The sequence below is a fragment of the Humulus lupulus genome, chromosome 2 (genome assembly GCF_963169125.1).
Source record: "Humulus lupulus chromosome 2, drHumLupu1.1, whole genome shotgun sequence".
NCBI classification, from domain to species: Eukaryota; Viridiplantae; Streptophyta; class Magnoliopsida; order Rosales; family Cannabaceae; genus Humulus; species Humulus lupulus.
The window spans coordinates 116,334,494-116,406,582 of record NC_084794.1 but is presented as its reverse complement, the minus strand read 5'-3'; the positions used below and the strand labels follow the sequence as shown (position 1 = coordinate 116,406,582).

At 34.9% G+C, this 72,089-nt stretch overlaps 2 protein-coding genes and 3 long non-coding RNA genes across 6 annotated transcripts; all 5 read left to right on the top strand.

The window, feature by feature from the left end:
* The first annotated feature begins 22,122 nt into the window (after window positions 1–22,122).
* LOC133816260 (uncharacterized) lies at window positions 22,123–22,555 on the top strand. Its single transcript, XR_009885118.1, has 3 exons — window positions 22,123–22,168; window positions 22,254–22,396; window positions 22,472–22,555. It is a non-coding gene; the product is annotated as an uncharacterized LOC133816260 (long non-coding RNA).
* Window positions 22,556–29,360: 6,805 nt separating this feature from the next.
* LOC133814648 (uncharacterized) lies at window positions 29,361–32,056 on the top strand. The gene is made up of 4 exons (XM_062247583.1): window positions 29,361–30,006; window positions 30,103–30,708; window positions 30,796–31,215; window positions 31,398–32,056. The coding sequence occupies exons 1-4, from the start codon at window positions 29,361–29,363 to the stop codon at window positions 32,054–32,056; spliced, it is 2,331 nt and encodes a 776-aa protein (XP_062103567.1).
* Window positions 32,057–32,813: 757 nt separating this feature from the next.
* On the top strand, window positions 32,814–40,492 carry LOC133818401 (uncharacterized). 2 transcript variants are annotated; one of them, XR_009885893.1, is made up of 7 exons: window positions 32,814–32,955; window positions 33,073–33,173; window positions 34,144–34,369; window positions 34,450–34,841; window positions 34,964–35,014; window positions 38,746–38,818; window positions 40,379–40,492. It is a non-coding gene; the product is annotated as an uncharacterized LOC133818401 (long non-coding RNA). The 2 variants fall into 2 exon arrangements; XR_009885892.1 differs by lacking the exons at window positions 38,746–38,818; window positions 40,379–40,492 and adding an exon at window positions 40,128–40,368.
* A 27,700-nt stretch (window positions 40,493–68,192) lies between these two features.
* LOC133818400 (uncharacterized) lies at window positions 68,193–69,488 on the top strand. The gene is made up of 3 exons (XR_009885891.1): window positions 68,193–68,479; window positions 68,589–69,324; window positions 69,442–69,488. It is a non-coding gene; the product is annotated as an uncharacterized LOC133818400 (long non-coding RNA).
* A 60-nt stretch (window positions 69,489–69,548) lies between these two features.
* On the top strand, window positions 69,549–70,181 carry LOC133818399 (uncharacterized). Its single transcript, XM_062251260.1, has 2 exons — window positions 69,549–69,679; window positions 69,752–70,181. The coding sequence occupies exons 1-2, from the start codon at window positions 69,620–69,622 to the stop codon at window positions 70,094–70,096; spliced, it is 405 nt and encodes a 134-aa protein (XP_062107244.1). The 5' UTR covers window positions 69,549–69,619; the 3' UTR covers window positions 70,097–70,181.
* The last annotated feature ends 1,908 nt before the right edge of the window (window positions 70,182–72,089 follow it).

The following is a 72,089-nucleotide window of genomic DNA, read 5'->3' as shown; positions in this document are numbered from 1 at the left end:
ACGCCCAAAGAAAAGATTCATTAGTCAAATTTCATAAGTACATAGTAATTGACTTATGTAGAGTCCAAGAACTTTACTTAGCTAGTTAGATAGTAGTATTATAGTAATTATAGTATTATCTTTATGACTGTGGATTTTTGGTTCAGACCGAGATTTATTTGGACACTCATAGTAGTACTTGTAGATTTTCTAAGTTTAACCTATAGGGCAGGAATATTAATTTTAACCTAAGGTTTGATTAATATGACTGATATTAAGGATAATATTTATTATACAATAAGGTTTAGATAAGAACCAATAGGATTTTAGCACATGTTATGTATGGGTTATTAATGATTAAGTATTTTGAGGATTAAATTTATTAAGGGTAAAGTTTGAATGCTCTAAGGTCAGTCAGCAGCTTTGAAAACGTTTGAGGGCTTAGTCAAGGCTGTTTACTCAATTCAAATTAAGCTAAAAATGTGTAATTTCGTGTTTAAATAATCAGTGTATGCCGATATATCGCAGCAATAGGGGGCGATATATCGCAGCACGAAGATACGAAAAACCCGAAACGTTGCACGATTGCCTTGGGCATACTGGCCCAGGCGATATATCACCTACAGAAGGCGATATATCGCCCCTCTCAGCATAATTTGAATTTTTTTGAAATCGTTTTCCATTCAACCCTTCAACCTCTTGATAAGTCCAGCATCTTTTTGAACGATTCTTCAAACTATGCTGAACGATAATTCAAATTATTTTCACTTAAAAAGCCATTATTTTTATTCAAGTTAAATTAAGATCCTTTCATTCCTAAACTCTATAAATAGGACCTAGTACCCAGCCATTATTCATCTTTTACTCTAAGTTCAGAGGCTGCAAGTTGCTAGGTGAGTGTGAGAGTGTAAACACTTGGGTTGGGAATCATATGCATGATCAACATAAGCTTATCAAACACTTGGGAAGTAAGATTTTATAGCATTTCGGTTCAAGGTTTAGATCGGTCTTATAAGTCTTCAAGGTATCCCAAACTCTAGTTCGTTTCTGTACTTTTTCTTTAAAAGTTCTCATAGTCTTCTACTCATTCTAACCTTATTCTTATTTTGGTTAGGAAATCTAAGTTCTTGAGCAAAAGGTTTTGGTAAGTATATTTTTAAAAGTATAGTTCCTTCATCTCTTTCATCTCTTTTTCTTCAATAGACTCACCCTTTCATAAATGGTTTTTAGGAGTGTTCTAAAGTCCCAACTCTGTCCTCATATTCCGGTAATTTTGGTAAGGAAAACAGGATAGAATTTATATGTTATATGCTTTTTATATGTTATCTTATGTTTTTATGTTATGAAATATGTTATGTTATGTTATGTATGTTTGTAGGCTTGGGCATATGACCCATATGACTAACAAGCCACAAGTGGATTATGGGCATATGACCTGCTTAGCTAGTAGGACCCCACTAATCTAATGGGCATACGACTTGTTTAGTCTATTGGACCCCAAGTAATAATGGCCATTATAGTATGTGTATGATATAAGTGTTATGTTATGTTTTTATGTTTCTTATGAAATTTATGTATATGAACTGTGTTAGATTTTCCTTGCTGGGCATTAGGCTCATTCCTTTTTGTTTATATGTGCAGGAAAATAGTCTTAGTGGCGGGAAAGGTTCTTGGAAGCTTGGAGAATGTGTATTGAGGTCGAATGGATTCAAGAGCCGAGCGTTATGATTCGAGGATGTAGTTTTGTTTTTATGGTTTTTACATGTATTTTTCCGCACTTGTTATGTAATCCCTTTTTATTTTAAATTATGTTTTGTTTTGTTTTTAAAACAATGGGATCCCATATCCTAACCTAAATTTTATGTAAGTTTAACTCTTATTTTTACAAGTTTCTTAATGAAGTTATGGTATTTTCACTTTTAAGTTTTATTAAGGATTAGTATGTATAGTTTTCGTTAATGGTCCAAAAGTCTAGAGTAGTTGGGTCATTACAGTTGGTATCAGAGAAAACGGTTCCTTCGCATGAAGTTCTCCTCAATACACACACTCAAAAGCTCTGAATCTGACCGCCAAGTAAGTATTTAAGTTATAAGTTATTTTGCTTATGTGTATAGCTAACAACTTTAGTGTTTATGTTTTCAGTTAAGTATGAACGAAGCTATAACCTATCAGGATATTCGAGGCATTAAGGCTTTAAAAAGAATAAGGGAGCCAAGAAACACCGTAGGAGCATTAGAAAGAATCACACGAAGACTGCTTTTGTTCCACAAAGAGATAGGTCACCTTCAAGAGTCTAAGCAAATAATGATGAGATCGACGGAACAATATGTATTAATAATTAGGCTATTTAAAGATTTCCATCCTATAATAGCAGCCTTAGAAGAAATATGGGAAACCATGAATGATGAGGACGAACTGCCATTAGCGATGCGATATTACTTCCTCTTAATTAGGTTCACTGCAAAATCAGAATTTCAATTTTCAAATGAGCAAAAACATAGGATTTTCACAAACCTTCCTAGAGGACATTTTGATGCACATGACAATGATGATTATGAGGAGATAGATGACGATATGCTAGATGAAGGATCGGATGTAGAAGATCCCGATTTTTAGAATAGTAGTTTTCATTGTTTGTTTTTTTTTCTTTCTTTATTCTATGATTGTAATAAGTGAAAACTATTTTTCCAAATGAATAACATGTTATTTTATTATCATGTATGAGTTTGATTTTTTTTTGCAATCATAATAAATAATAAATGAAATGAATAATGACTAATTTCGGTGAGGGTGGATACAAATCAATGAACCAAGTTTCCTTATTGAGAGTTAGGGGGCCATAGTAGTGGGAACGATTTTACTGATCCCAGCCCTCCCTCAATATGGTTAACTTTGGAACAAAGATAAGTTTCGAGCCTGAGAATTAAGTCATATAGAATGATTAGAAACACACTTAGAAAATGAAGATGACTTGTTTTTCTAAGTATAGAAACCCACTCTAAATAATAAATAAAGACTTATATAATTTTTCATAAGAAGTCATAATAAATAGGTCCAAGATATGTTTGTTTTAGAATAAGTTTTTGCCTGAGAGCCTATTAGGTAAAGTTCTAACATGTTTCTTTCAACTGTTAGAACTCTGCTACGATGTCGCTCCGAAGATCTGCATGCACCAACGGAAACGCCTCCAACGCCGTCCCAGCAACCAATGAAGCCCCTCCAGTTCGCAGAAGGGGAGTGCGTGCTACTGCCCGCCGCAACGCGCCGGCACCACCAGCTGACAACATTGCGGAGATCACTAGACTGCGACAACAAGTTGAGGAACTTTTGCAGCAACAACGCCAACAGGCTCAAACTCAGCCTCAGCCTCCACCGCAGCCGCAGCCACAGCAAATGGCCCCAGCACCCCAACAAGTTGGTCCATATGGGGGATGGCCAGTGATGAACTACGTGCCATATCCAGTACCGAACATGGAGCCAGTGTATGAGAGGTTCTGCAAGCAGCACGCTCCAAACTTCGAAGGGACTACAGACCCCTTTGAGGCAGAAGAGTGGCTAAGGAATGTGGAGCCAATTCTGACGCATATGAATCTCTGTAATGCGAACCTCATATCCTGCGTCTTGTCTTTGCTCAAGAAGGATGCCAGGATATGGTGGGACTTGGTCCAGCAATCGCATGATGTTGCCACCATGACATGGACTCGATTTGTGGAGCTCTTCCACAAGAAGTACTACAATTCAGCTGTACTTTCTACGAGAGTTGAGGAGTTCGCTAACTTGAAGTAGGGTACTTTATCAGTGGCGGAGTATGCTCGTCAGTTCGACCGCTTAGCAAAGTTCGCATCGGAGATGGTTCCAACTGATTTTCTGAGGGTGAACAAATTTGTTAGAGGACTTCGACCGAAGATTGAGATGGGGGTTAAGTTAGCAAACCCGGGAAACACTACATATGTCGATGTTCTTGAGATGGCAATAGAAGTAGAGAGGTTGCAGGCTAATGTAAGTAAAGAGGAAGCCGGGAAGCCTGAACCTAGACAACAGAATCAACCTCAGACCAGTCGGAGCAATAACCATAATGGCAACAATCAGTCCAGCAACAACGGTAACAGCCAGAAAAGACGACATCCGGATAACAAGAAATTCGACAGCGATAAGAGGGTACATACGAATAATGGGGGAAATAGGGCAGGCTACGTGGAATACCCGCCATGTGCTAAGTTTCAGAAGAAGCATCCTGGAGAATGCCGCGCAAACACCAAGGAATGCTTTAACTGTGGTCAAGAAGGGCATCGTAAAAGAGATTGTCCTCAGCAAAAGCCAGAAGGGAAGAAGGACGAAAAGATGGTTCCTGCTAGGGTTTTTACTTTAACCCAAGGAGAGGCTGATGCTAGCAACAAGGTGGTCACAGGTCAGGTTTCTATCGTCAATAACTAATGTTATGTATTATTTGATTCGGGAGCCACTCATTCGTATATCTCGTTAGGAATGATAGAAAAACTAGACAAACCTTGTGAAATATTTAGAACTAGGTTTGTAACCGAGTTGCCTTCGGGCAAAGTAGTTCTATCATCACGGATAGTACGAGGCGTACCGATGAAGATTGAGGACATAGAACTAGATGGAGACCTGATAGAACTGATGATCAAGGACTTCGACGTAATATTAGGCATGGATTGGCTAGCACGGCATGGCGCAACCATTGACTGCAAACGCAAGAAGGTGATGTTCGAGACTCCTGACGGCCAAAGACTATGCTTCATGGGACAAGCTTCAGGATTGCGCACCCTGTTAGTATCATCTCTCAAAGCTCAAAGAATGATGGAGAAAGGATGTCAAGCATTCTTAGCCAGCATCACGAATGTGGAAAGGGAGACACCACTTAAGGTTGGAGATGTCCGTGTTATACAAGAATTTCCAGAGGTATTTCCCGATGACTTGCCAGGATTGCTGCCAACTCGGGAAATAGACTTCACAATAGAACTAGTACCAGGCACCAAGCCTATCTCTAAGGCACCATACCGGATGGCACCTACGGAACTCAAGGAGTTAAAGACGCAACTATAAGAACTCCTAGAATTGGGTTTTATTAGGCCAAGCCATTCACCATGGGGAGCTTTGGTACTATTTATGAAGAAGAAGGATGGAAGTATGCGGATGTGTATAGACTATCGTGAGCTGAACAAAGTAACGATTAAGAACAAGTACCCGCTACCTCGGATCAATGATTTGTTTGATCAACTCTGAGGCGCGACTGTATTTTCAAAGATCGATTTACGGTCCGGGTATCATTAGCTCAGGGTAAAGGGAGAAGATATTCCTAAGACAGCCTTTAGGACTCGTTATGGACATTACGAGTTCTTGGTTATGTCCTTTGGTCTTACTAACACACCAGTCGCGTTTATGGACATAATGAATAGGGTCTTCAAGGAGTACTTAGATAAATTCGTCGTTGTGTTCATCGACGACATTTTGATATACTCCAAGGATGAACTAGAGCACGAGGAGCATTTGAGGATGATTTTGACGCGATTGAAGGAGCATCAACTCTACGCAAAATTCAAGAAATGCGAATTTTGGCTTTCGTAAGTGGCGTTCCTCAGGCACATTATATCGAAAGACGGAGTTGCAGTAGACCCATCAAAGGTAGAGGCCGTGAAGGATTGGCCCAGACCAAAGAACGCATCTGAAGTAAGGAGCTTCCTAGGGTTAGCAGGTTATTATAGAAAGTTTGTAGAGGGCTTTTCAAAGATAGCCACTCCGCTCATCAACTTGACCCGGAAACAAAAAAATTTAACTGGAATGATAAGTGTGAAGAAAGCTTCCAGTTGCTTAAGGATAAGCTTTGCTCAGCACTAGTACTCAGTGTACTCACACCCAACGATAAGTTCGTAGTCTACTGCAATGCATCAAAGCTAGGATTGGGATGCGTGCTGATGCAAAATGACAAGGTGATAGCCTACGCCTTACGACAATTGAAGGAGTATGAGCAGCGCTATCAAACTCATGATATGGAGTTGGCAGCGGTGGTCTTTGCGTTAAAAATCTGGCGCCATTATCTTTACGGAGAACGGTGCGAGATTTATACGGACCACAAGAATTTAAAGTACTTCTTTACTCAGAAGGAGCTCAACATGAGGCAGCGCAGGTGGTTGGAGTTAGTAAAGGATTACGACTGCGAAATCCTATACCACCCAGGAAAGGCGAACGTAGTTGCCAATGCGCTTAGTAGGAAAAGTTATGGAAATTTAGCAGCTTTATCCGGAATAGAAAAGCCGCTACAGCAGGAGCTTATCAGTGCCGGAATAGAAGTAGTTGTAGGCAAGCTGGCTAACTTGTCTATCCAATCGAATCTGCTAGAGGACATACGGATTGGACAGAGACATGATGACACACTAACAACACATATGGATGTAGTCAGAGAAAGCAAGGCTACAGATTTCTCAATATCTAGCCAAGGTTTATTGAGATATAAGGATCGGGTATGCGTGCCCAATGATAAAAGTATTAAGAAGACGATCTTAGAAGAAGCGCACAACACCCCGTACTCAGTTCACCCAGGGTCTACCAAGATGACTCATGACATCAAGGCAATCTATTGGTGGCCAGGGATGAAGAAGGACATAGCGGAGTATGTATCGAAGTGTCTTATATGCCAGCAAGTGAAAGCAGAGCATCAGCGGCCTACAGGTTTATTGCAACTGCTTAGCGTACCAGAATGGAAGTGGGACGATATAGCTATGGACTTCGTGACGGGTTTGCCAAGGATGAATAAGCAGCATGATTTCGCTTGGATAGTAATAGATAGACTAACCAAGTTGGCTCATTTCCTGCCTGTTAAGACTTCATACACGGCAGACCAATATGCAGACATATACATCCAAGCGATAGTACGGTTGCATGGAATCCCCAAGACAATAGTTTCAGATAGAGGATCGGTGTTTACATCGAGATTTTGGGGAAGTTTACAACAATCTATGGGTACTAAGTTAAGTCTTAGTACAACTTTTCATCCTCAGACAGATGGGCAGTCCGAGCGTACGATTCAGATTTTAGAAGATATGCTACGCGCGTGTATACTTGATTTCCTAGGATCATGGAACAAGTACATGCCGTTGATAGAGTTTTCCTACAACAACAGCTACCAGTCAACAATCGGGATGGCACCTTATGAGTTGCTTTATGGAAGAAGGTGCCGATCACCGTTGCACTGGGACGAGGTAGGAGAAAGGCAGCTTCTAGGCCCCGAAGCTGTTAGAAAAGCTCAAGAAGCAGTAGCGCTTATTAGACAGCCTATGCTTGCTGCTCAAAGCCGTCAGAAAAGCTATGCGGATGCCAAGCGACGCGATGTGGAATTCCAAGTGGGAGATCAAGTCTTCCTGAAGATATCTCCTATGAAAGGTGTCAAGCGGTTTGGTAAGAAAGGCAAGCTTAGTCCCCGATTCATAGGTCCTTTTGAGATATTGGACAAAGTGGGACCAGTTGCGTATAGACTAGCCCTACCGCTAGCACTAGCTGATAGTCACAACGTGTTCCACATCTCGATGTTACGCAAATATGTGTCAGACCCATCTCACGTCCTCAAGTACGATACATTAGCACTCCAGAAAGACTTAAGTTACGAGGAACGACCATTTAGCATCCAAGATAGGGGTGAAGCAATTACGGTCCAAGAGCTTTCCTATACTCAAAGTCCTATGGAGTAATAGTTCTGAACCATAGGCAACGTGGGAGTTGGAGGAGGACATGCAAGGCCAGTATCCAGAATTATTTGGTAAGTAAATTTCGAGGACGAAATTCTTTTTAGTAGGGGAGAATTGTAGAGTCCAAGAACTTTACTTAGCTAGTTAGATAGTATTATTATAGTAATTATAGTATTATCTTTATGACTGTGGATTTTTGGTTCAGACCGGGATTTATTTGGACACTCATAGTAGTACTTGTAGATTTTCTAAGTTTAACCTATAGTGTAGGAATATTAATTTTAACCTAAGGTTTGATTAATATGACTGATATTGAGGATAATATTTATTATACTATAAGGTTTAGATAAGAACCAATAGGATTTTAGCACATGTTATGTATGGGTTATTAATGATTAAGTATTTTGAGGATTAAATTTATTAAGGGTAAAGTTTGAATGCTCTAAGGTCAGTCAACAGCTTTGAAAACGTTTGAGGGCTTAGTCAAGGCTGTTTACTCAAATCAAATTAAGCTAAAAATGTGTAATTTCATGTTTAAATAATCAGCGTATGCCGATATATCGCAGCTATAGGGGGAAATATATCGCAGCACGAAGATACGAAAAACCCGAAACGTTGCACGATTGCCTCGGGCATACTGGCCCAGGCGATATATCGCCCCTCTCAGCATAATTTGAATGTTTTTAAAATCGTTTTCCATTCAACCCTTCAACCTCTTGATAAGTCCAGCATCTTTTTGAACGAGTCTTCAACCTATGCTGAACGATAATTCAAATTATTTTCACTTAAAAAGCCATTATTTTTATTCAAGTTAAATTAAGATCCTTTCATTCCTAAACTCTATAAATAGGACCTAGTACCCAGCCATTATTCATCTTTTACTCTAAGTTCAGAGGCTGCAAGTTGCTAGGTGAGTGTGAGAGTGTAAACACTTGGGTTGGGAATCATAAGCTTGATCATCATAAGCTTATCAAACACTTGGGAAGTAAGATTTTATAGCATTTCGGTTCAAGGTTTAGATCGGTCTTATAAGTCTTCAAGGTACCCCAAACTCTAGTTCGTTTTTGTACTTTTTCTTTAAAAGTTCTCATAGTCTTCTACTTATTCTAACCTTATTCTTATTTTGGTTAGGAAATCTAAGTTCTTGAGCAAAATTTTTTGGTAAGTTTATTTTTAAAAGTATAGTTCCTTCATCTCTTTCATCTCCTTTTCTTCAATAAACTCACCCTTTCATAAATGGTTGTTAGGAGTGTTCCAAAGTCCCAACTCTGTCCTCATATTCCAGTAATTTTGGTAAGGAAAATAGGATAGAATTTATATGTTATATGCTTTTTATATGTTATCTTATGTTTTTATGTTATGAAATATGTTATGTTATGTTATGTTATGTATGTTTGTAGGCTTGGGCATATGACCTGCTTAGCTAGTAGGACCCCACTAATCTAATGGGAATACGACTTGTTTAGTCTATTGGACCCCAAGTAATAATGGCCATTATAGTATGTGTATGATATAAGTGTTATGTTATGTTTTTACGTTTCTTATGAAATTTATGTATATGAACTATGTGTTAGATTTTCCTTGCTGGGCATTAGGCTCATTCCTTTTTGTTTATATGTGCAGGAAAATAGTCTTAGTGGCGGGAAAGGTTCTTGGAAGCTTGGAGAATGTGTATTGAGGTCGAATGGATTCAAGAGCCGAGCGTTATGATTCGAGGATGGAGTTTTGTTTTTATGGTTTTTACATGTATTTTTCCGCACTTGTTATGTAATCCCTTTTTATTTTAAATTATGTTTTGTTTTGTTTTTAAAACAATGTGATCCCATATCCTAACCTAAATTTTATGTAAGTTTAACTCTTATTTTTACAAGTTTCTTAATGAAGTTATGGTATTTTCACTTGTAAGTTTTATTAAGGATTAGTATGTATAGTTTTCGTTAATGGTCCAAAAGTCTAGAGTAGTTGGGTCATTATAACTTAAACAAAACTTAGACTCCCTCTAATGGTTTTGTCACGAGCTTGATGTACTCTTTCTTTGTTGAATGAATCTCCTTAAGACACCAAGGTTTCAAATCCCTTCAAATTGCTTGATGAATGCTTGCTTCCCCCTGATGCAAGACTTGACGAACCTTCTCCTAAAGGTTGTTCTTTATGTTCTTCTCTTTGATATTTTGGTTAACACATAAGTAATTACAAAGACACAAGATAACAAAGGAATAGCAAAAAAACTATCCCTTACAAAAGAAAAGCACTCTTCTAAAATTATACGAAATTAAGGAGAGGAAGAGGTGCTTAGCTGATACTTTGGTTCTTATTTATACACAAAATACTTACCCAAAGTTAGCTTTACACAATTCTAGACGCACAACACACACTAGGAAAGTTTCAAAAATAAACTTTCAATAACAGTCAATGCAGCCGAAATCGTAGTAACAGACAGAGATTATGTAGTTGCAAAACTGTACGAATCTGGACTTGTTCGTGGTCAAGTTCATCATTTGACTAACTTTGAGTAGTTACCCATTCTTGGCTGATTGAGAGTTGTCTAGAGATATGTTTAGATAGCTATAAAACAGAGAATCAATTAGTTAAATTTGTAAAGAAAATAAAGTTTAAAAAGTTGAGAATATGAAGACTTTATTCTTACCAAAAATATAAAAACCTAATAAATAAAAAATATCATAAATTAATAGCAATATAATCAATGATATTTTTCTTTATAAAACCGAAAATAAACACACTAAATAAAAAATATTTGTTAAATTTTAAATTGCTAAATATGGATTTTACAAAAATTATTTATTTTAACTAAACATGACAACATATAGAATATGTCCCTATGTTCGTATATGATTAATTATTCTAGCTTACTAATGACGTCGAAAGACGCAGGGAAGGTAGCACTCCTTAGTACATCAAGTGTGTAAAAGTGCCTCCTAGAACGAGGAGCACGTCAAGATATACCTATTAATAACACATCAAAAACGAAATAAATCATTTGTCTTGAAATTGAAACAGAATAAACAACACTTAAGAAGAAAAAGAAAAGAACAACAATTGAAAAAAAAGCACAAGTCACAAACTGGACAAAGGCCAAAGAGAGAATGATAAAAAGAAAAATTCTACCAAAAAAAGATTACAACATTATACAAGAGAGTAACTTGATGATGGTTATCTAAACGACTTGAATCATAATTTTCAATCTGTACAACACTTTACTGTGTTTCCTTTGCATTCATTTTACAGTTTAGTAAAAAAACGATTGCTTCCATGCATTACCTGTAAATATAAATGAGATAAATATGTGTATTGATATAAAGGCATAAAGAAAAATTCCACCAAGAAAAGATTACAACAATCTACAAGAGAGTAACTTGATGATGGTTATCTAAAAGACTTGAATCATAATCCTTAATCAGTACAAAACTTTACTGTATTTCCTTTGCATTCCTTCTACAGTTTAGTGAAATAAATGATTGCTTGCATGCATTACGTGTAAATATAAATAAGATAAATATATAGTTTTGTTTTTCTTTTCGTTAGCAATATAAATGCGTGGTTTAAAAAATTGTTATTGAGGCGCACCTTGAGGCTCACCCCAAATTGAGGCATTCAAAAAACTCCTCAAGCCTTACGCCTTGAATTCATTTAGTGAGGCTTACGCCTCTTGTCAGTGAGGCAGTGCACTAATGGTACGCCTCAGGTCCTAGGAGGCGTGGACTTTCATAATTAATGTCAGTTTGCCATTTTCAGCCCAATTGTTAAAGCTAAATATTGGAGTTTTTAAAAATTAGGTGTGGGCCTATTTTTTTTTTTTTTTGAGGCTTTTAGTAACTTAAAAAACAAAAATAAAGCTCAGTGTTAATATATCAATTAAAATCTCAAGTTTATATGATTTATGGTATGTTTATAACTTAATTATTACCTTGATATACTTAGGTATTTTAGAAATATCATTTTAATTAAATATTTTAGGCTTACGCCTCAATGCGCCTTTAGGATTACGTTTTGCCTCACAAAAGTAAAACACCTCGAGGCTTAAAAACTATTTTTTTAAACATTATATAAAAGCATATATAATCTATATAGGGAAATTTCACTATTTATGCATAATAGTGTGTCTAATTACTAAATAATACGAGAATTATTCACTTTTTCAAATTGGTGCTAAACTTTCACCAAGTTCCAAAAATACCCCTCTTATTGTTTCCCTTCCAAAAATCTTCCCCCCAAACTCTCTCACTCTCTCTCTCTATCCCTCTATTTCTTCTCAAACCCTGAAAAACCAAACACAAACCCCGAAAACTAAAACCCACAATCGATCTCACCCTCTCCCTTTCGCTTCTCCCACTTCGGCCACCGTCGACATTGTAAAGGGAACTCGTCGAACCAATGACAGCCACCGAGCTCGAAACCCACGGTGTTGAACCTGTCGAAGCCATCAATCGAACCCACATTCCCATCAATTTTAAGTTAAATTCTTGAACCCTCGTGATGATCATTGTTGTTTTAATCACTTTGAATCTAGTGGTGTGGAATGGGTATGACAATTCTTAGGGTTGAGTTTTTCTCTGGTTTTTCTGATGGGGATCGATGGGTTCGATGCAACCTCGATATGAGATTGATGGGATGAAAACATTAGCCTAACATTTGGTTAGATTAGAGCTCGATAGAGATCGATAGGGATCGATAGGGGTTCGAGATAAGCTCGATAGGTGCCAAAGATGAATTCTCGATGGGGTATGGTTAGGCTCGATAATAGCTTGATGGTCACTATCGATTGTGGTTCGATGGAAGCTTGATGGGTAGGTGGTTAGGCTCAATAGGAGGCTCGATGGGTTCTACGGTTAGGAGCTCAATAGGAGCTTGATATAACCTCGACCAGAAACTAATTGGTTAGACTCGATAAGCTCAATAGTTGGTCAATATAAACTCGATTGTTCTTATTAATGCAATTATAATTTGTTATATAAGTTAGCTTGATAGTGACTCGATACTAATACTTGAGAAGCTCGATAGAACGCAATAAAAGCTCGATAACCTTGTTTATTATAGATGCTTAATGATTTTTTAAAATTTTTTCTTTAATCTGTTTGACATTCTGTTTTCTTACCAATTTTTTTCATGTGTTGTTGTAGATGCCTAAGTTTCTTGTTCCATTTAGTGATCACTTTTTAGGTCAAGTTACATATCAGGTTAGTAGCACTTTAAAGGACATTAAGAGTAGGTTTGTGCAGCTCGAGCTGATAGAAAAGGCTAAGGAATCCTCTTTCAAGCAGTTTTTTTTTTTTTTTTGCTTCGAAGTTAAATTTCTCAGGAATTTTGGTGCATCAGTTGTTTTTGAAGAAAATTTACAGTAATAAAGAAGGTGAGGTGGATTTATTTTTGGGGTCGAAGTCTTGTAGATTCAGGATGGGAGAGTTTGCCCTGGCGACGTGGGTTGAATTTCAGTCGCTTCCCGTCACCAGAAGAGTTAGAGGAGCGTAATCTTAGCGATCACTTGATAAAAGAGTATTTCAATAATGCTGAGAAAGAACATGTTACGACCCGAGCCCTAGGTAGTGGCAAATGTGTAATATCCATAACTTGGGTGGTCAATAGTCAAACTTTGACCCTGGTTGGAAAATAATGTTTATAAGTGATCCTTTAGTTTATACTATAAACTACAATAATCATAAGTACAAAAATAATGGAATAACTCCTATAATTATATTGAAAATAAAAGTAATAAAATTTGGATCACTCTCATCATATATACGTTTAAAAGTAATATTCCCACAATTATGCGATCACTAAATAATTAAATTTAATACGTCACAAATCAATAATATATACTTAGCATTTGTAATTCCTCAAAACTAAAAGCTCAATTGCAATTCATATGCCTTAATAGAATTAAGGATAATTCCCAACTCATACACACTTTCTTGAAACAAAGAAATCTAGGTTGGACTAAACTAGAAAAAATCCTCACGAATTCCAATCAATCCTGATATCCACTAGTCTCAACTGAGTGTTTCCTCAAAGGGAGAAATAGGTGGTGAGCTTATAAAGCCCAGTAGGAAAACAAACAATTACAAATGACCCATAGTTTTAACAAAAATCCCTGCATGGTTAGTTTTTTAAAATAAAATATATCATCACGTGTAAACAAAAGCAGAGAGACCACAAATAATCACAAGAGACAAACTACACGTGCACATCACATTGTCCACTAGATCTCTAGTTCCCGATACCAATCATAGAAAACGACATCCTAAACCAGGTAGGCGTGTTTGATAAACACTACAAGAGGTGGCTAACCTCACATCATGTATACAGATACTAGGTATTTACACCTACACGTGGGTAAACACCTAACCTACCTATGATGACACGAAGAGTAGGTCGTGAAACAACAATATGCACAAATCATGATCAATATGGCTCCCAATAGTATAACCAAATGTAGACAAATATAATAACAAAAGAACATATTCTCTTTATTTTAGAAAATTGGGCAGCATAACTACTGCATATGAATAAAACCCCAAAATCATAACCTGCATAGATAAGCATATAAAAATGTATTTGACACTCAGTGCCCTAAGAACAGTCCAAAAAAAAAATGCAGGTTAAGTTTTCATTATTCAAACATTTTATAAATAATTTTTTTTGGAATATGTCTAATGTTATTCGATACATATAAAACAAGTCCAATAATCAAGTTGAGTCCCTACCTCCTTGGAATTGTCAATCCGAGTCCAAAGCGACGCTCCTAAGCTTAACGATGATCCTAGAGTGATTTAGTTCAATTTTAATATCACGTTTTTCTTATGTTCATCAAATGAGCAAACGATTATCATCATTGCATTCCTTATTCAAAATCATGTCCAACGACATATAATATGACCATATTTAAACTTTCAAGTTCCGAAACCTCACCCAAGCAGTGCACAGTAGCAGTTGGTGGAGGCAATGAGCGGTGCACCGACAATGTCCACGAATGTAGGCATGGAATATATTAAAACGATCCCATCGATGAGTACATCACAAATATACAACTAATTAGCCCAAACAACTGTCAGTATCACCGGAAAGCACATCCAAAGGGGCGAAGATATCCAAAATCTCGCCGCAGAAGAATGCCAAGTTGACTCGAATGACTTAGTGGGCGACACTCCTCTCTTCATGCTGGTTCAAATGGTACCAACCATTCTCCAAGTGGTGGCGACTTTGAAGCCTCGACTAGTAGAAAAAGACATTTATTTATCATTGAAAAAGAAAGATCTTCCCATTTATCTCGAGCTTGGCCAAGATCCCGGGGAGGCTGATGAGGAGGAGGATGCGACTTTTGAGAAAGTCGCAGAGATAGTTTCTCAGGTCGCAACAAAATACTATAGCATCACTACCTGCAACAAAAAATATATTGTCAAAGTATATGTCAATTTTTCACTATGGAAAGTCTAGAAAATTGATTATCATGTGTATTAGTTTACATTGATTCTCTATAAAAGAAATGCACGAAAAACATCAAAGTGAAAGAAAAATCTAGATTTTACTAAAAGACAAGGATAAAATCTATATTTTACTCACAGACACCCCAAATCAATTGTAACAGCTAGCTCTACGTATTTGTTGTTCAATTATATTCTTTTTACTACTAAGCTAATAAGAAAGTAAAGTAGATTTTTGGCAAATTTAACCCATAAGAATAGAAGAAAGAGCAACTTTTCTAGCATTTTGAATCAAGTGCTAAGGTTATGAAAAGTGATAGCTGCAATAAAAGAAACAACTATTTTAGCTATTTCGATAATACCCACCAATCCATATATATCATATTCAAGCTTCATAGCCCTAAACCCTAGACCAACAATCAATAAAAATCCCTCTTTTTGAACTACCAAGAGAGGGATGTATTTAAGGAAGAATATCTGCTTTATGTATATCAACCTTCAAGAAATCAAAAACAAAAAAGTATTTCAAATATACTCAAAACAAAGTAAGCGTGTCCCATGTGTATGTAAAGAGAGAGAGAGAGACAGGACGATGAGACTGTGAGAAGACGGTGGATGGACACGTGAATTTGTGAGAGCTTTAGAGTTTCACAAAATGAAGGGATGGGAGGCGACTAATAGTTCCAGACGCAGGGGGAATTTTTTTAAAGGAAGAAACAAAAGGTTAGGGTCAGATGGCTACAAAAGAATTTGTCGCTTAACATTTTGAAGCTCGCCTTTTATTTTAACTTTTATTTGACTTTACGCTCATTTTTCAGATTGCTTATTATAATACTTTTTTAATAGGCCTATAATCATGTATTGTAAAGGGTGTTAGATACAGTGAAATATCTCATGTTTTTCTATTTTATAACGTGACACTACTACAAAAATGAGTTTTCTCGTCAGTTTTTAACTGTCGCTATTGAGCAACAACGACAGTCAACTAACTGTCGTATTTGCTTATACTAGCATAGGGGTAGCTATGCTGACAGTTAAAAATAGTGGCTGTTGCGGGCAACGCTGACATTTATTAGGTGTCGCTGTTACTGGCAACGCCGACAATTAAAATTTTTCGTTGTTGTGGGGCAACACTGACAGTTATTAGGTGTCGCGGTTGCTTGCAAAAAATTTTAATTTTATAAAATTTATCTATTTTTATTTTAAATTAAAAATTATGATTTAAATGAAACATTGATATACAAATCTAAAAAATTATAGATTAAAATAACAAAACTTATACAAAGTATTTACAAATCTAATAAAACAAATTTTGGAACAAATATAACACTGCTACTTGACTCAAAAATCATATAGCCTTGTCTATAAACATAATCGTCTTCACCTTAAAAAATATATAACTAAATTTACAAAGTAAATAATTAACCACCCAAAAAAGAATCCTTTACTCTAATAAAAATTACAAGTAAAAGAAAACACTAAATTCATTGTCAAACAACATATCTTTCTTCTTCTTGTCCTTGCACTCACCCTCGTCACCAATAGTCTTTGCTATGAATTTCTTTCTAAAATCATCCCTGAAACATAAAAAATCACATTATAATACACCAAAAACATGAAAAATTATAACTAGATTATTATTGTAGTGTAAATAAATAAGTTTACTCACGTTGATTTCAATTTTTTTTTTATGCTTATATATATATTGAAGCTCTTCTTATTCAATTGATATACTTTAAACACAAACAAAATACTTAGAAAACTAATATATTTAAGCACACAAACTGATATGTCAAAGAAATATTTAACTCAAAGAAAAGTTCATTAACAACCTTTTTTGTCTGCAATGAAACTGAACTTGAACTAATATATAAAGAAACAAATTAAAATTAGAAGAAAACATAAAAACAAAACATTGGTGACATTCATGCCCTTCGTCGAATTTGTTGTTGTCGTCGAAGTCGTTGTTGCCGTTTGTAGAATCCCATCATCCCGTCACGAGTCTCTAAGCAACTATTCATCACGTTGTGGAGCCTCCCTGCAGTAGCCCGTCGTCGCGTCGCCGAGAAATCACTACGCCGCTCCAATCTCCCCATCAATCCACCTGCAAGAGTTAGAGGGAGAGTGCCGAGAAGGAGATGAAGATAGAAGAGAGAGAGAGAGGGGGGAAAAGAGTGAGCGGCTGAGAGAACGTAAGAGGGGAAATGTTAGATTTAGGTTTAAGGGAAATGAATGGGTTTTGGGCTGGGCTTCTTAAGTGCTGCTGAGAAAAAATAGAAAATAATTGAGCCCCAACCTCCAAATCTGAAAATAATAAGTGATGGGGACTAGTTTTAATAAATACATATTTACATAATTTAGTTTATTTTTAAAATTTTATATTCATTAATTATATTTTAAAATTTTTTATTTGAATTTTTGTGACATTTTATAACTATCGGCATTGAGTTTTTATTCACTGTCTGGGTTGAGGTCAATAGCGCTAATTTTTAACTATCGACATTGGACTTCAATTAATTGTCGGCGTTGGGGTCAATAACGACAATTTTAACTGTCGGCATTGGTCTTGAATTAACTGTCGGCGTTGGGGTCAATAGCGACAATTTTTAACTGTCAGCATTGATCTCGAATTGACTGTCAGTGTTGGGGTCAATAGCGATAGTCAAAAGCAACGGTGACAGTAATTAATTGTCGGCTTTATTTTCTATGCCTACAGTTTTTAACTGTCGCCGTAGAGTCTCGTTAAGCATTTATGACGGTCAATAGAGTTGATTGTCGTGGTTGGGTGTCGGGAAATACCACTTTTGTATAAGTGTGAAGAACCTAATTTTTTTCCATATTATCCTATGTGTCCATGCATGTTATCCTACTTGTCCACACATGTCTTAGTGTGAATCTCAAATCTGTCTTATTGGATTGGATGATCGCTATTGTTTTACGAAAAGATAGCAATAATTCTTCATAGGCTATGAGATGTATGATTCCTAATTTAATGTATGTGATCTTGATTTTGGTATTTGTTAAATTTTGAAAGTCATTTTTTCATTGCACACTATGATTTACATAATCAATATCAACAATTGTGTATATATAGGTTTCAAATTGATTTGTTTGTTAATAACTTTATATCTCTTCTATATAAAAAGTATGTAAATGACGAAAATTCTTGATTTTAACGGGTTTTTATTTTTTTTCCATTAATTTTAACGAAATATTCTTATATTTAACCTAATATTTTTATAATCAACGGTAGATTGTAAACATGACTTAAACTTAAAATAAATGAATAATCAAACAAATTAAAATATTATATTTTTGAGATATTTTACAATGATAATTATTTAAAAATAATAAAACTATATATTTTATAACATAAATAAATATTAATTAAACTTAAACTTAATATTATATTAAACATATAATATATATTCTTTTATTGTCACTACCAAATTCAAACACTTGAACAAACATAAACTTAAACAAAAAAAATTTAATTAATTAAAATATGATATTTTAAATATATTTTATGATAATTTAAATAATTAAATCATATTTATTTAAAAATAATAAAGGCATACAAGTGATATATTTATAAATAATAAAGGCATATTTATAAATTTTTGTGATATTTTTTTATCAAGTGATTGAAACTCTTTTTCTTCATCAAATTCACCAAAGTATACTGTGAGATACATTAGAAACTAAAATTAGTTGATACATGTACACTACTCTCTACACTATGACTTTTTATATTCTATTATTAATTTCTTTTTAAAGACTATTGTATTTTATATATATGTCATCTAGTTATGTAAATATATATCTATATTAACGTTGTGTTTAGATGTCATATATATAGAGATTATTGATATAAATATTTATATATATACTATAGAACTATAATTCATTCTATTATATGTATTTTTTTTTTAAATAGTAAACCAATTTTTATTAAAATTATAAACATTGTTTAAAAGTTTAACACTAAGTAAATGTGCATTGTCCCTTCTATTTAATGTTTGGTTTTAAATAAAGTAAAAATAACTTTATCTTATTTGAAACGAACCAAATTTTACATGTAGTCTAACAAGGAAAGCAACGATAGCTTATTGGTGCGTATAAAACCTAGCAAACATACCATCAATCGAGATGCTTTAATCTAAACTCATAGTATGTAGAGCAACATAGACTTCATCTGATGAGAATGGATGAGATAAAGATTCATTTATAGCCGCAATAATAGTGCCAAAAATCATAGATAATGTATGAGAAAAGAGCGTGTGGGTCCATTCCTGAACTGGAGTAAATATCCTCAAAATACTCTCGAAAAACTGCTTGCATTTATTGAGGCGTGTTGAAAAAATATCCTATAGAGGTTTTGAGATTTTGATGGTGTTATTAGACTTTTGGTTAGATATAGGAGCATCGAAATATTTAGTGTCAGCATCTCTAAGCCATAACAGTCGCGAATGTTATTGCCAATACGTTTCTTCCTTAGCCAAAAGGTCATCAAGAATTTATTTGGCACTTTTGAGATCTTGGAAATGTTGTGGAGTAATGTTAAAGGAAGAGCGGAGTGATGATACTTTTCCGTGAGAGGCTATAATTTCATGTTTCATCTAACCATACTTTACAAAATGTCACTGCTGAATCTGAGTAGAACACTTACTAGTGTTAGAGCAAATAGATTGAAGAATTGGAAGTTCACCTCCTAGTTTGATTGGATAAGATCGGCGACTTTAGGGGTCATCTCACGAGAAAGATGAGAGCGGGACTGTGACTTGATTTTGAAAGTATTGTCCTCTGTCACAGGTACACGAGCACTAACAACATTCGCTAGAAGAGCTCTGTGGTCAGAATTGAAATTGTTGAGATTTGCATTATTTAAGAGAATGAATTGTAGTTACTCTCTTTCCTTACCTAGAATATTACATTTCAATAGGCAGATTCTATTGACTAATTTTTAGAACTATATTTAGTAGTAATGTTCCTATTTATATTGTATACAAACTCCTCATAAATGTAACAATAAAAAAGTACTAATTTCTACATTGTACCATAGCGCGTTACGATTTTTTTTAGCTACTCAAAATATAAATATATGTATATATATTCAAAAGCAAAACCAACCCAGAAAACCAATCCAAACCCCATAGTTGCTGCAAACAAAATACTTTAATACCAAATCCAAAACCAAAAGAAAAAAAGAAAATCATACCATAACTAATCACCGTTGCCATTGACCACCAAGCTAGTTCTTCTTGCTACTCTTGTTGGCAAAGCACTCATACCAATTCTTGTAGCTGTTAAGAAATAAAATCTTACCAATAGTTTTTTATTCTGTTGTAAATAGAGGGTAACACTACAACAAATCTCTATTTCCATAACACATGATTATAAGATTTTTCAAAAAGTATTATAATAAGTAAGATTAAAAAGAAGTAAATTAGATTATAGGCGCGGGACAAAAAAAATTTATGCACCAAATGAAAAAATGGGTTAACTTTTTGCCCAAATCCAATTTTCCTTTCACTCACCTCATTCCTTTCTCTCTGTCACACAACTCCACCTCCATCTCCATCACAACCTTTGTTTCTTCTCTCCCCTAATTTGAAAAATTGACCTTCCCTATCATCGACAAACGGCGCAAATGATAGGGGCTCGTGGGTCTTGTGAAAACGATGGGCCCAGGGTCGTGGGTGGCTCGGTCTCACGGAGGGGGTGGTGGCCCAGTCTCGCGGAGGGGGTGGGTGGCTCGGTCTCGCAGAGAGGTTGTAGGTGGCTCGGTCTTGCAGAGGGGTCCGAGCCCCCTCTTCTTTCTTCTTGAAATTTTGGTAAAATATGAATCTCTCTAATTAAATTATTTATTTATTATATCTTCTTGAGGTGAAATTCTTCTCCTAACATACATTTCTTGTGTTTGGTTGATTCAGACTAGCTTCTATATGAAGCTGTTTGAAGGTGGTGAGTTGTACCCTGGTTAGTGTTTTGTTTTTCTCCCTTTTTTCTCTCCGTTTATACTTTTGATTTTGGTACTGATACTAATAATATTGAATCTATACCCATATCATCCTCGATATCCAGATTTTCTTACAAATTCTGCTCATTCAATGGTAGACACTTCTTCTGTGTGATTTTTAGCTGTATTATTTTCAATTGTCCCCCCAACCCCCAAAATTTCAACTGTAATTGTTATCTAACTGCTTCATTTTATTTGCTCCTTGCAGAGAGCCTAGGATCTTGCAAATGTTACTTCTTATCGAGAATGGGTGTTATTTGGGTATCTTATTTGTCCAGATGAGCTGCTTCGTGTTACTAGCACCGATATTGCTATGGTAAACCTTAATAGATTACATTTCTTGATTGTAAAAATAAATTTGGTGATTCGTTGATAAAATTCTAGCTAATTTTACAAAAAAAATATATTATTTTATCATTCACAATCATGAGCATAGTTGCCACTTGAGTAGCTCTGTTGGTTTGGTGTGTGTGGGAGGAGGGGGGGTTCAAATCCCCATTGGTGCAAGAAAAAAAGAAAAACAATCATGAGCATGACTACTATAATTTTAGATCTTTAAAATGCACATTGATTTCGGTCAATGGGTCTTTAATTATTGTTCTTTGTTTTTAGTCGCTTAATGAATCTTTCAACTATGAACACAAATGGGATTTATCTTTTTATTCAAATATATTCCATATATGCAATAAGTATTTTCTTAATATGCCACAAGCGATTTGTAATACAAGGTTGTTTCATATAAAATAAATGCCATAAGTGATTTGTAAAACATTTGTAATTGTGCCAATGGTATGTACCCATGTTAAAGGGAAGTTTGGTATAAATGTAATCACCATGTTAAGTATTTGTATTGAAATTCTTTTTGTTGTAAGATGTGGAATAGAATGATCTGGTTGAAGAGTACAACATTAAAAACATGATTGATTTATTCAATGGAATATTGTATTGCTTGTTCTTCTCACCTCTTTCTTTTTTGTTGATTATTTCAGGTGGTACTGAAAGAAAATCTAGTTCTAACATTATTTAGGGATGAGGTGAGACTTGCCATTTATATTTGTCTAATGAAACATGTTATAAAATTGAAGAAGTTGACTGTTTTCTTGACTTTAAAATATGCAGTATATACTTCTGCATGAGGAATATCAGCTCTATGTTCTACCCAGAATTTTGGAACCAAAGAGGACGGCAAAATCTGGACACACCAAGCAAAAATAAGCAGATTTGGAATATAGTGTTGCAAAGCAGGTTGAAAAAATGATTAGGTATGACCCTTTTATTCTTCTTCCTTAAGCAGTTATGTCTAACATAAAACTATAATTGGAATGTTTGAAAAATAGTGAGTAGGAACTAGAAAAAGCGGACTGTTCTCGTGACGTTATTCATATCACAATTTTCACCTTCTCTGGGCAGTGGATCCATCTGGTGCATAATGTTTTCTCTTTTCCACTGATAACAGCTCCACTCTTTAGCTCCTGTCTCATATCTTTGGTAAATAATAAAAATAATGGAAGATTTAATTCAAATAAAACTCTGGGTACTATTGAATTCAGAGTCAAAGTATGTATTATAACATGTTATGAGATTGAAATTTTTATCTCCCTGAAACAACCAAAAGTGTTATATCTATTTTAAAGAAATGAAGAATAAGGACCTTCGTGGCTTGACAAATTTTTTTCACCCTTATCTTTCCCTCTCTTGCTTCCCCAGCCTTGTCTGATCTTGTTCATAATAGGCCCCTGTACATTAGACAAATATATGACTATATATATAGATATGTTTTATTGAAAGGAACTCTAGTGAAGTTAAATGGTGCTATAATGTTACAGTAACAAAGATATTCATTGTGAATATATTTTTATGTAGCCATAGCAGGCATAGCTGCATATAATAACCACAAGCTAAAAAAGAAGCTTCTGGACACACCACTGAAGCTTTTATGGCATTGGATGGTAGTTTCAACCTATGCTTTTATGGCATAAGATCATAGTATGACACTGTCATTTTTGGGTCATGTGGCAGGTAGAAATTGGTATCAAGCAGTACTTCATGGGTTCTTTCAAGGGCCAGACACATAAGAATACATGGAACGAGACTCTGAAATTAAGGGGCTGACTTTCTTCCCAGTTGTTTCAACAACAGTTTCCATCCCATTATGCTGAAAGAATCCATACTCTGCCACTTCAAGCATACATGAATCTCATATGGCTACATCGAGCAACTTGTACAGGCTGATTCTGTCTTAAAACTGTGTTATGATTCCTATGACATGGCATGTCCATTTCTTTTCTCTTGTTATGGTTCAAATGACTAATCTCTTGAAGTCTTGATTTATAAATAAAGCTTCTTATTTATTTTAGTCAAGGGAATTTCAGTATTGGTTGAAGACAAGTAACAATTAGGTGTGTGCATGTTTTTTATTAGATTGTTTTAGTTCAAAGTACTCACAGTGATACGTCTGTTTCAAGCCAATTTGAAATATCATGTTAATCTATGCCTTTGACCAGTGCTTTAGTGGACAACCTAGAGTTTTTAAAACTCGTATATTGTTAATGAAGAACGTAATCCATACATTTTCTGTGAAGCTTTGAATTTTTTCTAACCTTTTACTCGTTCATTCTAATCAACATTTGTTATTTCTTATTCTTTTTATATCAGATACCCTGTACCATTATGAGGTTTTAGAAATATGAGTGATTGGTGTTGTATCTTTGGTTTGTTTTACCCCAGTTTTACCCCAGGTTTTAGGAAAATTGCTCGGGTATCGTGTTCCTCTGCTGCCACTCACGAATCATGGGATAGAAAATTGCTCGGGATGTTGAATCTGATTCTGATTCTGAAACTTTGCTACCTTCTTGTGAGAGTATGCATGGTTCAGAAACATCAGAAGATAGGAAAAGTTTCAAGGGTAACAATTAAAGCTCCAATCATGATTGGAAGAAATCACTAGCAGTGTCTGATGGTGCCTAGTGGGATGTTTTTCGGAGACAAGATGTTCCCAAGCTTATAGATTATCTCAAAAGGCATTCCAATGAGTTTGTTTGCCACAAGCGAGTAAGTGTAAAAGCTAAAATGTTGCCGTCTTTTCATGTCAAATAATTTCTCTTAAACTTTTAACTTGCCTGCCTTAGGTTGATCATCCAATTCTCGATCAGAGTTTCTTTCTTGACACCACTCACAAAATGAGGCTTAAGGAGGAGTTTGGTAAGTAGTTTGTGAGTTTCATCATTTGTGGTAATCTGAAATAACTGAATCTAACCCATCTCTATTTTTACCAGAGATTGAACCTTGGACTTTCATGCAACACGTAGGAGAAGTTGTTATCATTCCTGCTGGATGTCCCTACCAGATTTAGAGCCCTAAGGTTATTTTTGCAACAGTATTGACAATCTGAATTAAGAAAGATATATGAAACATTACTTTTATTCTCCATGAGTAAAAGTTATATCTTAAAAGCTCCCTCCTGCTGCTTATAACTGACTAATATTTCCCCATTAAATGAGAGAATATGATTTAGATTTTCTATTTTATATATTAATCTGCCTCAAGTTGGCTTGAATTATCTATAATATTTATGCATTCTTGTTCTGATTCTCCGATGTGCAGTTCTGGTTCATACCATATCGTAATCAATTGTAATATTTACCTAAGACTCTGGGTAGATTGTTGGCCAAGAGCTCTTGATCTTGTGATTACTATGTTCTTGTTTGTTCTTTGATTTTGTTTTAACCTATATTTGTTCTTGAGCGTTGCCATATATACACCTATCTTTCTTTCTTGTTGCTTATTTCCATTATGTGTCCTCTCCACTTTCTTCTTCTCACCACTTTCATAAAAATATATTAAATAATCTATTGACAACTATGAACTAACTCTTTTTTGTCTTCTATGCCCCAAAGATCTCGTTCTTTTTGGCCATGTCTTTTTTTTTTCTTTTCTTAAGTTTTATTTCTAATTTTGTTTTTTTGTCCCAAATTAGGGGTTAGGGCAGCATTGTCTTTGATGATTTATTGTTCATATATTATATGCATTTATAACTTATAATGGAAATGTCCACTATATCAAAGTGATAAGGCATGTCCTTATAATGGAAAATTATGCTGAATGCTTAAAGTTAAATATAAGAAAGTGTTTGTTGAAGTCTTGGCTGTTTATAGTACGGATACTACTGAGTTAAACTACCCCTTTTAGACATTCTTTCAACTTTTTTTTACCCCTGTTTTACAATTCACACAGTATGATCCTATTTATAGTTTATGTATATATTTAATTCAATCTTGGAATGGATGCCCTTTTGATGTGCCACAGTTACAATTTCTTCAATTTTTCTATTTCTTAAGGTCCCTTTTTCACTTTTGTTTTTGCCTAAACTCATGGTTGATTCCCTTTTGATGTGCTGCAGATGCAATTTCACCAACTTTGCTAGAAATATCCGCTGCATTTCTTCATTTTGTGTTTGTGTCTTGATACTAAGGGATATGTTTTCTGTTTATCAACTAGCATTTCTTCATTTTGTGTGGTCTGTCTAGTTATAATTTAATTTCAAACCTTTAGAGAAATATGCTCTAGAGGGATTTCTATGTACATGATCCACTATTTTAACTGTCAAAATACTCTGTAGTGGACCTCCATAGTCTCTTGTTTATGTGCATTTATTTGTTTATGGTAAGATAATGGTTTTGGCATCTTATTTTTTTAGTTGCAGAAATTATTTTTCATAGATTGAACCTATTTGTTATATTGTATAATTTTCAAGCATATATCCATATGAATTTGTAAGCACATGCACACACACACACACACATATATATATATGAAACAGTTGGAATAGGAAATGGAGAGAACGAGCCAGAGCAAGAGCGAGAGTTGGAGGATGTTATAGTAGACAATACTCTCCAAGTTTCTTGTTTAAAATCAGATACCACTCAACTTGGCCGAAATGAGTTTTTGAATCAGATTTCTACAGGTATATCGTACCTACAAAAGTTCAAATATAAAAAACAACACTAATCTATATCGTAATTAATAATAAGATAAATTGGTTTCTTTTTTAAAGTAATTTTGTCTACTTTTGATGCAAAGTTGATTGACTTTATTTGTCTTTGTCATGGAGCATTGAGAGACACCTCCTTTCTTTCTTTTTTTTTACTCATTAAATGTGATTTTATGGTTTCAGGGTATGCATTTAGCTCTGATTCTTGTTATAGGTTGGTGATGAGTTGGCTTAGATTCTCAGAATCTCAAAAGATACTTGATTGCATAAATAGGCCAAGCACTGTAACAATGGAGGATAAAAATATATTTTATTTATAATATATACATATATATTTGCTCTGGAATGTATCTTCTTCCTTCCACTGTATTTGAGTTCTATCTCTGCCTTTGGTCTACTTACAGGCTCACCCAATTCCTGTTCACGTTGAAGAAGTTAAAGGTATCCAGACCCTTGAGAAACATAATTTAGATAATAACTTAGCTTAATGCTTAGAAGCTCTATTTGACAATGTTTTCTTTGCCAGTGTAAACTCTTAATTCTTGGATGTATCTTATGATAAATTTGCTCAAATAGATAGAATTTTCCTTTACTCTATCTTGCAGATGTAGTTAGTGTTGCCCAATACATTCTTGTAGTTAGGTACCTTTGGCCATTCATGTTGCTTGGATTACTAGATGCATCTCTATCAACTAAGCATGTATTGTTTGATTTTGGCCTAGTGTTCCAACGATTGGCAAATGTTTTCTTCCTTTGACAGCAGAAGGTGAGAATGCAATGGTCTTTCATGAATGCCTTTCTTCCAGTTGTGATCTTAACCGATGAGTTATGTCATTTTCAGATAAAAGGAAAACTGAAACCGTGTTACACAGATGCTACCTACGAAGAAAGGTGCCGCAATGGAGGTAAAACTCTCTGTGCTTTCTGATGTGAACCTTTTTTAGCTGGCTATGATTGTTATAATGTACAATAGTTTCTTTTAACTTGAAAGACTGGAGCTAGAGGTGATGATGCAAAGAGGAGTGAAGTTTGAGATAGAAGCATTATCTGTGCGTGCATTATCCTTCTTATCAGAGGAGTACATACCATCTAAAATTCAAGGTGGGTTCTACATCTAATCTTTTGAAAATTCAAGGTGCATTATCCATTTGAAGGATCTAATATGTGTGGATTTTATTATTTATTTCTCTTCATGTTTTTATTTCATATTCCTCTGTTGATATTAATTAGCTTTTCACTTTAGATGGAAAACACCAATAGTTGGCTAAGAGAATAAACAAAATTTTCTGTTTATGTTCTAAATGTAATTTAGTGATAGGAGATCAGTTTTGGTCTGTTTTTATTGATTTTGAAACTAATTCTTTGAATTTTTTTTTCCATTATTTTTGTAAGAGTGACTGTATGAAGAGAAAAGAGAAAGACATTACAAATAGAATAATCCCATTGATTTGGTTATGAATTATAATTGACTTAAAATTTAGTGGTCAGTCTTAGTTGTTTTTTTTCCCTTCAGTTTTGTCAAAAAGTGGTAAAAGAATTGACTAAGAAATAACACAAGTAAACATTAGCTTAGTGAAAAACTTGAGCATAACTTATCCCAAGTAAAATTAAAGATATATAAAATATTTGAATATATTCATTATGATCGATTAGTGACATCAAGATATTTTATTTTATTTTTGGCATGATTAGTTTCAATTTTTTGAATTTTAAGTAAGTAGTATCATGATCCATGAGCTAGAAAATGAACAAACAATTTGTTTCTGGATAATTCATTAGACAATAAAAAAAATATTTTATCAAGATTATCCTTAAACTTTAAGCAAATGAAGCATAAAAATGTCTAGTGATGAAAAAAGATAAATCATAGGATCTTAATCATTGTAAGCGTGAGCTCCTCCTTCTCTCTACCATGGCGCGGCGACGTAAGGTGGCGCAGAAGCTTGTTCAGGCAGACCCTTGTTCCGAGCTCCCTTCATCCACTGATACCCTACCCTCCGTTCCTCCGACTGAAGGGATATGCGAGATTGATACTGATGTGAACATTTTGCCAAAGGTTCTTGAGATGTTAAGTCAGGATGAGGTTCGTGCTTCTCCGATGAAGAAGACAATGCCGGAGAATCGATCCCCTTCTTGGGCGGAGGAGGTTGAGAACAAATCGTTTCATGAAGCTGCGAAGGAAACTTGGTCTCAATTCAAAGAATCCCTTCCTTTTCAGGGGGGTACTAAACTTGATTATAAGGAACCTCTGCAACAGGAAGGGCAAAAAATTGCTCAACTGGACCTAGAGGAAATTGCAGTTGAAGCTTCTTTCTGGAATTCGGCCTTGATTTGTGTAGTTATGGGAGCTAATCCGCCATTGCTTGTCTTCGAAGGTTTCATTAACGGGATTTGGGGGAAACTTGGGATTGAACGAGTTGCGAGGATGAATTCAGGATTTACAATGGTCAAATTCATGGATGAGGCTACTCGTGACTTGGTCCTAGAATCAGGGGTAGTTCACTTTGATCGGAAGCCTGTTATCTTAAGGCCTTGGACTGCTGATATTGATTCCCTGAGATCAATTAATTCAATACCGATATGGATTCGTCTCCCAGGTTTGGGGTTACAGTATTGGGGCCCTAACTGCTTAAGTGCTCTGGTTAGTACTATTGGGAAACCAATAATGATAGACAAGATCACTAAAGATAGATCGATGATTAAATTTGCTAAGATATTAGTTGAAATGGAAATTTCAGACTCTTTTCCTAAGTTCATCAGCTATATCAATGAGAGAGGTCAAGTAGTGGACCAAGTGATTGAATATGAATGGATGCCTAAAAAATGTCCTCAATGTAAGAAGTTAGGACATACTATCTCAACTTGCAAATTTGGTGAAGGATTGGTCTGGAGAAAGAAGGAGAGTTCAGCTAACCAGGTGGATGGTCGTACTGCCCTTGGAGATTGTAGCACCCACCAGAATAAGGGTCAGGATATTCTGAACCAGTCTTCTTCAAAAAAGGAGATGATACCCCAACATGAGGATCCTCCGAAGGAGCAGGGCTGGTCTACACCAAAAAACCCAGGTACAGTAAAGTCAAAATCCCCTGCTATAGACCAGAATAGTAAGAATACATTTAGTGTTCTTCAAGAACAGAAGAAATTTCTTAATGATCCTTCAGTATTATTAAACTTAAATGGACAATTTCAACATAATGAGTTGGAATGTTAGGGGCATAAGTAAGAAGAATAAGCAGATGGCTGTGTTGGATGTCTGCCGGATAAATAAGATTGGTATTGGAGCTTTACAAGAAACAAAAATAAAAGGTGATAATCTGAAGGATGCAATTGATACTTGTTTTCAGGGATGGAATTATCATAATAGCATAAGAGTGGAAGGCCAAATTCTTTTGATATGGAAGGAAAGTTGGGTTAAAGTGGAAGTTATCAAAGACCATTCTCAATTTTTGCACTGTAAAGTTAAACTCTGTATCACTGGTCAGGAGTTTTGCTTTACTGTGGTTTATGGCTCAAATCAACTGGATACTATGAAGTTGCTCTGGTCTGAATTGTCCTCTATGCCTCTACCAATTAAACCGTGGCTTATTTTGGGAGACTTTAACGCGGCTTTTAACCCAAATGACAGAAGAGGTGGCAGATGTATTTTGAAAAAAGAGATTGAAGATGCTAGGAGCTGGCTTGATCTTGATCTGGTGGAAGAACTGAGTTTACTGGGAACTTGTTACACCTGGTCTAATAATCAAGAAGGGGATAATCGAATATACTCTAAGCTAGATAGAGTTTTTGTCAATGAGGACTGGCTGGACATTTTCCCGTCTATTATAGCTGCTGCTTGTTGGGAAGTGTCTTCTGATCACTGTGTTGTTATTCTGAAGCAAGCTGGTATTTCAAATGAGGGTTTTATTCCTTTTCGGTTCTATAATATGTGGACAAGTCACCCTTAGTTCAGATCTACTATCTTAAATAATTGGAACAAAGCTCTTAGAATCAAGGGTTGTGAATTAGATCAAGTTTCTTGGAAACTTTTGCGTCTGAAACATGAGTTGAAGAAGTTCAATTGGAGAATTATTGGGGACGTGGATAGGAACTATGAAGACTATAAAGCTGAGTTTCAAAAGGCTCGGTCTGTACTTTTCTCTGATCCTCAGAATCAACTTTTAGCTACAGCAGAGAGAATAGCATTTCAGAGATTTAAACAACAAGAAAAGATCTATGGCAGCTACCTTAGGCAAAAAAGTAATATTGAATGGATTCAATTCGGAAATGAAAATTCTGCTTACTTTCATGCCTATATAAATAAAAGGAAGAGAGCTAATCGAATTGCCTCCTTTGTTACTGAAGATGGTAGAGTAGAGGACAGTTATCCTAAGGTAATTAGTCACTTTATTAACCATTTCAAATCAGTCCTGGGTTGTCCTAACAAAGCTACAGGGAAGGTAGATTATGCCATAACAGCTTTAGGTCCTGTATTGAGTATTGAAGACCAGCTAGCTCTCATCAAACCTTTCTCATACAAGGATGTTAAAGTAGCTATGTTTAGTATCAGCTCTATAAAAAGTCCTGGACTAGATGGTTTTGGGGCTGGTTTTTTAAAAAATTTATGGAAAGACATAGGGAAGGAGGTTTCTAAGGCTGTTCTTAAATTTTTTTAATATGGGATTATTCCTAAAGCTTTGAATAGTACTATTCTAACCCTCATACCTAAGATGGATCACCCGAATACAGCTGCTGACTTTAGGCCAATCGTCTGCTGCACTACTCTTTATAAGTGCATTTCTAAAATGCTTTGTCATAGAGTGTCTGGTATTCTACCAAAGTTGGTTAACCAAAATCAAGGGGCATTTATCAAAGATAGATCTCTTGCTCATAATGTCTTAATTCTCCAAGATCTCTTAAGGGGTTATAAAAGGAAGTATAACTCTCCTCGGTGCTTATTGAAGATCGGTTTGAGCAAAGCCTATGACTCAATCGACTGGGACTTTCTTGAAAACTTGCTGAAAGCGTTAAATTTTCTTGATCGCTTCATAAGATGGATCATGATTTGTATGAGAGGTGCTTCTTATTGCCTTATGTTGAATGGTCACCTTCATGGTAACTTTCAAGGGGGCAAAGGTCTTCGCCAAGGCGATCCCATTTCTCCGTTACTGTTTGTTATAGTTATGGAGTACCTTACCAGATCCTTATTACAAGCAGCTCAAGGAAAAGGTTTCAAATTTCACCCTCTATGTAAATTAGTCTGTGCTTTGCTGATGATTTACTTATTGTGTGTAAAGCCAATACTAGCTCCATTCACATTATTCAGCAGTCATTAGAGGGATTTTCAGCTGCTTCAGGTTTGATTATTAATAAAAGCAAATCTAGAGCTTATTTTGGTGGGGTTTCATACCAAGAAAAATCTGGTTTGCTGAATATTCTTCAACTGAATGAAGGTGAGTTTCCCCTGACTTATCTTGGTCTGCCTTTGAGACCAACGAAGTGGAAGGCAATGGATTGTGACTTAATTTTAAAGAAGATTAGACAGAGACTTTGTGTTTGGGCTAGTAGGAACCTTTCCTATGCAGGGCAGGTTCAGTTGATCCAATCTGTTTTGTTGGGTATTAGGAACTACTGGATGAGCAGTTTTCTTCTTCCTCAGAGTGTTCTTAAGGAGATTGATCAACTTTGCAAAATTTTTCTTTGGGGAGGTAAAGGAAATAGGAGCAAGTTTCATCTTACTTCGAGGGAGCTGGTTTGCTGCCCTAAGAGTCATGGTGGGTTAGGTTTCAAGGAGGGGCCTATTTGGAACAGATTGTTATTATCTAAATTTATTTGGGCTATCTCTTCTAAGCAGGATTTGCTATGGGTAAAGTGGGTTAACTGCATTTACTTGAAGGGGTCTCAGATTTGGGATTACAAGTTGCACTCAGATGCCAGTTGGTACCCTGACCTATGATAACATAGTCGGTCTTAACACATCAAAAAGTGTTATGGTATGTTTTGATAACACATTTTCGGTGTTATTAAAAGCATTTTTTCTTGTAGTGTAAATGTTATGTTGGCATTGTGGTCCTCACAAATATTACCAAATCACTCAGTGTACAAACTTAGTTAGAATATTTTCATTCTCATCCATTCTATTACACAATTGTAATCTAGAATCTTCATGTATATTTTGTGTAATATAAATACAACAGTAGCAGTCTCAGCATTTCTTGAGCTGAGTTTTTAATTTCCATCACCCAAATATCCAAATTATTTCTTGGTATCAGAGCCTCTCTTAGCATGTGCCCTATGTCGACTCGTAGTGACCCTTCATATACCCCTGGGAGCACTGCTGCTACTAAATCTGTGGTGGATCACACTCCCAGCCACGATTCTCTGCCTCCCATCTCAGCTTCGTCTGCTTTTGTCCCTTCGATCCACAACACCCTTACCCAACCTTTTGCCCTTAAGTTGGACCACAATAACTTTTCCTTATGGAAAACCATGCTCCTTCACTACACCAAATATCTTTTTCCATAACACATGAATATAAGACTATTGGAAAAGTATTATAGAATGGAATGTTAAAAAGCAATAAAGTTAAAACTTAAAAACCAAATGAAAAAATGCGGCAACTTTTGAGAAAGCCCGCTAAAATGTAGTAAAGAAAGAAGTCTCGGTCGCTAACTTGATAATAGTCTTGGTCACTCATAGTGTTAAGCAAAAAAAAAAAGGGAAAGAAAGAAAGAAAGAAGAAGATGAGAAGAATACTCTCAAAGTCTTATCGTTCCCCTTTTCATTTCTAGGAGTCTCTCTCGACTCTAGCAATTCCATTATTTCTTTCTTGGAATCATTTTCATTGTTGTTTGGGTAAGTAATTTCTAAAAATTCTCTCTCCTTGTGTTTTATTTTCAAATGTTAGGGTTTTTCTTTCTTTAATTTATATCAACACATTTCAGGAATAGTATATCTATTTTGGCATTACAGATCTGCTTCTCTCCTTTGGTCATTTCTTGCTTCTCCCATAGTCTATGCTGTCACAGGCTTCCCACTTGTCTCTATGTCACTACCAATCACTTTGTTTCAAGGTATGTATCAATTCATTTTCTGCGTTGCTCTACCCTACTGTCAATCACTTTGGTGTCTCTATTGTTTTAAGATATTGGGCAACTAAGGTTCGCGATTTTAATTTTTTTTTTTTTTGTGATGGGGCTAATTTACATAAAAATCATCTGGGGAAATGAGTTTTTGAGATAGTTTATTAGTGTAAAGATTTAAAGACAAAAACTAAATGCTTCACGTGTTTGTTGTTTTGCTTTATATACAACCGACACAAATTGAGATACATATTAGAGAGAGAATATGTATATATATACAAATGATTGAATAAGTTGAATTAATTGGGATACATTTAAAACTTGTCCAAAATTTTAAGACTTCAAGATGACCATGGAAAGTTTCACTGCAATCATAGAAGTTGATTTAATTTGAATAAACACTATTGGCTATCATAAAAGTGAATTTTTTACCACTTGAGGAAGAGTGTTTATTTTATATGATTGTTTGCAAAGTTAGATGTAGTAGCATGTTATATGAATTTGTTTATATTATAGTAAAGAAAAAATTTGTACCCATATTTTTGAAACAGATGTTAATATGGTTGATAGTGAGAAAATGTATTTTCAACACTAAAGAACTTCATAGAATAGAGATCTGATTGAGCATGAATGTTCTATCAATCCTGAACTTGTTGCACAAATTCAAACCCAAAGTAATATTATTAGTAACCCACCGTTCAATTTTTTGTAAAATTGTAATTACTTTGTTCTTGAATTAAGAATTAGCTACAGTGGATATATGCTTTTATCTGATGTTCAATACTGAAATTTGTCTGAAAACCAATCAAGCTGCATAGCTAAGAGTCTTACATTCAATAAGAATGTTAAGTGTTCGATCATAGTCAGCTATCTTTGGCTGATTCGAGTTCTGATACAGTGCTGTAAATTGGCAAGTTATGATCAGTTTTTTAAGCAGATTTCTTAACGTGATTATATGCAGACTGAGACATGGACGCATACCCTTCTTTTTTCATTTCAATACCTTGGAGTCATCTATGGTCAATTAAGTTCAGCTCCTCTATATGTGTTTGGGACAGTTCATCGAAAAGAGTTTGTATCAGATGAGATAGCTTATGGCCTTTTTCCCTTTATTTTCTAGACTATGACCATCATTTCTTTGCTGAAATATGCCCTTTTAGTACTGAGAGATGATGATGATGGAGAAGGTAATTAATTGTGTTGCATTTAAGTAACTATTGAGAGATGTTCTGCTAGGATTGATTAACCTTTGGACAAATTCTTGTAGGTGGTACTTTTGCTTTGTACTCAATCTTATGCAGGCATGCCATAGTGGGTTTGCTCCCAAGTGACATAAGTGCAAAGGAAGTTATGCAGTATGAGGAAGAAAGTCCTTTTATGACCAAGGTTGAATCCAGGGCAAGAAGAGCCATTGCCAAACACAAAAGCAACCATTATCTGATGTTGTTCTTGGCTTTGTTCAGTGCCTGCATGGCAATTAGCGATGGAGTTCTTACTCCTTCTCTTTCTGGTTTGAGAGTCCTTATCATCTTGTCTTATTATTTCCAGCAGGAACATGCTTTGAGCTCTCCAGTTTGAATAATCATTCTCTTTTTCTATCCACCTTTCCAGTGTTATCAGCTTCAACAGGTTTTGGAAGAACATTGGCTTCAATCAAATGTAAGACAGCCTTAGTCTGAAATAGAAAGAAAGGAAGACATTCCATTCTGTTCAGAAGTCCTTTACACAACAATGTGTTTTTCAGTTCTTGACAGGTTTTTTTTCCTTGTAATTCCTACCAGTTTCACATTCAGAACATAGATAGGAGAGAATCTCAAAAGCTTTAAAAGAATGTGAGTTGTCATCTATCTGTATAGGATTTAAATTTAATACTTTCATTGGTTTCCTCTGACATTGATAGCATTCTTCATTTAATATTATTAGACAGATCTTACATTATGTGGGCCTTTTGACTAGTGATGGCAATCTATCTGCTTTTTTTGTTGTCTTTGTGGATTGTGTCATATTTACTACTGTTCATGGTCAGATACATACATGTAACAACCCCAAATTCGCTAATGAGGCTTAAGGGCCTTCATTAGTGTGCCAGGAGAGCATTAATGGATTGAATGTGATTTAAATGTGTAACTATATGATTAATAATGTTTGTATGATAATTGATGACAATATGTTATGTATATGTGATAAATGTGAGAACCACATTATTATGTGGGTAGGTTTGCAGAGCACGATTCAAGGCGATCCTAGGGCTAGTTAGCGGGGGGAAAGTCACAACAGGGCTTAACAGCTGACTTTGGATAAGTCAGGGGTATTTTAAGTATTGGGTAGTTATTTGGACTATCCGGTTATGAAAACAAATATATGGAGATATATTTGAGGATAGGAAGTCTAGGCGGGAATATTGGGGGATTATCCCATTTTGCCCTCGGGGACGGTTCCGGCACCCCGAGCCTTGGGATTAACTTAACAAATAAGATGAACTTAATGAAACCCTTAGAAGGAAAAGATAAACCAACTCTTTCTCAGCTCTACTCTCTACTCTCTCTCAAGGAAACACAAGGCAAAAAAGGAACAATGAAATCAAAGGGAAACAAGCTAGGAAATTTCTGAGAATTGAGCTGGATTTTGAGGCTTAGTTCAAGACTTGTTCAGGGGAACTAAATCAAGGTTAAGGTAAGGATTTAAACCATGTGATTTATGAAGTTTAACCTTGAGTTTCACCTGGCTATTGAGGATATTGTCCAATTGATGTTTAGGGTGGAACTTGAGCTGGAAACCATTGGGGATCAGCTGGGTTTTTGGTTAGAGGAAGGACACCATTAACAAGGCAAACTTAAATTTATGAATTGTTGGTTTGAGTTTGGGTTTTTGAGTGGTTAGTTTGAGTGGTTATGTTCTTAAAGTTTCAGTGATTAAGAGTGGGATTTCTATGAGTTTTGAGTTGAATTTTCTGTTGAATTGTGTGGCTTAAGTTGGTCTATAAGCTTTGGTAATGTTGGGTGTTGAAATAGGGGGCTTAGTGGTGGTTTTGGCTGAGGTTTTAAGCTTTTAAATGGTGGGTTTTCTGGGCTCGAAGGGAAGGGTCGCGGCTTTGTTCTAGAGCGCTGCGGCCATAGGATGAAGAAAAGCCAAAGAGGCTCGACCAAGGGTGTGCGCCGCGGCGCCGAAAGCAAGGGCCACGGCACGTCTCTTCGCTCAGGGTGGCCTTGGTTTTGTTTTGAGGCTAGGGCCACGGCTAAGCTTCAAGGGCCGCAACCCTTATTTGTGTACTTGAACTTTTGGGGATTTAAGGCATGGGAATGTGGTCTAGTATGCTCGGGATTGGTTTCACTACCGTGCTTGGTGGAATTCGGATTCCCGGGAGTTAGTTTTGTAATTGGAAACCTATATTTGAATATTAATGGAACCCTATACCTTGGTTGTGATTAGATGATAAAAGCTTAGGCTCGAGAGCGGATTGTGCTTGAGGAGTGTTGCTCATAATCTATAACCGTAAAGACTAAAGGTAAGAAAACTGCACCTGGTTGAATATATGTGACGGGACTAAGGGTTCCCTATTGTAAATGCTTGAAAAGATGGTATTAAGCCATGCAAGATAATTAGTGAACCAACGGCCTAAGGATGCCAAGGGTTACACTAGCGCACAGGGCGTAGCTCGCCCACTGGTAGCCGAGGACACCCATATATGCACTGAGCTCGGTTTAAGCGGGCCGGAGTCAGTGGGATAAACAGAGGGTGCGGCCTAAGTTGTCAGCCCTGATTATTATGTGATATAAGTGATATATGAGATTTATTTCATCTTGAATTTGTTGATATGTGCTGGATGTCTATTGTGGATTATTTAATGAGAGTACATGCTTAATGAATTAACTATCCGTTATCATTGATTGTGTTGTATATGATGTTTTCTTGCTGGGCCTTGGCTCACGGGTGCTACGTGGTGCAGGTAAAGGCAAGGGTAAGCTTGATCTACCTTGATTGGAGAGCTCTACGAGCAAAATGTACATAGACAGCTGCTCAGCCGCCACGGTTGAGGTTTAGACAGGGACGCGAGACCCAGAGATTGTCTATTTTGCCTTAGTATGGCTAACTTTTGTTTATGTATTTTTGGGAGTCTGTAAACCAACATTTAAACTCTGTTTCTTTTGGGATCCCGTGTATGTAACAGTTTAATTATATAAAATGAGTCTTTTGAGACCAAAACCTTTTAAGCCTAGCTCTTACATGTTTAATGACACGTTTTTAAAATAATGACTTGATTAGCAAGTCTTGCCCCTCTATAAGTACACAGTGTAGCGGTCTTTGCTATCCAGGGCATTACATACATCTGATTGTTTGGTACACTATAGTTATGTACTTCTGGTCTATAATGTTTAGTAGCAGATAGAAAATTGAAATTTATGACAGCTGTGAGAAATGCCTTAATAGTTTGTGTGCACAAGGCATAGACAGATTGTTTTATGTCTTTTGGTTTATTAGTTTGTGTGTGTCTGGAATAGATAAAATAAATCTTAAATCTAAATTTTGTGTATTTCCAGATGGCAGCAAGAACAACATAGTCCTAAGTTTTACAATGATTTTTTATACCAAACATGACACAAGACCATGATAAAATCACCCCAAATTTAACCATTTTTTTTAATTCCTCAATTGAGTACTACTTGTCATTCTTTCTCTATTTTTAAAACCCAAAGGCTCCTTTCTTCTTTTTAGCTTATGATGACTCTCTATATATAGTCTCTTAAAGCCTTGACAATGTATTATAGTGCTAACAGAAAGAGTCTATCATTTCCTTCATCATTGGTCAATGGTCTTTTATAAGTAGCTGATTTTTTTTAACAATGTTTGTTGTGTATTTCTTTTACTCGTATATGGATTTAAAAATATAAGTTTTTTTTACTAGTGGAATGTATTGTATAATGATTGACATAGTACAAGAAAGTTATGCAAATTTATTTGTTTACTTGTTACAATATGTATATATATCCACAAACAAACATGTACCTTCTCATCTTTGTTTTTTTTCTTATAAATAAGGAGAAGTAAGGGAAAGGTAAGGATTTAAGTTGGTCCAAAAGCTTGTTTGGTCCATTTCCATGAATGAATTTTTTTTTAATCCAATTTTGCTATGTTCTGTAGTATGATTCAATTTCAGTTTATCTTTCCTTAGAAAAGTGACTTGTTGAGACCATTAAGGAATGTTGTAGAAAATTTTGTATTATTACTATATTAATTTTTTTTGGTATGACATCACATAGCATTATTATTATATGACTTTGATTGTGAATTAAAACAATGAGGCTTTAGAACTTTTTTCTACGGTCCATCTTTTTAGCTTGGAGTTGAAATTGTAGTGAAAAAGTAAATAATAAAACAATCAGAACTAGCAATATAAAAATCGCTCTAACATACTTTATTATTATTTATTTGCTTGACCATATTGTTTGTGAAATTCCTTTAGTTTTGTCCCTGAAATAAGGTACCATGTCAACTTACATTTATTATGATTATGGAGCATTTGTTCCCAATTTGAGACTAATGCATTTGAGTTATATGCTTTCAGTTGCTCATATGGAAAAACTCCTATAATAATAACAAGATGTACTGGAATGGTGCATGAATCGTGTCTCTTCAATGTATGCTTTGAATTGTGCCATTAATGTTTTCATATATATACATATATATATTCTTCATATGTGTATTTCCTAAATGTTACAAATCAATAGAAAGTTAGAAGTTGTACTCATGACTATGCCTTTTCCTATTGAACTTTCTATTTTGTGAACTTTGAAGCTTGTTTTAGCCTTTAGTATACCAATAATACATGACTTATTTATGTGAAGATGAATCATATAATAGTTAAAGTTTGAAGTTAAATGGTACATATATGGTTCTTTTGCCTTTTTTTTTTCTTATAAAAAAAGAGTCAAAGATTTCATTAAGGTTTGCTAAGTAGATTAAGGGCATTTTTATTGTGTGTGTTTGTTAAGTAGAGCCATGCTAAACTTTGGCTCTGGCATGAGATTTTTTTTAATCCCAATTTTGCTCTGTTCTGCAGTATGTTTAATTTTAGTTTATCTTTCTTGAGAAAAGTGACTTGTCGAGGCTTTATTGTTTGTTGGGACTCGATTAGAGCATAAGCAACAAGAATATAAAATTATCTAACTATTAAATTTAGACTATAGATAAAAATATAAAATCATTATGCCTTAATAAATTCACTTTATACATTGCACATCAAAGACCAATAATTAAACTTTAAATTGATATTGTTTGTTAGACTGTATTAAGTTTTTTTTTCGTTATGTTGTCTTTCATCATATAGTGATTTTCATATTTTATGTGTTTTGTTTGTACATTTTAATGGGCCACTTAGCAAATCTAGGTCTCATGCATGTTACAAGTAATAGAAAAGCTTGGTCTTCTAAACAATTCTAAGTTTGAATTGTTAAGGATTTACTAGTACAATAGTCTTTCGTGATCATTTCCTTTTCAAGACTTAATCATTGGCTATAAATGACTCTTCAATTCCTCTGAAATAAGGTACCATGTAAACTTGCATTTATTATGGTTATGGAGCATTTATTCCCAATTTGGTCTCTCCTCGTGTAAGAGTTATCAATCTTTTTTATGTAATGAGATAAAAGGGTGCACTAGTATATAAATTCATCATGCAAGTTAGTTGAGAAAAGCTTATGTAAAGAAAAAAGAGAATAAAGTTGGTAGGCATGTTGGCTTTGACAGGAAAATAAATTCAGTCCAGAAAGGGCATTCAACATATGATAATTTGTGAAATTTGTTGGATGAAAATATTGATTTGTTACAAGCCACCATTTCTCTTTAAAAAATAAGATGGTAGGTAATAGCTTTGTATCCACAAACATGTCCTAAAACTTATATTCCAAGTTCACTATTACAATCTTAATTTTTGCAAATTTGGAGAAGTTATAAATTGATTTAGGATTAACTGGAGTAGTTCCGGAGATCCATGACTTTGCAGGAGAATGGGTACTGTCTCTCTCTCTCTCTCTCTCCCTCTTTCTCTCTCTGTTAAAACAAAGAATGTGCAATTTCACCTTGGCTAACTTGAAAAGTTTCCAACTCTGATGTGGGAGATTTGATCTTGTTTGTGTTGGGGAAACTGCCTTGATTTGTGTAGTCACTGAAGCTTTTTCTTTTTGGCATGTTCATTCTAGGTTGTAATATTTCGAGATGGAATATACTTGACCTTGAAAGAAGTTTTTGAGAGTCTGGATCTGAGGTATCATTTCATCTGCCTTTTAACTTGTACTCGTCTAATATATGTGAGTGTTCTGTTTTTGTTTGGACACTGTGTAACCTTTATTTCCATCTCCTTGGACATGGTATGACCTAAATGTTGACCTTTTGGATGTTCACGCAGACAATAAACACATTTCATCGTTTTGACAAGTTTAATCTCAAATACAATCCCTGTGGCCAAAGTTGGCTCATGGAGATTTTTCCTAAAGCAGGACAATCTTATTCAAGGTATGATCTTTATGTTTACTTTATAAAAAATGATAAGCCTGGATAAACTTTTTCCCCTTCTCTTTCTATTGGTTCTATGTTGAAATTACTTTCTTACCGAGAGCAAGAGGAATAGGACTACATAATAGTGTTTTTTTTATTCCTTAAATCTTTGTTTCATTTTGATAATACAGTTTGTTGTAGTACTTGCTTCTACTCGTTTTCTTTCTCTTCCCCATTTTTTTGGGATGTTCTTGCTTCCCGTAATAAAATTTGATCTTTCATCTTTTATATTCTTCTGATAATTGTTAGCACTTTAATTTTTATATGCTCATAGTATAGTATACATCAAAGGAAAGGCTTTACACAAATTTAGGCCCTGACTTGCATTTTCTGTTGCTATAGAACTCACTTTTTGTATATATATTTATATATTGGCTGAGATTTCTGAACATTCCATTTACTTTTGGTTCGAGTTATAGATCTATGATAAATAAAGTTATAAAGAGCCATCGATTATAAGAACAAATTTGAGTTTATAACCATTTCATATATATAGATGATTATATATCTAGGTAGGTCAGGTGTTAATTAGTTTTCCAGTATATAAATGCAGGAATTGATTCTTCTTCTAGTAGTGTGGGTAGTATTACCTCAGATGTCTCATCAGCTGCCAAGAAGAGTTGATTCCCAAACCTCTGAGGTTTTTGCCACTCTTTTTTACTTCCTACTTTCACTATTATACCTTTTGTTTCAAGATTTAGAGTCTTGAGATGCCTAAACTTATTATGAATCCCAATACCAAGAGTCTATGTATATATACATATCAGCATATTGATAGATATAACAATAAAAATAAGCTACTAATATTACCAACTATTCTTGATGGTGATACTTTGAGCTTTTCAGGTGAAACCAACAGAAATTCTCTTGAAGCCATGGTGAGTCCTTTGTATATTTATACTCATACATATTCCATTAATCTTCTTATTAATATAAACTAATATGTGTTAATATTTCTACACTTTGTCAGGTGAAGAGCACAAGAAAAGAATAATTACAATGGGGTGAGTGTCAGAGCAGCTTCATTAGCTCAATGTTCTTAATTACTTGAAAACCATTTAAAACACAATCTGTTTGTGTTCTTGCTTATACATATATATATAAAGCTGGACTGGCTGGTGGAGTGTATTCAGGTCTCACCTATGGACTGGCCGAAGCTCGAGGAGCTCATGATTGGGTAAGACAGACCACTTTATTTTTAGCTACCAAAAAATTAGTAGGTAAATGTTTTTTCTTTGCTACCAAAATAAAATGGTAATGCTCAAAATAATACATAAAGTTTTCAATTATATATTTAGGCACAAATAGATTTAGCTACCAAAAGAAAATTGAGACGTGAGATGTGCTTCAGAACTAAAAAGTAAGTTTTTATTTTTTATAATACAGTATCATAATTTCATATTTTTGTCTAGGAAAGTTATTGTATTATATGTACTTCATTGTTTTGATTTATTTTTTATTAGAGTAGTTGGCTATATTTGGAAATGTGGTCAGATGCATATCCATGTCTGCTTTGCTTGGGAGAGGACATACTTTTTCTTTTCCTTGCATGCAGTAGTTATTTATTTAGTTTTTGATATGTGTTAGGTGTCAAAATTTAGACAGGAGTAAATTAGTTTAATCTTGTTATCTGCATGATTGTTCTTTCTGGTAAAGAAAGGTTGGTTGTTTGGTAAACTGCATCTACTAATGATTCCTGACCGTGCAGATCAAACTTTCAGTTCATTTGGCACTAGGAAGAGTGGGCTTATGTTTTAGACCTCCCAATTGGTAAGAATCATGTTGAAGTCACACTACAAAAGAAGAGTGTTTTATTTCTTCTTTTTTTCTTTTTTATTTCTTTCCGTGGTATCATGATCCAAGTTAAAATTTCTATAATTTTGCACCCATAACCTCAATTTGAGATATTACTTTGTTGTGATATGACTTATGTGCATTAAAATACATCTCACTTATCAATGGAAGCAAACCACTCAAAAATTTCCTTTTGGAACATTGTATGCGGTGTCCTCTCTTGGAAATAATTTCCATAGCATTTTTCTTGAAGTAATTTGTGATGCTAGATAATAACAATAACATATTTCTTTGTTTATTTTGCAGATGTGACAAGCAAAACAGAAAAGGATACTTAATTTTGAAGGCTTTGTGTTGGGCAGTTGTCGAATATTTTGTGCTAAAAGTAGTAACTTTTCAATATGTTGAATATTTAAGACTACTTGAATACTTAAAGAACATTTTGTTGTTGATGACAGTGTTGAATGTTTTAAACTAATTTGTGGATTGTTAATACAATGTTGAATGTTTTTACTTTTTGTTATTTGAAAATCGAGTTCATTCGATGATGCTCGTATATATTAGAAAGCTAATTTTAATTATATAAATAAAAAATAAAAATATAATAGAATAAATTAGTGTTATATAAATGAATATATAATGAGAAATTAAACTTATCTAAATATTAAAATAATACGAAAAATGTGTTATAATATCTATTGCAATAACACATTTTATAAGTAAAGAATTTTGTTATGCAAATTTCATTATATAACACAAAGAATGTGTTATACTAAAGTGTAGTATAACACAAATTTATAAGTATTGAAATGTGTTATATAATCGACTATAAATAATATAATTAAACACTTATCTATTTATTAAAATAACATAGAAAGTGTGTTATCGTTGACAGTATAATAACACATCTGTATAACAATGATAAAGTGTTATGTAAAGTACCCTGACCTACGATAACATAGTCGGTCTTAACACATCAAAAAGTGTTATGGTATGTTTTGATAACACATTTTTGGTGTTATTAAAACCATTTTTTCTTCTAGTGCTTGCTATTGTTCATGGCCATCGTTTGGATGGTATTCTTCTTGGCACCAAGCTTCGACCCACCAAGTTCCTCTCCTTGTTTGCTGGTGGGTCCGATGGTGTTCCTCAGCCTAATCTGGAGTTTGAGCAGTAGTTCGTATCCGATCAACTTCTTCTGGGCTGGTTATACAGCTCTATGACTGAAGGTGTTGCTATGGAGGTCATGGGTTCTGCATCCCCCGTTGCATTATAGCATGCTCTTGAATTGCTCTATGGTTCATATTCAAAGTCTAAGATGGAATAATATCAAACAAAGATTCAAACTACTCGCAAAGGCGCTTCCACCATGGCAGACTATCTTCGGCAGAGGTGTTAATGGGTTGATGTTCTTTCCCTTGCTGGGGATCCTTAACCTGAATGTCATTTGATTGTAAATGTCCTCTCTGGTCTAGACACTGAGTATCTTCCCATTGTTGTTTTTTTTTAGGCTCATTCCTCTACTTCTTGGGTCGAATTGCAGGACCTTCTTCTTAGCTTTGACAGCAAAATGGAATGGCTCCACTCCATTTCTTGGTCCTCTAATCCTTTGAATGGCTCTTCCTCTCCTCTTGTTCATGTTGCCACCATGAAGCCCAGCTCTAGTCGCGGTTCCTCTTCTAGTTGCGATTCGCATAATTTTTCTCGTGGTGGTGGCCGCTCCCGTGGTCGTGGTGATCGAAGGGAATCAAAGTCTACCTGCCAAGTGTGTGTGTGAGATTTGGTCTTTCTGCTGCCTACTGCTATAATCTTTATGATGAGAATTTTACGGGTTCTTCTCCCTGTGGCTCGACATATTCTAAAAAAAGGTCTCAAAGTGGTGCCTCTATTTTTGTTGCTACCCCAGAGATGGTTGGTGATGATACTTGGTACGTCGATAGTGGTGTGAGCAACCACATCACTAGTGATTCCAATTGTATGACTCAAAAGGCTGAGTACAATGGTAAGGAATTTTTGATAGTGGGAAATGGTAATCAGTTAGAAATTACTCATGTTGGTAATGGTTCATTATTTATTTCTACTGAATCTCCTTCGTGTTTAAAAGACCTATTGCATGTGCCTTCCATTACCAAAAACCTTATTAGCATTTCTAAACTCACCATGGATAATAATGCCTTTGTTGAATTTTTTCCCACTTGCTATTTTGTGAAGGACTTAACAACACAAAGGGTGGTTTTGCAAGGGAAGCTTAGAGATGGGCTGTATCAACTTGAGGATACTGTCACTACTTCTACATCTTCATTACAACCAACATCTTCCTTTCCCAGTTGTAGCTCATCTTCCAACAATTTCAAGTGTCTGTCTAATGTAATGTCAAATGAAAGCCAGCATGTTGCTGAGCACTCTTTAGTTTCCATTAAGGATAAGTGGCAAATGCGTCTAGGCCACCCATCCATTCGTGTTCTACACAGTGTGTTGAGTCTTGTTGATGTAACATTTCTTAAAAATGAAAAGGAACATTTCTATGAAGCTTGTCAATTTGGAAAATTGCATGTTCTACCTTTTCCTTTAAGTTGTACCCATGTAAAGAATCCTCTGGACCTAATCCATACTGATGTATGGGGTCCGACCCCTGTTATGTCAAATACCAATTTTCAGTTTTACATACATTTTTTTTATGATCATAGTCGCTTTACTTGGATTTATCCACTTAAAGCAAATATATGATGCTCTTGGAGTGTTTATCTAGTTCAAAAATTCGGTTGAGAACCAATTTGAAAGAAAAATCAATTCACTCCAAACGGATTGGGGTGGTGAGTTTCAATCCTTTACTTGTTGTGTCATAAATAATGGCATATCCTTTCGTCACTCATGTCCTCATACTTTTGCGCAAAATGGAAGAGTAGAAATGAAGCATAGACATATTGTGGAAATGGGCTTAACTCTTTTCGCACAAGCTCATATGCCTTTGAAGTACTGGTGGGAGTCTTTTCAAACTGCTGTATACCTCATAAATAGACTTCCTATTGCTGTGTTACATAATTGGTCCCCTTTTGAAGTCATCTTTGGTAGAAAACCTGATTATAAGTTTTTTTAAAAGTATTTGGTGCAGCTTGTTATCCTTTTCTTCGAACTTATCAGTCTCACAAATTCCAATATCATTCCATTAAGTGTGCGAATCTTGGCTACAATGAAGTTCACAAGGGATACAAGTGTCTTAGTACCACATGTCGGCTGTATATATCTAGGAACATCATCTTCAATGAAGATGATTTTCCCTTCAAATCTGGTTTTCTAAATACTTATGTTTCTTAACAATTGATCACTATAGAAGTTCCCTCAGGCTCAACTTGTATCAATCCTCCAACCTCTTCCAAAAATCCTCAATCACCTTCCTCTAATGACACACCTCAGGGTTATCATGCTCCATCAGATACTTCTCCTGGAGGTTCATCCTCACCTCAGTCCTCTTTAGAACATACACGAGCAACACCACCATCTCATTCTTCACCATGCATATCATCTTTTGAGCATAGTCCACACTCCACATCAGAATACTCTGAAGAAAGCATTGCAGCTCAGTCTCCTCATTTGAGACACAGAATTATTGGCTCCTTGGCACCTACACATCCCATGAGCATGCATATTTAAACCCAAGGTATATATAGGTGCAGCCAAGTGGACTTATTCTGATGAGGAACCAACTTCAGTAGATGAGGCTCTCAAACATGATTGCTGGAGATAGGCTATGCAGGAGGAGATATCTGCACTACAGAAAAATGGCACATGGATTCTAGTGCCCAAAGAACCAAGGATGAATGTTGTGGGCAACAAATGGGTTTTCAAAGTGAAAAGAAATTCAGATGGCTCTTTTCAATGCTTTAAGGCACGATTAGTGGCGAAAGGTTTCACTCAATGAATGGGTCTTGATTTCAGTGAGACATTTAGTCCTATCATTAAAGCCTCCATGGTGCAAATTGTACTTACTATTGCGGTAGCAAAATCATGGGACATTCGGCAGCTGGATATTAATAATGCATTCCTAAATAGGCAACTTGAAGAAGAGATGTTTATGTGTCAACCACCTCGTTTTGAAGATCAAAACAAGTCAAACATTGTGTGCAAGCTTACCAAGTCTTTGTATGGACTAAAACAAGCCCCGATGGCCTGGTTTGATAGGTTGAAAGCAACTATACTCAGCTGGAATTTTCAAAACTCTAAGGCTGATTCTTCCTATTCTTCTACAAAACCCCTATAGTTATTATCATGGTGCTAATTTACATGGATGATATTATTGTGACAATAAACAACACTCTGTTACTCAAGCAATTTATATCAAAACTGAACACCAAATTTGTTCTCAAGGATTTAGGACCTTTGCATTTCTTTTTGGGCATTGAGGTTCATAGAGATGAGTCAGGCCTCTATGTGAATCAAGGGAAATATGTAAAGGAGCTACTGTTAAGAATAGGAATGCTACATTTTAAGCCTTTCCCAACACCAATGACAGCTGGAAAGTTACTATCTAAATCTGATGGAGAGTCTCTTCAAAATCCCAGAGTATCGAAGCATCATAGGCAGACAGCAGTACTTAACTCATACAAAACCTGATTTAAGTTTTGCTGTAAACAAACTTAGTCAATTTCTTCAAGCTCCTATCTCACCCTGTTAGAGTGCAGCAAAATGGGTTCTTCGCTATCTCAAAGGGACGATAAATCATGGTTTGCACATTAAATTTGCTAATCGTTTATCTCTCACATGAACCCGCATGCTGATTTGGCCGACTGTCCCGATGACAGAAGTGTGGCAGGGTATTGTGTGTATTTAGGTGATACTCTTGTGTCTTGGTCATCCAAAAAGCAAGTTGTTGTTTCACACCCAAGCACTAAGTCAGAGTATCGAGCACTTGCTCATGATTCATTTGAGATATCTTGGATTACATCCTCATTAAATGAATTCGGATCCTCTGCTAAGTCCTTCTCTTACTTGGTGTGATAATCAGAGTGCAAGTGCCCTTGCTGCAAATCCTGTATTATGCCAGGACTAAACATATTGAATTAGATATTCATTTTGTGTGTGACAAAGTGTTGCAGAAGTCACTAGAAGTGAGATATGTACCATCTTATGACCAGATTGCAGAGTATTTTACAATGAGCCTCACAAATGACACATTACAATTTCTAAGTGACAAACTTGGTGTAGTTGAAACACCACAAAGTTTGAGAAGGGCTGTTAAGAAATGAAATCTTACTAATAGTTTTTTATTCTGTTGTAAATAGAGGGTAAATGTCATGTTGGTAGTGTGGTCTTCACAAAGATTACCAAATCATTGAGTGTACAAAATTAGTTAAAATATTCTCATTCTTATCCATTCTGTTACACAATTGTAATCTAGAATCCTCATGTATGTTTCGAGTAATATAAAACAGCAGTAGCAGTCTCAACATTTATTAAGCTGAGTTTTTAATTTACTCACTACATAGAATCACTGTCAGAGATTGATCCAACCACAATGAATTACCTTATATCTCTTTTCGCTGACTCTCACCGCCATTTGTTGAGGTTCACTTTCTCATTAATGTTTGTGGGACGTATTTAGCATACTAGATACATGTAATGTGCAATACACGTTTGTTTAGTTTTATTTATAGAATTTATTAATTATTTTTATTAAATAAATAAACAATATTATGTATAAAATAATTGCATAAACATATTAAATGAATAATTAAACCAAAATATTATTTATGATTAATTAATATATATAATATGATAACGTTTTTAAACATAAATGATAATTTTTTTTAATAAAAATTAAGATTTTGTATTATATATTATTATCATAATAATATTTTATAACATTTAAATTTATATTATAATATTTGAATTTATATTAATATAATTAATAAATATTTATTTTTAATTAGTTTTAAAGGTATATTTCATTAAATATATAGAATATTTCATTAAAGTTAATAAACAAATTGTTAAAACCAAGAATTTCCGTTATTTACACACTTTTTATATAGACGAGATAACAAACATAATTGCATTATGTTTTGGGCTTCTAAATTTTTTTGGACTTTCTATTTTTTGGGTTAATACTAGTTTTGACCTTTATATAATTATATTGTTTGTTTAATTCTTTTATTATGTGAGAAAAACAAAAGAAGAAAAATATAAAATAGAAAGAAAAAAATAAAAGAGCAAAAAAAAAAAACGAAAGAGTTAAAAAAAATGAGTCGTACTATGTGAGCAATCCTCAACTTCGATCATAACTACAAATAATGGTGGTAAGATTTTTCGTACTTCTCCATCTGTTTCTAGTAGAACATGGATAATTAATCCTGGTGCAACATATCATATGAAAATTGATTCCAGCCAAGTCTCCACATTTCAATCCTTGTCACAAAAATTCATTTCCACTGCCAATGTTAATTCTACTCCTGTTGTTGGAGAAGGATCCTTAAGTCTCAGTAATACTCTATATTTAGACTTTGTGTTAGTAGTTCCGTTCTTATATTATAATCTTTTGTCCATTCCTCAAATAACAAAATCTCTATCTTGTGTTGTCATCTTTTGGCATGATCATTGTATGTTTAAAAATATATGAACTCAACAAACGATTGGTTATGGTGCAAGATGAGGAAATCTGTACTACTTAGAATATTTAGTGGAAGAAACTTTAGATAAAGCAAATGAGGCATTGATTATTGAAGGTGAACGCAATAAATCTGAAATTTTGTTATGGCATCGATGACTAGGACATGCTTCATTCAGTTTTCTAAAGAAACTATTTCCAAGTTTATTGTCCCAACTAGATGTTTCAAGTTTTGAATGCGAGGCTTGTGAATTGGCCAAGAGTCGAGGAAATTCATTTCCATTACTCTTGCATAAAAGTTCCACCCCTTTTATGGTCTTACATTCTGATGTTTGGGGACCATCTAAAATTCCTTCCTTGGGAGGATCGCGTTGGTTTGTTACTTTCATTGATGATTGTACCCGAATGACTTGGGTATGCTTGATGAAATCCAAAGGTGAAGTGAACTTGCTATTCCAACGATTTCACAAAATGTTTCATATTCTATACAATTCTCACGTTAAGGTTCTCCGTAGTGACAATGGTGGCAAATATCATAGCTCGAAACTAAAGCAGTTTTTGGAAGCACATGGTCTTGTTTACCAAACTAGTTGTTCAAATACACCTCAATAGAATGGTGTGGCTCAACACAAGAATCGTCGCTTGTTAAATGTTGTCCGTGCTTCATTAATAGATGCTCATATTTCCTTATCCTTGTGGGCTAAAGCACTAACTTCTGCTACATATCTAATTAATCATGTTCCCTCTAGTTCTGTCAACTTTCAAACACCATTCCAAGCACTTACAAATACAATTCTGTCACCCACCATCTCAAATTTGCCTCCTTGTGTATTTTGTTGTGTGGCATTTGTTCATCTCAATAAACATCAATGAAATAAGTTGACTCCTCTAGCGTTAAAATGTGTTTTCCTTGGATATGTTGCTCATAAAAAAGGATATTAATGTTACCATCCTTCTACACTATAAATGTTTGTCACTGCTGATGCCATCTTCCATGAAGATAAAATGTACTTTCGTGAGTCTAAAATTCAGGGGGAGTATGAGAAGTAAATTGAGACTCTTAATTATGATTTAATCATTATCAAAGAAGTTCTTGATACTACTAATACGACAAACTTGGATACGAGTGGTGTAAACTTGGATTCTAGTGGTGATAGATCACAAACTGAAGAAGATAATCAAGAAATGTGTGAGTTAAATACAAGTGGTACAAATTTGGATGAGTATCCCGGAACAGAAGATAACAATTAATATGAGTCAAAATTTCTCCTCCCACACACTCTTGATACAACAGATCAATCGTTTGCTAATTAGGATGATCTTTACCAAGTGTCTGAGTCATTCAGAAAACAATTACCACCACGTCTCATCCGAGGTATTCCTAAACCTACATATGAACCTTAGTTGTCCTGTAAATTCAAATATCCTATGAGTCACTATGTGTCAAACCATCAATTATATGAATCAAATTTGTGATTTGTAAATCAATTGTATGCTATATCTATTCCTAACAGTGTGCAAGAGGCATTGATTGATCCCATATGGAAAGATGCTATGAATGAAGAAATGAAATCTCTACTGAAAAATAAAACATGGAAGCTTGTTGATCTACCACCAGGAAAGAAATTAGTTGGGTGCCGATGGATTTAAACAATTAAATACAAGTAAGGTGGGATGATAGAATGCTTCAAAGAAAGATTTGTCGCAACAGAGTACACTCAGACATATGGGATTGATTATACAAAGACATTTTCACCTGTAGCCAAGATCAATATTGTTTGAGTTTTATTGTCTTTGGTAGCAAACCTATATTGGCCATTGCAACAATTTGATGTGAAGAATGATTTTCTACATGGGGAGCTATCTGAAGAAGTGTATATGGTTTTTCCATAGGAAGCGTGATGCTGGAGAAGAATAATAAACAAGGTTTACATATTGAAGAGACCATTGTACAAATTTAAGCAATCTCCGAAACGTTGGTTCGATAGATTCACAAAAGCCATGAAAATAGTTGGCTATCAATAGAGCAACTCAGATACACATTATTTATGAAGAAACATACCCATAAAGTTACTGCACTCATAGTTTATGTAGTTGACATGATAGTGACAGGAAATGATTCAAACGAAAGGACGACTTTACAAGAATACTTGTCTAGAGAGTTTGAAATGAAAGATGTAGGTTCCTTGAAGTAATTTCTTAGAATAGAAATGTAACGCCCTGGATAACCAAGAATGTTACACTGTGTGTTTATAAAAGTGCTAGACTTGCTAATCAAGTCATTTAATTAAAATGTGTTACTGAAACTATAGTGGAACTAGGGTTAAAAGATTTTTGTCTTAAAAGTCACATTTCTTATAAATAAACACTTTCTGTTTACACGGGATCCCAAAAATAATAGGATTAAAACCATTTACAAAAGATTCAGGATTTAAATACAGTATTAGCCATACTAAGGCAAAATAGACAGTTAAGCAATCCCTATCCTGATCCACTCCTCGGCCAAGGCGACCGAACAGCTGACTATGTACATTCAGCCCCGTAGCTCTCCACCTCAGGATTGGTCCAACTTGCCTTTGTCTTTACCTGGACCACGTAGCACCCGTGAGCCAAGGCCTAGCAAGAAAACACAATAACAGAGCATAAGCAATCAAAAAATAATCCAATATCTCATATCACATAAGCATGTTCTCAACCGTATAAGCATTCATGATAAACAAGTATTCAGCATACTAAACATATCAACTCATATCAATCACCAATTTACAAATGATAATTAGGGTTAGCGCCCTTAAGCCGCACCCTCTGTTTATCCCACTGACTCCAGCCCGCTTAAACCGAGCTTAGTGAATATTAAGCTGTCCTCGGCTACCAGTGGCCAAGCCGCGCCCTCTGCGCAAATATTGTATACGACACCCTTAGGCCGTTTATCACATGTCCCATGGCGTAATACCATATATGACATTATACAGATATCGGGAGCACTTAGTCCTATCTCAAACATATATCCGGGTGCAGTTTTCTTACCTTTAGATTTGCTAGCTTTGTTCACTTAGATCCTTGAGCACGATCCCTCTCGAGCCCTAGCGTACACCTAGTCACAGCCATAGATCAGAATCATCACCAAACCTCAAGTCCAAAACCTAACCTCGGGACCAATCCCGAGCCCTCGAGAAGCCCCAATTCCACCAAATAGGGTGGTGGAATCGAACCCCGAACCCCCGGGCAAAAACCCTTGAAAATAACTCAAAAACCCTTTTCTGGAAACAGGGTAGCGCTACAACGCTCTAAGGAGGGCGCTACAACACTACAAACAGAGCCAAAAGTCTTCCTAGGAAAAATGGCCTAGCGCTACAGCGCCCTAGCGCTGTAGCGCTAGTCACGTACAACCAATGCTGCACTTTTTCTTCCTACGATTTCCCCGAGCCAACCCTTACCAAAACTTTTCCAATCTTCAACCAAAATTAAAAACAAGCTTATCAACATACTCCACTCATCCCAAGCATCCCAAATACACATAACCCAACCACATGCATCCCTAAACATAGAATTCACCATAGTTGAACCTAGAGTTCAAAAACTCAGCCAACCAACAAAACTTTAGAATTCAAGTACCCAAGCTCAAAGTTTCTTACCTTTAATTGGAAAGTTGATCTTAGGATATCCTCTACTCTTCCTTGGCTTCCTCCTCCTCAAACCCTTGGCTTGAATTCCCTAGAATTCCCATCAAATTCTGCTTAGATATCAAAGTTCAACAACAAAGCCAGAAAGTGAAGAAAACCTCAAAGTCTTACCTCCACTGAATGAATTTCCCTGCCAATTCCTCAAGCTTAACTCAGAAACCTAGTTTCTCAGCTTGACCTAGCTCTCCTCTGAACTTTGCTCCAAGAAACCTCAAGAAAATGGTGGAGAAGAGCCTAAACTGACCTTGCTTTTCTTTCCTTTCTTTCTCTTTCTTTTCTTTCCTTTTCTTTCCTTCAAACTTCAATTTCCTTCTACAAACTCCACTAAGCATAAAGCCTCATTTATGACTAGCCTTTATAAGCCAAATGACCACAATACCCTCCCTTAAATCCTATGTCTTTTAATCCACCTAGGGGCATTTTGGTCATTTTACCCAATTCCCGCTGATTCCTCGAGTGTCTCTAATATTTATTGCTTACTTCACAATACTTAAATAATCCCCAAGTATATTCCTCGATGTCAAAATAGACCCCAATATATTCTCTAAATTCCATAAATACCCCCAGGCTCGCCCCGAGCTGGTTATAAATCCCTGCCGTGACTTTTTCGCTAAACCGCTCACTAGGATCGTCTTGAGTCACAGATCACAAATATATCCACATAATAATGTGGTCTCAACAATTATCACATATATATACAGTTATGCCCTCAACGGGCCAAAATTACGATTATGCTCTTCTAACCTAATCAGGGCCTACATGCATACTAATACACATAGTCATGCATCTCAGATATTCAAATAGTCATATAACATACTTTAAATCATTAAATCACATATATTCCAATTATGCCCTCCCGGCACACTAATCAAGGCCCTTAAGCCTTATTAGTAAATTTGGGTCGTTAGAAGAAATGCCACGATCAAGCAAAGGCATTTTCTTATCCCAAAGAAAATATGATTTAGACCTACTCATGAATTTGGTAAGTCAACTTGTTAGCTAGCTGATACACCAATTAAAGAAGGCTTGAAGTTACATGTTCAAGTTGATCAAGTTCTAGCTGACAAAGGGAAATATCAGAGACTTGTTGGAAGATTAATGTACATAGTGTTGTGATTGGTTAAAGACATGGTAAAATTGGTGAGGCACGAAGAGGTGGAAAAGTCATAACGATTTCACAAAAGTCAACATGTGAGACTTGAATTTCAATGTAGGCATTTATAAATCATCTTTTTGGGACCAAAATGTTTCGTTGGAGTAAATGCGAGTCCCAAAAGTTTGTGGGCATTTGGGGACGTTTTGAGAAAAATTTTGGAGCATCAAAATAGAGGCGTTGACGATAGGTTCCCTCTAGGAGGTGACGCCTTGCACAGCCAAAATATTATATACTACGCAACACGTCCCCTGGTGCTAGGTGATGCGTTGCTTGGGCCATCGATAGGTGTCCGTACAGTGACGTGTTTTGGCTCCAGAATTCAAATAAAAATGCTATGATTTCATTGGTTAGGTCTAATAAGGTTCCTATAATAGTTACATGGTTTATTTGAGTTAGTTAGTGACTTTATCACTCAGCTATCTATTTCTCTAAAAGGAACTCTCTCTCTTTCTCTAGCTTTCAAGATTATTAGTTTTCTCTAAGATCTTCATCAAGAAAGCTTGACTTGTATGAAGGATCAAGGCTTGTGAATCCCAATCTCATTCAATTGTAGTAGCTTCAACCAAGTCCAAGGAGAAGGCTAGGAATAGAGAATTTTGGACAACATATCTACATTTGTGTCAAGCCTTGCAACATTTATGTTTCACATAAAATCATATATTTATGATTTTGTGTTTGAATGTTGTTCTTCAGGAAAGGTCCACTGCACACTTTGATTCTTTTGTGTTTATGTAATTTGTGATTATATACCTATAGAGTTAGATTACTTGTTCTTTATGCTTTGAGTTTTAATACAAAACCAAGGTTCATTAAGCCTAATCTACAACAATAAAAAATCCCTATCTATTAACTTTTGTTTTGTTTCAAAGTTTTTCTATCTCTAAGGCTAGATAGGTTTGGTGGCTCAAATTTTGTAAGATGGCAAGACAAGATCAATTTCCTCACAACTTTGAAGGTGCACTACTTTCTTAACAAAGATTTGAAGACTTTGGAGCACCCAAAGGATAATGATTCTCAAGATGTGATCAAAGAAAGAAAGAAAAGGGAAGAGGATGAACTCATTTGTAGAGGGCACATACTCAATGCTTTATCGGATGTCTCTATGATATCTACACAAACACTACATCGGCAAAGGAGATATGGGAAGCTCTTGAGAAGAAATACAAAACCGAAGAATAAGATGCCAAGAAATTCCTTATCATTCAATACATGGAATTGAAATTTTTTGATCTTAAACCCTTAATCCCTAAGTAAATGAACTTCAAGTTATTGTGAATAATTTATCTACTCTTAAGATAACATTGCCAGTACCCTTCATTTTGGGAGGGATTATAACTAAACTACCTCCATCTTTGAGAAGCTATTGAAAGAAGATCCTCCATAAGAATGAAGTGATATCTTTGGAAGAGATCTTGAAGCACCTAAGGATGGAAGTTGAGTCTTGTTCTAGAGACAAGTGCATGGAAGAGTCCAATGTTTGGACATCCAAGGCTAACGCTGTAGAGAAACCCTCTCAATCCAAAGGGAAGACTCGAAAGAAGCTCCAATCAAAGTAGGGTACTCATCTATCCCCAAGAAAGAATAAAGGGAAAATTCAAGGGTGTGAGAGAGGCTCTTGTTTTGTTTGTGGCAACAGTGACCACATGGCTAGAGAATGCAAGTATTATAAGCCCCATAACCATGGATCCAAGGTCAACACAACTGTTGAGGAGTTGGTTGAAACCTCGAGTGAGGTGAATGCCATCCAAGGAAAATTGCAATGATGGTGGTATGACACTTGTGCCACAATTCATGTTACTTATGATAGAGAGATCTTCAAATCATTTAAGGAGTCATAGGATGGGCATGAGATCTAAATGAAAAATAAGCATAAGTCCAAGGTGTTGGGGAATGTTGATTTTTATTTCACATTAAAAAAAAAGGTTTTATATACCAATGTGTTGTATGATTCAGATATGAGTAGGAATCTTGTGAGTGAGAATTTGTTGGAAAAACCGAGCATCAAAATGATGTTTGAGTCTGACAAGCTAATTCTATCCAAAAGAAACTACTTTGTGGGGATAGGATATTTGTGCGATTGCATGATTAAATTGTGTAACAAAGGCAATGGTTTTGATAATAATGCATGCTCATCTTCCTTTTATGTGCTTGGTTTTGATTCTATTATTTTGTGGCACAATAGACTTTCTCATATAGGATATAGTACAATTAAAAGAGTTATCAAATGTGGTTTAATTGTATGAAATGGTGTTGAGCATGATAAGTGTAGATTATGTGTTAAATCTAAGATGGTAAAGAAAAAATTTCCACGTGCTGAAAGGAAAACTAATTTGTTAGATTTGATATATAGTCATTTATGTGAATTGAATGGAATAATTACTAGAGGTGGACATAGGTATTGTATTACCTTTATTGATGATTGTTCTAGATTCACGTATGTGTACATGCTTAAGAATAAGGATAAGGCATTTAACGTGTTTAAAATCTATAAAGCCGAAGTTGAAAATCAATTGGAAAAGAAAATAAAAGTGATTAGAAGTAATACGGGTGATAAATAAATTTCCAATTAATTCAATGTGTTTTCTATGATGCATGATATAATAATGTACAACCCCTTATACTCCCCAACAAAATGGAATAGTGGAAAGGAAAAATAGAACATATGTTGAAATGATAAATGATATGTTATTACATGCAAATTTGAGTTTTATGGGGAGAAGCCTTGCTTAACCCTTGTCATATTATAAATCGGTTCCTCTAAAAAGAATCAAATTTCACCATATGATATATGGAAAGGAAAGAGGCCAAACCTAAGGTTTCTCAAAGTGTGTGGGTGGCTTGCTTATTGCAAGAGCACAGAGCCTAAACGGACCAAGTTGTGTCCAAGGGCCATCAAATGTGTATTTGTAGGCTATGCCTCAAATAGAAAGGCCTATAGGCTATTAGACTTGGAGTCTAATGTGATAATTGAATCAAGAGCAGTTAAGTTCTTTGAGAGTTTATTGTATATTGACAATAAGCCTCAGGAATCGATCTCATTAGAAGGAACTCAAGAGGAGATACCTTCAACGGTTGTAAAGCAACCGATATTGCCTAGAAGAAGCCAAAGGCATAAAGAGAATGGATCACAAAATGAAACCTCTCAAGTGGAGACTCTTTAGCTAGTAGAGGAAAACCACAAAGGAGTTTCTTGGAAGTATCCTATGGTACTTCAATTGTAGGATGATCCTAATAACTTTTGGAAAGACACAATAAATGATTAGATGAATTCAATTATGCCTAACCACACTTGGGAGATTATTGATCTACCACAAGGATCAAAGCCAATAGTTTTCAAGTGTGTATTTTGAAGAAAATACAACACTAAGGAGACCATTCAAGCCTATAAGGCAAGAACGGTGGCCAAAGGGTTTAGACAAAAGGAGGACATAAATTATATTGATACATATGCACATGTAGCAAAGACAACTTCTATAAGATTGTTGTTTTCCTTATCATCAATACAAAATCCATAATCCATATGTTAATTAAAGGGATGTTAAAATGGCTTTCCTAAATGGTAATCTCAATGAGGAGGTGTACATGGAACAACCAAAAGGGTTTGTTCTAAGGGTAAATGAACACTAGATGTCTAAGCTTGTTAAATCATTACATGGTTTGAACAAAGCACCAAAACAATGGCACGGGAAGTTTGATGAGGCCATTGTTTTAGATGGGTTTAGACACAATAGTGCGGACAAATGCTTATGCTCTAAGACTTGTGATGACTATGTCATCTTTGTGTGTCTATATGTTTATATGTTGATATTAAGTAATGACATTAAAGGCATAATAGAAACGAAGATTTTTTGTAACGTCCCAAATTACCTAATAAGGCTTAGGGCCTTGATTAGGGGTCCAAGATGGCAAATTATAGAAATTATGTGATATATATGTGTATCATTTTATGATTATGTGAGCCCATTTCTTATTAGAAGGGAAATTTTTGTAATTTGGCCATTATGGGTATATTTGGCATATATGTGATATATGTGTGGGACCACATCATTATGTGAATACATTGGGTTACTCGTGTAGCATACCAAATTTCTTTTTTTATTCATTTTTTACTTTGTTTTATTTAATTGTTAAGTGTCACGAATTATTTTATATTGTTAGAATTGTTTGGTAGAAGTTGTGTGAATTTAATTGTTAATTGTTTTATTTATTTATTAATTCAATTTGTGAATATTATGAGTTTTGATTGAATGTGACAAGGTGCTTGGTATGTAGAGATGCGCCTTAGTGATTATGTGTGTGCATGTGCATGATTTCATGGTATGCATGCAATAATTTTTCTACACATTTTATTATTTTCCTTTTATTATATTTATTTAGAAAAAAAATTATAAATAAAAAGAAAGGGAAAGAATGAGAGAAGGCTCTAGAAGGTTTGTGTTCACACAAGAAAAAAGATGGGAAACAAATGTTGAGACGGAATAGAGTTGTCATTCTTGAATTCCGGTAACCCTAAACCCGGCGTTAGTAAAACGAGTATTACTTGGGCTGTGAATATTTGATTTAGACACAACTGTACTGTTAGACACAACAAAAACGGGTCAAAACCTAGCCCGAAGTCGCAGGACCTTAGAGCTACGAAAATTACTTTTTTCCTTATTAGTGTAGAAAGCCAAGGAAGGAAAGGGGAGTGGACAATTGCAGCTGCCTTTTTGGGTAAATCAAAATGTATTTATTTAATTAATTAGTTAATGGAATTAAATAAATTTATAAAAATTAACTTTTATTATTTTAGAAAAACTTAGACATCACCTATAAATAGGTCCTTAAGCCCCTTTCTACCATCTTTGAAAACCTTTGGTCGCCCATTTAGAGAAAGAAAGAAAAGAATGAAGGAGAAGGAGAAAAAAGGAAGAAGGATTCGAAATTTGGGGTATGTGTGTTCTTGTGTTGATTTTTAATCCTCTAAGTCTAAGCCCTCTTCTTCTTAATTCTAAGATTTTATTTTCATTGTGGTGTATTTCGAATATCCCTAGGTTGTCAAGGATTGATCAATCTTGTGTTTACAATCAGGAGGTAATAGAAAGTTTGTTGTTATATTTTTCCTTTCTTGATTGGTTGATGTTTATAGAAAGCATGATAGGGTTTTATGTAATGCATGTGGTTATGTTCTTATTTCATCTCAAAAGTCTAGATCATGTATGCTAAATTTTTGTTTGATTTCATCATTGAAATGTTTGTGGATTTCGGTGATGTGGTTTCGGCATAGGCATGATCTAGGGTTCTAGTATGTTTTCAAAAAATGTTTCTATGATGAATACATGTGTGGGTTTGATATTTTGAATAGTAAGCACACAAGTATTCAATCTCCTTTGAAAGCTATGATTTGATTTGTTGAGGCATGTTGTGTTGTTTTTGTTTTGTGTCACCTATACTCATTAGAAACGTGCTAGGGTAATTGGTTAAATGGAGAATTAATCTTGGGTCTTATATAAATAATAATTTAGTGATACATGAAGGTTATGGTTTGAGTTTTTTTAAAAGCATGAATTAAAGATAAATTCCATGTCCATTATGCTTGCTGATTTTTTTTTTTTTTTTTTTATAATTGGTGAGTAAAATTTGTGAAACAATGTTTAAAATGCTCATGTGATGTCTCTAATGATAGTTTGATTTTTATGTAAATAAAAGGGTGTTTTATTTCACATTTAAATGGAGTTTTATCAAATTAACACATGGTAATTTTTGTGAAGAAAAAAATGTGATTTTTTATCTAAGTTTGTGATTTTGAATGAAATATTAGTTGGTGGAATTTTTTGATTAAAATTAAGAAATTTCTTTTAAATGATATAAATAATTTGAGTGTATCAAATAAATTATGTCCTAAGTTATGTATGTGTAAAAATGATATATTTTTTAAAATATAATCATGAATTTTCTCATTATTATTAAAGTGTAGTTTTTTTTATTTATTTAAATGAGGAAAGTATTTTTGTTTAAATTCACTTATGATTTTTAAACAAAATAACGAGTTGCAAAAAAGTTTATGTTAATAAGTGTGGATGCTAAAAATTATATACTTGTTAAAAACCCAAATCTCATGCTAAGGTCCCGTGAATGCCTAAGTACGTACATGCGCCTACACCCCAAGATGAGTGTTGGGCAGCCTCGCCAGGCAAAGCCCCATTAGCCACATGAGACACCCGTCTCGTGCCTCGCGCGCCCGGCTGATGCACCGCGAGAGGCCTTCATTAGGCACCTCGGGCCAAAGGCCCCTGCCGTGCACCAGCGCCTCTCAAGACACCATCTCCTGCCCCACGCCTTTGCCTCGTGACCCCGCCTTGTGCCACAGACCAATGCCGCATGCCAACGCCTCATGAGGCACCCTCTCGTGCCCAAGCCTTTGCCTAGTGACCCTGCCTCGCGCCACAGACACATGTCGCGCGCCACAAACCCATCTCGTGCGCCAACACCTCGTGAGGCACCCTCTCGTGCCCAAGCCTTCGCCTCACAACCCTGCCTCATTCTGCAGACCCCTGCTGCGCGCCAGTGCCTCGCGAGACACCGTCTCATGTCTAGGCCTTTGGCTCACGCCATAGACCCCTGCCGCGTGCTAGCACCTCGCGAGACACCCTCTCGTGCCCAGGCCTTCGCCTCGCACCACAGATCCCTGCCACGCATCAGTGCCTCGCGAGACACCCTCTCGTGCCCAGACCTTCACCTCACGACCCCGCCTCATGCCACAGACCCCTACCGCGTGGTAGAGCCTCGCGAGACACCATCTAGTGCCCCAAGCCTCCACTCCGAGACCCCGCCTCGTGCCATAGACCCATGCTGCGACGGGCACCTCGAGGCTCTGGCCTCCCATGCCTTTTGGGATCGTGTCTCCCATGATGACCCATAAAGGCTTCAACAGTTAGAGGTTAAAAGAGTTGGATGCATACGGATACGAAGTATGTATGGGGGTACGACCATGAATTCCCCAAGTGTCTGACCCTAAGCACCAGGCCAGACAAGTAGTAGTCGTACGAGTAAGGTACTTGATGTGGTCCTTCCCATCCAACCTCTGACGTTCGTACTAAACAGATGGTGGAGGTATAACTAGGTACTAAAGTGGAGATGCTCCCGCAACCCTTGGCATGTACTAGAGCCGACCACCACGCTCCTGGCACCACTACCATCTATAGATTGTATATGCAGAGTCGTGTCCCCATGGACCACCATGTACGGTGAGCCAATAGTGCTCTACTATAAATATAACCTCCCTTCACCTGAGAAGGGGGGAGAGTTTTTCGGGAGAATTTTGTAACCAGTTAATGCTAATGAAAAAAGATATTCAATATCCTCTCCATTTTTCATTCTAGAATTCCAACTTTTACATTTGATGTTCTTCAGGTTTTAAGGAAGTTTGCTTGAAGTTTAGTGAGTTTAAAGTTCACTTCTTTTACAACTCCAAAAGTTCTTGATCTAACATAGTTCACGAGTTCTTACAGTCAACAATAAAATAAAATAATTATTTTGTTTAAAATCAAAAGAATCTTTCACCTAGACAATTCAAGCCTTAAATAATATAAGTGAATTATCATTTCAATCATGTAATTTTTATTAATTTAGAAGGACTATATTTTTCTAAAGGAAATAAGAAATTTGATGAGTATTTCTAAATGACTACATATTATGTTATTTTTCTATGCAATTTAAAAGAATAAATGGAATTATTATTTTATGAGGAATTAATAAAAAGCTAAATCAATTATTTTTTTATGAAATAAAAATAATATATTAAATGGTTTAATCAAACTTCCATATCTAATGAAACAAATAATAGTAAAGGAGCCATGTTGCTGAATTTTATTTGAAAAAGTAAGAAATAAGCATCTAGGAATTATCGTTTTTAACGTCACTTTTTAACAACGCTCCCACGTATGCATGTCGCATGCAAATGTACTTTTACGTTCAAATATATGCATATTATTCAACCATATCATTTTTACTTGAAAACCATGCATGAATAATAAGTAGAATTGAAATTATTCTTTTGTGGTTCTATGTGAAAAATGTGCATGTTTGGGAAATTATGTATAAGTTGTACCATTTGTCTATGGCCCATGCACACATGGGGTATATGTGTTGTGCACAAGAAATCTTATGTGACGCTAAAGAGTACTATTTGATTATGATTACAGACTCGTTGTGAAGTTTGTTCCATTTTTGCTTTTCTCGGACCTAAGGTAAGGAAGTTAGATAGAATCTTTATAATTATGCTATGAAATGGTAAGCTTGGTTTGTATGAGAATATATGCTATTTGTGATGAAGTACCATGAGATATGAAGTATGAAATGTTATTTTGAGATGAAGTGATGAATTTGATGAATCATGTATTTCCCTTTGTGTTGATATGACTGGATTCCATGTGTTTTGTATGATGTATGTGTTAGGGTTTTATGTCCTAATTAAAACTCAATTTCTTTGTAATCTCATTTATTATCAATAAAATAATAGAAATCATTTTTTGACACGGTCAATCACTTTTCTCACATGTTTTATTTCCATGATTATTTGTTTAATATAAACTTCTATTAAATCCTGAGCATATAGCTAATCATATTTATAGTGACGTAATCATAGTGGAATATAAATATGATTATACACTACAAGAATAACAGAATCTAGCGACGACACCTCTAGCGACGACATGAAAAAAATCGTCGCTAGAGGTTATTTCATACACGCGGCCCCTGTTCGTGCGAAAAGGAATTAATTTCCCTCCTTTATTGATGACTTTTCTCTCTCTCTCTCTCCCTTTATTTTCAGATTCTGCAAACCGAAACCCCAGACAGCTCTCCCTTCTCCTCTCAGACCCCAAACCCCAAACCCTTCTCCTCTCAGACCCGAACCGAACTCCTCTCTCCCTCCTCTCAGACCGAAACTCCTCACTCTCTCTCCCTTTATTTTTAGACCCAAACCGAAACCCCCAAACTCCTCTCTCTATTCTCTTAGAACTCAAACCCCAAGCCATGAGAACCCCAATCGCACAAAAGCCCATCCTCTCGAGCATCCTCCAAGCGCCATCTGTGGCTCTTCCAAGCCGTCGGAGACGTACGGTTCCTCCAAGCTCCATCGGAGAATCTCCATCTATGGTACATATATATATATAAATATTTAGTTATACGGTATATATATATATAAGTATTTAGTTTTTTATTATTAGTATTGTTCAGTTCATTTTTATATATATGTTCTTTTGTGACACCCTCTCTGTTTTGCATGTGTATGTCCTATTTTGGACTTGTTTGGGTAATGTGCATTTTTCAAAATAGTGCTTTTGATTCCTGTGGTAGAATCAAACTATCATATGTAAATGTTGACTAAAGATTTAGGATTACATTGGGATTTTTCATTTTCTTCTTTTATGGGACCCTGTACATATATACGGTGATTCTATTTGCCTTTGCTTGGCTTAGCTAGGCTCTGAGTGTGTAGAAATATAAGGCTTTTGAATTGACACTGATGGAGTTGAGGAATGGTAGTAGAGTTTGTTATATGCAGAGTAAATATAGAAAGTTCTAAGTTCTTGGTCGTCCTTTCTCAGATTTACATGGTTAATTAAATCATTTAGTAAATTAATTTTGGTGGCACACTTGTGCTGCTTGTAGTTTATTGTCATGTAGCTAAGTTTATAAGCTCTGAAATATTCTTGATTTCTAGGGGTGAATTTATATTGCTAACCCAATAGGTTTTCGCTTTTCACTATCATAAATGGAGTTATGAAATTATAAGAAGGTTCTTTCAAAGAATATGTAGTAATGTGCATATATGGAAATGGAGAATTTTAGTTTCTGAATTTACATATCTTGAAATTTGTATCTTGTGTTTTTTAGTAGATTAAACTGAATGGATTAGGAAAGATAGTTTAGTGAAGTGGGCTCAGTTCTAAGTTTAATTTTATTTTATTTATTCGTGTATGTAGTACATAGTTTAGTGGGCTCAGTTCTAGTGCTTTAGATTGACACAACTTCCGTCACCCCCCGCCCTCCACTCTCCCCCCTTTCTGTTTGCTGCACTTTTTTAAGTAATTACTGTCTTATATTTTGATTTAAATTCTTCATTATCTCTTTGAAAAGGACAACTATTTTGTTTATGTTGTTATATATCTTATTGCACTTCTTGATGTTTGCAGGGCTTGTAGTCCCAGATGTTCCATTAGAAGAGACTGATAATTTAAGAAAGGAAGCTCTGAAAAAGAATATTGAACTGGTGTGTCTTATTGGCCTTCCGATTTTTCATTCATTTGGATAGATACAGTGTTCTGTTTTTTTTTTTTTTGAAATGAAATTAACCTGCATCTTCTTGTATGCTTCAAAGGTATTGCTAACCACACCCACTACTCCTAATGATCGAATGAAAGCCATTGTTCAAGCTGCTGAAGGATTTGTCTATCTGGTAAGGTTTTTCTTTGGTCGACTCATCAATCTTGCTTCCTCTTTAGTTTTTCTGATGCTTATAATAATGCATTAGTTTAAGTAAGCTTGACCGTTCATGCTAGAACTCTGTTCACTCATTTCTCTCTCTAGACGTGGGTTTTAGTTTTTCTGATGCTTATAATAATGTCTCAGTCATTTGCTATAATTTGGCAACAATTCTTACTATGAACATGTAAGCGTCTCTATTGTGGTGAGGCAAGGCAAACTATGAACTCGAACTTGATATCTTCACATGCATTTTCGAAATGATTTCTTTGGATCGTAATTGTGTTTTATATGTTTAGTTGCTACTGTTTGACATTTTAAAATATTTGGTTGTAGTATTACAGGAAACAAAACTACCCATCTATTACTTGGTATATATATATTACTTGGTATAATAAATCACTACTGCATTAATCTTCTTTTTATTAATTTGTACTCTGTTGACTAACCACTTTTAATAAGCTACAATATTGAAATTTCTTGCTTGATTAATGTTGAATGAGTTGATTAGTTTTGGGTCGACCAGCTTATTTTATTATCTTGACAGTCATAGAATAATAATTGGCAAAACCATTTGCCTTCAAACGACAAGCATTCACCATTGGATTGGATAACATAATATAAATTCATAGTTTTTATTTGCCATTAGTTATATTTTGACTTTTCCCATCTTACTATTTAGCATGCTCAAATAGTTATATTTTTAAAAGTTTCATTTCATTTTATATTTTTTTGACTTGCATCTTTGCTTCTTTGTATGAAATCATCAATTTTAAAACAAGCTTATTGGTACTTCACCAGTTATCAATGAACCAATTAATAATGTTTAAGTCAAGTTTAACTAATTTTTGTATATCAAATGGTTAAGTTAACAAATGAATGGAAAATACTTATATGAAAATACTTGGGCTCTGTGTGAATTTTTATGGATTTAGTATGGTGGTGACCTATGTATATTAGTTTAGTTGGCTGTCAATAACAACATTCTTAGAAACTCTGATATTGAATACAAGTATCAAGTTAGCAAGGCCAATGATTCAAATTTGTGAGAATTTGTTCCAAAAAGCTTGATAATTTGTTGTCTTTGCTCCTTAGTTGTTTAACTATTATCTTCATATATATTTAGCTAAGACAGGTAGTTCTCATCTCAGATTAGTTGCAATTCTTTGTGTTCCTTGATCCTATCTCTCTTCATAATCCACAGACAACCAAAGACACACTCTAACCTGAATAATTTCCATATTTGTGTAGAAATTTTGTTTAGTTATCACAAATGACAATATTAGAACTCTATGTGATGCCATTTTTATCTTATTGAATTGTGATCAATATGGTTTAATGGGTCCATGTAAAGCAACAATTTGATATTCTTAAAGAAAAAGAAAAAGGACATATATGGAGATTAATTAAATAAAGATAAAAAGTGTAATTTTTGTGTATGTTCAAAGGAAAATGTAATTCCTTGTAACTGGAAAGTTTGGTTATTATTTTTATTATCAATTTTCTTTAGCTTAAGAAACCATTAATAGTTATTACGTGACAAATGTGTTTGACAATTGAAACTAATAATAATAATAATAATAATAAAGACTAATTAAGTTTGACCTTATTCCATTTAATACTTGTATATATAAATGAAGAATAATTCTTTATGATAGATAAAGTATACCTATATGTATAGCCTTCCGTGTTATGGTTAATGATAACACGGAAAGCTTTTGTGATAATGTAAAGCTGGTGTTTTTTTCTGTTTGCTTTAAGTTTTTCTTGCTAGTTTTGTGCTCTTGCTTGTTTTGTTTTGTGTGGTAATCTTACTAGTAAGTGATAGTTTAGTTTCAGAAGAACCTTTTTCTTTTTGCAATGCCAATTTGATTTTATCTAGAGTGTTGTCATTAAAAGGAGAGAATAAAACAGATTCTTAGAAATAGTGGAACATTGTTTGACATGTTTGTTTAGCAGCCCTGTGCTGCATTTTTTCTTTTCAAATTCATATACCATTTAATTCTTAAATTATTGTTCTTGTGGTAGTTGATGTTTAGATTTTATTCTTATCGTCTCTTGGTTGGGATTTATCTGGTAACAAACGGATTTTGCAATTTCTATTTGGTTATGTGCAGTTAAAGTTTTCTGTCTAAGGTTTTAAGATTAGTAATGCTTTAGTGCTTAACTACGACCGTCAAAAGCCTGGGGTCTCTGGGACCTGTTTTTTATTGTATGATGTAATGGTCTTTTGAATATTTATTGAGGCATGAGGATCAAAAGTTAGTCCTGGAGATGCAATATGTGATTTGTCCTGCACTCTCTTCTTGTTACGAATTCGAACAGTTTGAGTGAGATTATCTGGAAATGAGAATATGACATTAAAATTAGCTTTGACCTCCAATATTGAGAGCATATTTCAGTTAAAATTTTAAGGAACTTTAAAGTAAGTTGATTATTGTTAATTGTGAATTTAAATAAGATAGAACATTGTGAATCATGCTATTGTTAAATAAGGTTTGTTGGACTATAATTCTACTTTCACTTTCATCTGATTGACTGATAATATTGTGTCTATTTTACTTTAGCGACCTGCATGTGGTATGTTATGATGTAAAATTCATGTCTAATTGTATAGCTGTAGTTATTTCAAAGGCATAAAGGTAGAGAGCCAGCTGAATAAGAAATGCCATTGATATAAGTTAAGCCTTGTCATAAACAATTGTTTTTTTTAAGTGAACATTCTGTTTTTTGTTTTAACTTGGGTGTCATATTTAGTATCTGGGACTTTGAAACCATTTTGTGGGTGCCTCTTCTTTTGGTGGTATCTCCTTTCTGATCACTTCAAATCTCCTTTTGGGTGTCATATTTAGTATCTGGGACTGAGTGCATTTATGACCCACGACACTCTTAGGCCTCTCTCTATTATATATATATGCATATATGTATGTATGGAGTGGTGAGTTTTGGTTTAATTTTGTTTTTTTTTCTCACTGCCTCTTTCTGTTGTTCTGTTCTGTTCTTTTCTGTTGTATGGAGTGGTGAGTTTTTGTTCTGTTCTGTTGTTCTGTTCTTTTCAATAGGATATGTATATATATATATATATTTTGTTTTAGGTATATTTTCTTTACTTTCCAGACCCATCTTCTCTATCTTGTCTGGGTATAAATTTTCTTCTTAAGTAACTTAAGCATGTATTGTTTGGGTTCTCTTTGCAGTGTTCTCTTTGCAGTGTTCCATCTTCTTGTTGGACTCCTCAGGTTTGCTTTCTTAACCCTTTTCTTTTTTATAATCTATTATGTTTAAATTTTGTGATGGGTTTTTCAAATGCTGAACTTTTAATTAATAAATTTTCACTGTGTATATAAAATTATATATTATCTTTTACTTGAAATCTTTTAGAAATGTCCCTTTCATATGCATTGACATTAGACATAGTTCTCTATAGTTATAGTTATAGTTATAGATGGTATGGACTTTCTAAACAAAAATCTATTATTGTATTCGGTTTGGTATTTCTTTTTGGAACTATAATAATAAAAACACTTGGACTTGCTGGTTTTGTGTTCTTGCTTGTTCTGTTTTGTGTTAATATCAAGATTAAAAAATATATGCTTTTACTTTTTTCTCTGTGTTTTCTGTTAAGTGTTTTGAATTTTAAGCTTATTTATAGCAATCAAAGAATAGCTTAAGCTCAGTTTTTTCTGTGAAATCTCATTAGTTGTTTTTTTATGCAATCAATATTTATGGACTTTGTATCTTGAGGTATTCTTTTGGTTCTTTTATATGTTTAGGATTAATTAGGTGCCCATTTTGTTATTAGTTTGTGTATATGTGTGTTTAAATCAAATTCTTATCCTGTGCAGAGTATGATTTATGGTTTATTTTAAAGAGTGTTATTAGTTGGTGTGTTGAGATTTTTAGTTAGAAATGTATACGTGTTTGAACTTGGTTTCTAATCTATTTATAGTATTAATTTGGTTTCAAATTTGATTGTTTTAGATTGATTGATTTGGTGGATTGGTGGCTTTGAGTGTTTCGGACAATTTGACGTGGTGACTTTAAGGTATATTATTACAAGTCATGTTGAGTAAATCCCCACTATTATGAAATATTAATGATGACCCATTGTTTTGAAGCCTTATGTTTGGTTATGGAGTTGTGTTTTTGATCAGAGGCTTAGATATGTCTTCTGCGGCTATGCAACATCACGAAGGTGATGGTGGGGTAGATCCTCCTCCAGATCCAATGCAGATATAGGCTGATTGTGAGAGAGGTATCACATGCAATTATTATTTTTTTGGATGAATATATTGAATTAATTTATTTATGTGTATATAATAATTATATGTATTTGAGAAATAATAGTGATGACTAAAACGAAAAGGCGCGGCATCAACAAAGGGTTTTCAACTCGAGAAGCTAGAGTTGCATTAGGTAGACCACTACCACTGGAGTGGGATGTTCGAGGGAAGACTTACAAAGAAATTGGTGATTATTCCCAACATTTCTCTAGAGAGATCGGCATTCTCATTCGACAATATGCCGATCCCGACTACGACCGATGGGATAAATTACCCAGCGAAGTTAGGGATCGCAGACTTCCTCGTCTAGAGGTAATTTATTTCTATAATTTTTTTATTGGGTTCACTTTAATATTAAATCTAGCTAATTTATTTTATTTTTTTGATTCAGGGTGATTTATTCGACATTGATCGAAGTCGATATACCTCAGAGAACCTCCCCGGCATTCTTTTGGGCATTCAACGGTCGTGCGCTGATCGTTACTCGGAGTGGAAGAATGACTTGTCCACTCATTTAAAAAACAATGGTCGAGCACATCCTCCTGATGGTTTGGGCATGGAGAAATGGCAGAAGGCGCTCCAGTATTTTGATCGCCCTGAAGTGAAGGTATTCACAAAAATATTATTTTTTAATTTATTTTTGTTAATTTAACATATGGTTAACACAAGTTCTTTGCAGAAGCGTTCTGAGACTAACTCTGCGAACCGTGCAAAACAAAAACAGAGAAGCGTGCAGGGTTCACAGTCTACGCCAGCCCTTCGTTACAAGAAAGTACTTTCTTTTTTACATAATTGTTATTTATGTTTTTTTATAATGATTCTTTTTCTTAATTTTTTTCAAACTTCTTGTATTGTAGTGTGATTTACAAACTGGGTGTCTTGCTAGGGTTCCAGAGATTTGGATGGCGACTAAGTACATAGACGGGGAAGGTTGGGTGAGCAAGGCAGCAAAGGATAACTATGTAAGTAAATTTATATTTTATGATTTTCTTACTTTATTGTGTTCTAATATTCTTGAAAATTGTGTGATACAGGAAAAGATGATGGAGATACGTGACACTCTGCAGTCACAATCATCTACGAGCGCCTCTGCTTCGAGTACTATCCCGAGAGAAGAGGATGACATTATTCTTGTTGAGACTATCTTTGGACGTCGTCGAGGCTATCAGCCGGGCCTTGGTCGTAGGATTCGCACGAGGGCGAATTGTGAAGCGGCTGATGTACCTCAACCAGCCCAACCACCTCCTACCGCACAAGACATGCAAGAGGTGAGGAAGCGACTCCGAGCCATAGAGGAGCACTTGGCTAAGATTTGTGGAGTCTCGGGATCTGGATCTTCTCAGCAAGGTCATGGTGTCGATCCTACAACACCTAGTTAAAAACATTTATATTTATGTATTTTAATTTTACTTTGATAGTTACTTTGTCATAAGAATATTTATAGTAAAAATATAATTTTGTGCATAATTAAATATATGTCTATTTCAAATCTTTTAGCAAAAAAAATGTGTTAGTATATATATTGACTAATGACTTTTTTTTTTAAGTATATATAATAGTGCTTTAATGATTAACAAAAAAAAAATTAAAAAATATATATGTATATGGACTTTTAGCAACAACATGTTGTCGCTAAAAGTCTAAATGTTGTCGCTAAATCTCAACACTATTCCAATGGTAAGAGGTAGTTTCAAACTAATGGCGACGAAAATATAGCACTTTTAGCGACAACTTGTCGTCGCTATAAGAAATAGCGATGACATTCGGAAGTTCGTCGCTAATTAAAAACAATTAACGACTAGCATATAGCGACGACAAGTAGCGACGACTTTGTGGTCGCTAAAGGTATTAGCGACGATATTTCGGGAATTAGCCACGACTTAAGTCGTCGCTAAAACCCCTTTTTCTTGTAGTGATATGTCAAAATAAGTTAGTCCTAAGATTAGTTAGTGCATAGGATTTATACTGACTTGCCAGTCTACAGTATGATCTACTTACACATTGTAGTGTTATGTTCTTTCCAGAACATTAACAAAGTAGATAAGATTGGATGTATTTGTTATATTGGACTGGACTGATATTGACAGTTGATAGGATAAGTAAACATACCGTTATTATCTATTCTAGTCATATCATATCGTTGACCATAGCTCAAATCAATCTCAATTATGAGTGGTTAGTATTCTAATTGATTGTATTATTTGAGTTCTTTGACTTGTTCGTTACCAGCTTACCCTAGGGACTAACCCATACTTATATCTTGGGAACTCGGTAGTATAATTGAGTGGGATTGTTAATCATAGATATGAACATCTATAGCTTCTGATGAAGAATTAAAATGATGGTTTCCTTTTAGTTTGGTTCAAGGTGATAAATGATAGAGATCTCATTTCAGTAAGTAATATTAGTTTACTGAAATATAATTTACAATAAACTATGTGTTTTAAGGATACAATACAATGAGGGGTAAAACAGTATTTTAGGCCCATCTCATTGTAGACCGTCGATAGAGGATTGAGTGACAATCATGGTTGTAACAATGGATAATTAATAGCGTATCTATATTTGTTATAGAGCGTTCTATGAATTCAATAGTGCAATTCCGTGTCTTTAGTGGAGTGACGAGGAATTAATAAGTTAGTAAATTTATTTGTTAGATTTATGATAACTTATTAGAGCTTGAATTCATAGACCCATGGTCCCAACTGTACCTTGGATAAAATCATCTAGATAGTCTCAATTGATTAATTTAATTATATATTAGAATTATCAAAGTTGACTAAGTCAATTTTGATAGTTTCACAGAGTTATGTAATTTTGAGAAAAAAAGATAAATTATGGTAGATTTATTAATTAAGATAAATTGGTATCTAAATTAATAAATAAGTTTAAATCAAGGTTCAACTTATAAATAATTAATTTGATAAAGGATTTAAATAATTATTTAGTTAATTAAATCAATAGAAAATAATACATAACTTGATTTTAGTCCAATGGGCTAATAATCAAATGAAAAATTTCATGGGCATAAAGCCCATGATAATTTCCACCTAGGGCTATTAATTGGCTATTATTTTATTGATATTTTAATTCAATAAATGACCTAATTGAGTCGATAAAATGAATGTTAAGAGAGAGTTGAGAACACAAGTCAAGTCACAAGTTGAAACACAAATTTCTGATAGGTTTTAGATTCTCTCTAAACATGAGTCCTTTTCTAAGCCTTATTGTTCTTTTCTCTTCTTCTCTCTACATCTATTTAATGTGTTGAGAATTGCCCACTCCAGTCTAGGTGATTATAAGGATACTTTGGAAGGCTGTGAAGAAAATTGAAGATTAGTTTAGTTTCTTGGCAATACTCTGTGACAAAAA

Excerpts from the sequence above, each read along its gene's own strand:
- LOC133814648 (XM_062247583.1), top strand. The coding sequence starts at position 29,361 with ATGGCTGTGTTGGATGTCTGCCGGATAAATAAGATTGGTATTGGAGCT. Across the intron at positions 30,007-30,102 it reads TGTTATTCTGAAGCAAGCTG|CTCTTAGAATCAAGGGTTGT; the intron begins GTATTTCAAATG and ends ATTGGAACAAAG. Across the intron at positions 30,709-30,795 it reads ACTAGATGGTTTTGGGGCTG|CTTTGAATAGTACTATTCTA; the intron begins GTTTTTTAAAAA and ends TTATTCCTAAAG.
- LOC133818399 (XM_062251260.1), top strand. The coding sequence starts at position 69,620 with ATGGCGACTAAGTACATAGACGGGGAAGGTTGGGTGAGCAAGGCAGCA. Across the intron at positions 69,680-69,751 it reads AGGCAGCAAAGGATAACTAT|GAAAAGATGATGGAGATACG; the intron begins GTAAGTAAATTT and ends TGTGTGATACAG.